Raw genomic sequence first — 72,089 nt, 5'->3', positions numbered from 1 at the left:
CTGTGTCTGTGGCAGATTCTTTCCCTAAGGCAACTAAAATGTGGAAACAAAACATGCACTGCTCATTCTTTTCTCAGGAGAGAGAAAAGAGCATGAACATATGACAAATGTGAAATAACGCACTGATGGGTGAAGGCTTTGAACTGTGGTGGATATCCCTGTATGGGATCTTAGCTATGAAAGAATAGCTGTACACTTAATAGCTGGTCCCACTATTAGCTGTTTCTTCTTCCTTTCATGTGTAGGTAATTTGTAACACCGGGCATGCTATAAATCTCCCTCCCGTGTTTTGTTGCACTGATAACAGAGTACTGCAGTCTCTAACCATGAGTTTAGTTTTCATATGTAATTATGGAACAAAGAACTCAGACAATGAGCTAAGAGTTTGGCATTTTGTTTGGTGATTATCTATAATACTTACAAATGAGCTACGATGAGAAGACAAGAAACAAAAGACAATTCTGTGCTCACACACTGAAATCAAGGCCCAGATAAATTTTTAACATGCTGGTATTATAACAGCTCAAAATACACTGTGCTACACTCAAAGTTAAACTATTTATTTCAGGTTCCTACAGCACAGAATATTTTGTTTCATTAAAAAACAGTACAAGTATAGTGTTTCCCCAGGACAGCTTAAAACACTCACCCTCCATCTTCACCCTGTCTTGTTCTGTACTTAGAGACAAATACAAGCAAATGTCCATCATCCTGGAAGCCAGGAAGAGCATCCACTGTGCTAAGTCACTCCCATAGTTCAAATATTTCGTTTCAAAGTCCTGTGTTGTTTTGAAGTCCTAGATGGCAACTTTTTCTCCTGATATCGAGGGACTGTAGAATAATTTAACAGAATACTGTGTGATGTCCTTAAGCGACTTTAGAGATATTTCTCTTCTTTGTTTGGAACTAGGAAACCGTGCCAAAACTGCAAGAGATATTTGATAATCTAACTCAGAGGTTTTGAAAGCTCTGAGCACACTTGAGTTAAATTCCAGAATTTTCTGCAGCATTTACTTGTGTATGAGCATGTTGTGCCTCAGTTTGCTGTCTGTGAAACCAAAAGTGGATTCCTTCCTTACAGATCTTTTTTAAATACATACTTGGAGATGCTCAAATGTTGGATTAACTATTCCAGGAGTGAAGACTTTGCTGACTGCATTTTTTTGTGGTATACAATGAGAAATACATAAACATACTTTTAAGCAATCAGCATTATTGTGGATTCCAATGTATGAAAAGATGGAGAAATTTGCATAGGAGACTGAAGCAAAAAATTACATCTGTCACTGAAATTTTAATTTGTTGAAATATGTTCATTATAGACGGCTGAATTGCACCCACAATTTGAAACATGCATTGTGAACATGCTATATCTCTTTAGGGTTCTGTCTGTGGGCACTAAAAACTGGAATGAACCCTAGGGACACCCCAGTTATTCCAGTCATGAGCAAAAAGAGTATTGCAGCCCACCTCCAAGGAGGAAGGACACTGCGCCTCTTCCCCACACAGATGAGGTCCTCTGGTCAAACTCCCAGTGGGAAAGAGAAAAAGAAATGTCGACAAGACTCTTTTCAGGAGATGTTCAACAAGCCAATTAGCCTATTTCACCTCTTCTCAAATAGACTTTTCTCTTTTCCTCCCTGGATTTCCATGATTTATTATTATGGCCTCAGATGGGAATCCTACGACTTCCAACATCTAGCTGTCAGAGTAGTCCACTTGAGTTAAAAATACTGCACTCTGAGAAATTCAGAGGACAAAAGTGGTAAATTTTTCCATCGAGGGTTTCTGGGTCTCTTTCAATGCATCACGAAGAACTTGTTTTCAAATGATCAGAGTGGACTGATTTAAAAAACTATATATTTTAATATCAGATTTTCTTTTAACAAGAAAAGAAATCTGTTTCAAGTTGGGAGGAAAACAAATTTCAAAGCTTCTGAATCTTTTGTAAAAGAGAAATTAAAGCTCCCTGTTCAGCTTTAATAAAATGTCACCTATTAAATGACCTAAATTCACAGTAAAACTAATGAAAAAACTGAGTTTTTAAAAGTTAATTTTGGCTATTCTTCAGTCTTATTTCAAAATTTTCTAATGTGTGTCAGTGACAGACAATGCACAGTAGTTTAATTATTATGTTCTGCTGTGTGAGCATGCTGTGAAAAAAAGATTCTAGGGAACAGAAGAAGGAGGAGATAAAATATGCTGACACAAATTAGTATTTATCATACATTTTGAAATCAGTCTGCTGCTGCTGCCCATTTCTTCAGCTCTTTAGGTACAGCATGCCAGAGAGCCCATGAATTTTATTTCCTCACCAGAATGTGGTGAGGAAACAACTGCTTTGGTTTGGTTTGGTTTGGTTTTTTTTCCATTTAACAACATCTTTCCCAAAAAGGAAACATCTGAGGATGATTGCAAACATTCAGTCCATCAGTTCTGGGCTCTGTAGGAATCTGACTCTAAATGATTTAGGGGAGAAACACTATTTGTCCACTTGTGATGAGCATATTTTTCAAGTTAGGATACCAGGGTTTTCTGTCTAGCAGAGAGATGACAGCCACAGTTTAATCAAACTGACAAAGCAAATAAGAACACGTTCAATATTTAACACACAGTATGTAAATAGCCCATCTATGTTCATGTGTCTCTTCGGTTTCTCAATAAAATTACTGAGTGGATATGCTGTAAGAATATATTAAAACATGAATGCCATTTAATAAACAAAAAGAACTATAGAGTTTAGTTTTAATTAAAGAACTGATGGAAGCAGTTTTAGAATCATGGTTGTTTGTTTCTGTCTCTGTAAAATTTGTGAACAGCATTATTTACTAAAGGGGTCCCTATGAGTGTGGCAGACATCACTGTACTTGGAAATGGCCAATCATAATTCTCCGTGAGTGCTTTGGAGAAGATGATATAAGAAAAATATCTCTAATCTCTCTTGTGTGCTTTGTACAGAAGACTAGTAAGAGGGACTTGGATGAAGATATACAAAATAATCAATTGCATAGGTTATACGGGGTTGGGAATTGTGTGATATTTTGTTATAATAATAAAAAAGAACATGCATTGAAATAGAAATATGAGAACTGCAAGCTAATGAAACATAAATTCTATTTCACTCTGCATTAATTTTTTCTTGTACAACCCTTGGGCTGAGAGATTTATACATGCCAAGACCTTACAGGGGTTCAGTCAAAGCTGGACATGTAAAAAGCAAAACAAAACAAGAGAAAAAAACAACTAACCACATGGGAAAAGATACACTGCTTTTCAGATGCCATCTAAGTTGTCAGAAGAACATTAATTTTTGAATCAATTTTTCTTCCGAATGATTGCCTGCCTTTAGTCTCATTCAAATCTCAGTTGATGTGAAAAGGTGTACATATAACTTGGAGTACAGTGCAGTGCAGTGCAGTGCAGTGCAGTTTTCACATTAAAATTCTGTTAGTATAAAAGCAGGATCACCTTTCTGCAAAGCTCTTCTGTTGACGATAGCATGCCAGCAAGGAACCAGTTGTTCTGACAAAGCTCAAACAAAAGTTAGCAAAAAATACCACTGGTTCTTCTGCCAGTGCAAACAGATCATCTGCCAAGCTTGCTGTAAAATAGATCAACTGAGAAATCCAAGCTTGCCTTTGGAAAAGGGACCTTTAAATGTTAGCACTTTTGATTCAGACTTCTCTTTCTCCTAGTTGGAATAATGCCCTCTCAATATAACAATATAGTAAAAAGATAGAACTTTTATTAGAATTATATTTAATTATGGGATACAGGTCAGTATTTTTTGGTTTGTTTTATGTTCTCAGGATTTTTGGTTGTACTCATCCTGCCCTCGCTAATTTACCAAAGCAGTCAGTGTTTTCAGCTGCTGTTGAAAGATGTAATAATGAAGAGCATCTAACTTCACACTGAATCAATATTTCAGCTCTGCTTCAAGCCATTTTCAGTAATCATTGGGTTTGATTTTTCTCATTTTAATATTATTAACAAATGGTTTCATTATATTGTTTAGGAGAAGTGATGCAAAGTTATCAACACCTTCCTTTGGAATATGTGTTTTTGCCTTATTAATATTTTAAGACAAAATCTTACCCCTGGTAAGACATTGAAGAGTTGCCTTTGAATACAAATGCAGAAGAATTATGAAACAGGAACACAAAATACAAGCAGTTTAGCCTGTTTACAAATTATATGTTAGACATTGAGGAATTGCTTTCTGTTTTCTCCATCCCACCAAAAAGCAGGAAATATGTCTAGCAGCAGCAGCAACAGAACTCTTCCAAATAGGTGTAATTTGAAGGTGAGTTCAATTCACTTTGCAAAATTTACACATTATCATTAGTATTTTTCAGCCAAGAGAAAAAGTATAGATTTTTCCCTCATTTGAATTACATGATTTTCAAAAAGGGGAGTTTAGGGGAGGTGTTCTTTTCTCTTTACAAACTAAAGTCAACATGAAATAAAGGATTACTACAAACATGTATGGTTCAAATGAAATCCACTGCATTGAGTCTCACAAAAAATCAGATCTCTACTCATGCCTGGAAGAATGTCACAGGAAGATAAACTAGTCCTGGGACTGTGAAGCGGTCTGGGCTGTGTGTACACAAAGCTACTGTCATGGGAAGATTTTTTCAGACTCTCTCTCTCTAAAGTCCTTTTTTCCCCATCTCATCTCTGCTTGATACCTTAAAGGCTTCCCCTCTCTGCCATATTTCCCTCAGGCTGCTGCCTCACTCTCTCATTTTGTGGAGGACATCAAGTGGTGCAGGCTGTCTGGCATCTTTTTTTAAGCAGTGCATTTTTAAAATGTAGTGATGTCCCTAGAATTCAAGTAACATGCCTGAAAAAAATCACACTTCCTTAATGACTGCATGAGCTTTCCAACTTTGGGCTTACATTGACTTTCAGTAGCTGAAGATCTGCTAATTTGCTTTATAACTTTCCCCATACCATAGGTTAGTTCATTCCCTGCTTTCCAAGTGTCTTTGCTTGCTTAGCTATTACTTTTCTTATCTTACATTTCCTTCAGCAAATATTTTGGGACGGAGTGTTTCAACACTATTCTCATGGAAAAATATTTCCCTATGCAATGTTTACTTCCAGTAGAGTCTTTTGTTGTTTTGCCTTTGAGCTCTTGCTCTAACTCCTAGAGTCCCACAAGAACAAGAAATGCAGATGGATGCAAGGAATGAAAAAGCACACTATTCTCCTGCCTTTTTAATGACACTTCTGCAAACACTAAATAAAACATTCCTGACAAAGAGGTGTTCTGCTTTTGGTTTATTAGGGACTAGATTCTTCTCCATTGAAATCCAATTCTCAAAGTCCCAGAGATTTTGATATAAATAGAATGTTATCGCTTAATCAAAGAATGCCTATATTCTGCTTTTATTGATGTGGCAACATTAAACAGGTAAGTTCCTTTCCCTGTACTTCTAGCATAAATAGAAACCTAAGCTGAAATTTTTGAGTTTTAAAGCAATACAAAACAAAGATGATCAAACATCTTCTTTAGTTCTAAGAGACAGAATCTCTATCTGAGTACATTATTTTGAAATGGCTCCTTCTTTGATCAAAAAGACATTAGCTAAAGCAAATCTGTTGGGGATGTTTTAGGATGTGTCCAGGGAGACCCTATCACCTTGTATAATTTACTTCAACACAATGTTCCAGCTCCCATTTTCACAGACAACAGTCCTATCTCCTTCTCATTTCATTTGTTATGATAAAGAACCCTTTTAGTCATGCACAACCTGCACGGCCAACCTGGACAATAGACAAGAATGCTTGAGAAAATCCAACGGTTCTGGGCAAAAAGCAAAACGCCTTGTGCCCTCTTATTCTCACATTCCTTTCCCACATGGCACTAGAGCCCATGCTGGAGAAGGGCAGAAAGACACTCAGGGTGTCAGTGGTGGAGGTTTTTTGTTTTGTTTTTGGTGGGGTTTTGTGGTTGTTAGTTGGTTGTGTTTTGTTCATTGTGGTTTTTCTCTTTTTTTCAAAAAAAGTGACTTCCTTTCTCATGCCTTCCTGTAATAAGCTTGACTTATGAGACATTCCTTGCAATAATTAGAGCTGTACAGTTACAGTACAGACATAGAAGCTCACATTTTGGCAGCAAAATTGCAAAATGGTCATGCTATGCTTACATGCATTCATCATAATGTAAATTGCACAACATTATACTAAGGGCCAAAACCAAATGTATTCCAAAATATATATTTTAGAAAATATCAGTTTGAATGTTTTTAGACTTACATTTTTTAAAGATTAAAGACAAATAAAATGCTTTAAATAATAGTCTAGAAATGCCTTACCACTCATTGCAGGAGAAATATTTCACAGAAATATTCATTTCTGTCTTCCTCTAAATTTTCCATTTTCTTTTCTATGGCAAGCCTCAGGAAACAGTAAAAGAAAAGGAGAAATATTTTTCATTTATCATATCATTGCCTTTTTCACAATGCCTAGAATTCTCAAAATCCTTGTGATTGATTCATACAACTTTCTCCCATTCTGCCATTTTCAGAAAACATCCTTCCTGGTAAGAGGCGGAATTCCTATGTCAGTCCATCATGCACAACTTTGTAACATTATAAAAGTAAATGTGTTCCTTGCTTTGTGGAATGACAGAAGCACTGAACAGTCCCTCAGTATCTCTCCATGAGTCCCCTGTCCATTACTGAGCTTGACCAACATTTCAGTTTTCTGTGACAAGTGGAAAAACTAACAGCCTCCATTCAGCCTTTCACATTCTTTTAAAGTTTCAGAAGGTGTTAGCAAGTATCTGAGATAATTTGCTAAAAGGAAGAATGTTCTTTTTTCTTATTCTTGGTTTATTTGTTTGAATAATCTAATTGAATTATTAATTCATATCATCTAACATGACTGAAACACAAGCTAATTTCTTATCACTGCTTAAAGATATGACCTTGTCATGTTGGAATTTAAGAACAGATGTCTGGAAACACCTATGATAGGTTTGTTAAAGCCTGTAATACAATGTAAAGATATTGCAGTAATGGTTTAGTGACAGTCTTGATTCAGCAAAGCATTTGCGCATGGCCTTAAATTCTCATTTATTTTATATGGCCTGAAGGCTTGCTTTTCATATCAGGATGGTGTAAAATAGGACAAGCCAAACGAGAATACAAACAGGTTAAATTAGAATTGATTTTTAAGCACAAATTGAGGTCTTGAAAACACATTATTTCTATGTAAAAGCATTCACACTTATTTCACATCGAGGAAGAATTTTGAAAATACATGTCATCAGACTCTCATACATGTTAACTGTTGTAAGGAAGACGAGACAAAATTTAAAACAACACGCTGTGATCAGCAAAAGAAAAGCTATTAGAATGGATACAGCTCATTTTTAACAGAATTAAATGTTTCTTATAAGTGCAAAATCTATCTTCTCTTTCTGGAAAGATGGTTAGCATTGGTAGTGAGTCACGTATATTGCCTATTTTATGGATTAAAATTCCTCTACCACATCAGTTAAATCATAAATGTGTAAGAAAGGAGAATTCTTTTATAGATGGAGGGTGAGACTCTAAATGGTTCCTGTCTTTGTCATAATAGATAGTGCAGTTAAAATCTCCCCCCAAAATCAGCACATTATGAGGCAGACAATTCGATAAAAGGCTACTTACACAGTAACTCAAAAGAGCTCTTTTCTTTCCCTCAGTAGTGGAACAAATGTTAATGAAGCAAGCAAAAATTTGATCAAAGTTGTCCTGAACTTTTAATGACATTTTAATATCCCTAAATCAAAACAGGAATACTGTAATTTGTATCTGAATCAGACTAAGATTTGTTTTTTATATAAACACTGTTCAGTTTTTGGCAGCCACACATATTTGTGCTATGTGATATGAAGACTTTATCACTAATTAATGTATTTTAGAATTATCCTGTGAAGGATTACTTTGTCTTACCTTTGGTAGCAGTTTATAGAGTATTTTACTGCAGGCTGAACTGCTGCTCCTGGAAATGTGCTTTCAGATGTAAGGAAAAGCCTAAGGAGCACTGATGAAGTCAGCAGGCAGAGGAGGGTGTCCAAGGCAGAAATGGGATGGTGGTTGCCCTGAGCTCCCCAAGAGGCAGCTGGCACAGCACTGGCTCTCAGGGTACGTGGGCTGATGGGGGATCAGCCAGGAAATCACAACTTATTGGAAGGAACTAAAAGATGTATTCCTTGTTTATCCTCATGATATGGAGAGGATGTGCTGCCTACAGCTGCATAGAGGGATTAAATTCTACATGAAGGGATTAAACTCCTGCAAGGAATAATTGATAGAATTATTTTTCAACAGTGCTAACAATACTTGTATGGACTGGTTTCAATGAATTCAAGGTGGAAGTTGGAAAAAGATTTCCTTTCAACAGAAATAGTGAGCAAAATAAGGTAACTGCTTTTAAAAATACTTCCTTACATCTTGAAATTCAAGAGTGTGTTCTTCAGCAGAGCAGGTGAACTGAACAGAATGGTGAAAGCTGTCCTCTGTCCACATGCCAGTTCTGGCTGTGTAGCAGGTGCTGACTAAATCACCGTGAATGGAAACACGATACAGGACTGCACTGTCTGGTGGGTGGTTAGGGAAAGCTTTCCTTTAAGATGTTGATCCTATAATTGGGCAAAAGAAAACATCAGTCCAGGATGTGGATGACATAACGGATCACAAGAAAGACGTGTGCATGTATCAGCTGAGCTCTGGCAGTTGCTGGTGCACTGGGCACCACATATGTGCTATGTGTACACATATATGCATTGTCCACAACACATGCCAGATAATGCACTGTGACTTAAACTGTAATTCAAAGACTAAACCAAGTAAAATAATTCAACCCTGCCATAAGTTGAGAATACAAGAAAACATAGTTACTGCAGGCCAGGCAATGTATAATAATCTCTTATTCTGTAGTATTATGAAAATGTGCCAGAGCCCAGACCTATCATCTAAATTACCAGTGAAAAAAGTGTGGAGTATTGCAAACCCCTTCCATCTTTTCTTTCTTGACAGATATATGAGTAACTTATAAATAACTAAGGGACCTTTCAAAGTATCTGTAAAATGCATATATTTGTGTGTATGAGCATCATAGAGCTAAACTGTTCAATCTGCTAAACTAATAAAGAAAACCAGGCAGATGATAAAATATCTTGGGGTTGGGATGCCCTTCTTCATGGATAGTGACAAGAAAGAAGTCTTAATACAGAGGAAAGAAGCAGCATGTGATATTCCCATATTTTCCCAAAAAATAATGACACAGTGCACTGCTGATACACAACACCTTGTTATTGAGAAACTCCTTCTAGAAGTGTTCAAAGAGAGTTCCCTCACACATTCTTACTTTCTGCAGCTCGACAAAATAAAAAAAATGTTACTTTTCCATCAGTCTCTGGAACATCCTTTTAATATCAACAAGGAAGGAGGCAAATGTATATTCTTCTGCTTGCTGTTACACTGTGTGCAGTGCACAAGTCTTGTGTCATCTCTACCTGTTAACCTGTGACTTGGTGACACATTGCAGTCTTAGGCTGCACTTTTGGAAAAATCATGATACTTTGAATTCTCTAAAGCTTATTAAGAATAGCAGGAAATCAATGAGCTTTTGTATTATTCCTCAAAGTTGTGGCAGTGTTTAATATCATTGCTCTCTAGGTAAGATTATGTAATGGAGTGTGGCAGACACAGAAGTAATTGATTTATGCTACATCAATTCTATCAAATTTAACCTTATATTTTATTTCAGCAGGGGTTGGTATAATAAGAGCAAATGCTAGATATCAAATAATTACTTAGGTTCAGAATTTGTAATGAGGTTAACCATTGTATAAATCTGATCTAAAAACCCCCTAATTAGACAACTGAGTATTGCCTTTTAAAAATAAGAGCAAACAATCAAATAATAACAACAAAACTGCCCCAAAACCCGGCACAGAAGGAAACCAACAACCTGAAATCAGAATGCAGTTCTCTTTAAGAACAAAAGATTATCAATTTTTTTAGTTGATATAGTGCATTTAACAAATCATGAGGCTTCCTCAGGTTTGTCCTTTGCAGTAAGCCTGAAATGCACCTTGGAATGAAGCAGTTCCTTATATCTCACCCTAATGCCTCTGTAAGCCCATACTGAAGTTATGCTGAACCAGCATCTGCAGCCATTGGAAAGGAATTAATACCAACATATGAACATAAGCTGCCAAATAATTTTTCAAGACCTATAAAGTTACAATATTTTTTAGAGTAAGATTTGAAAAATGCAACTAAGACTTTAAGGAATTACTTTACAACTCTAATTGTTCCAGAATACCTGAGTTCTGTGCAAATTTGCTGCATAGCATTTTTTTTCCCCAGGAACAGAATTCAAAGATTGAAGCACTTTAAAAAAATAGGAGCAACTAAAAGATCATTCTAGCTGAAGATAATCAGTTTCAGCCTTCCATCTGTGGTTGAACACTTCCCTCCTCCTCATTCTCTCATCTTTGGAGTAGAAAGTAACAAAAGGAAGACCTCTGCATTCTTTACAGTGTGTTCAGGAAAATACATGTTTTTTGATGATGGCATAGACTCAAAAATTAATTTTGACAGAATGAATGACCAAAGACAGTAGGAACTCATTTTGATTAAAAAATGTAGGAAGTACATTTCCTTATATTGAAATTTTTGTGATTCACATTTACCTTAGTGATTCTAGTTTGGGCAAGATCCTAGTACTGCATAATGAATTTCTGAAATTTTTAAACTAAGTGGGTTGCTTAATTAGTCCCACTGACTCCCCTTTCATAAGTATAAATCTTTTCAAGATTGAGACATATACTTTTCTATAGAAAAAACCCCAAAACATTTGTCTCACTGACCACAGTAAGCGAGTTCATCCCTGGAATAAATTGATTGACTAAGACTGAACTGTAGGAGCAATGACTTTGGCTCATGCAGTCTGACTTGTTTAACATATGTAAAAACCCCAATCTAAACAGGGCAAACATGAAAGCAGCCTAGACCCTTGGTATTAAAATTGTCTGCAGAGACAGATTGTATAATGTAGGGTTTATTGAATCCCTGCAGCTTTCCAGCAAAGCTCACTGTGTGAGGTGCATGTACAATATCCTGGCGTAATTTAAATGAAAATGTTGACTAGCCCTAAAAGCTCCATTAGGTGGTCTAAACTGAATAGGCAGCCATTTGCCATGTCCTCAACACCTGCTACTTAAAACAAGGAGTACTGTTACCATGGGTTACCAGAAGGTATTATGTATCAATGGTGCAATGATGAAATGATAGGAATTCATGTTTCTTGGGGGTGAAAATTACAAAACACACATAACAGCTTTTATTAGACAGTTAAAGTGCAAAAGTCCAGCAGCACAAAGCACCATTTTTCAGCATAAAAGGACTCTGAAAATATAAATAAACATCAGCGTGAATGAACACTTTGTTCCTGAGCTATGGTTTGTACATTTCTTATTGCCGTGCAGAAAACTGTCCCACACCCATGAGCTGTTAAGTATCCAGGCTGGGAAAGCTGTGGCAGGCAGACAAGGCTGTCAAGCATACCTTTCTTTCCAAATATACTTCATGGGCCTGAACTGCCACTCTGTTGAGTACCTTGATCTCCCCCTGAAATGTGGAAGTGCTCATCACCTCACAGCAGCTCACTCACACCTGGTGTTTAAAGTTTTTTGTACTGGACAGCTGTCATCCATTCTCAACAGCTCATCCATAGTCAGCAAGGCGTTTTTCTGGCATGTGCTGACGTCCCCTTGACAGTTTAACATATGCTGCTGTGTTTTGTTGAACATGGTTGGACTTGAGAATGTTGGACTTTTCCTTAATGCTTCACTGATTAGGTAGTTCTTATTGAAACTGATTGCTTTGCTAGTCTGGAGCCTGAAAAGTAAGAGATGAATGCTTTAACATTTGGAGTATTGAGGTATGGAGTCTAATTCTCTGGTCATCAAAGGTCAGCCATTTCTCAGCAATTATGCTTCTGTGGCATAATTTTGATGAAGTAGTTTTTTAAAATTATATGATTTTAAGTTCAATGCATCAAAATATGCTGTTATTGTCTTTCAGTCTAATGCAGTAGATATAAAAAGTCACTTTTAGCCTTTGCCTTGACTTTATTCATCAGTGGATTTTTCTATAAATGTGTGAGTGATCTGAAAATTAATTTAAAAAATAGTAACAGAGGTTGTGGGTTTCCTGGAAACCACATAGCAACCCTGCAGAACTTTTGGGAAGACTCTAGAAACAAATTTCCCAAACATCATCTTAATTAACTCTAAAGGATTTTTGAAAATCAGAACTTTTATTAAGGCTCACTGCTTTGCACAATAATCCACTCCCATAAAAAACAATTGGGAGGTGGGAGAGGACGGAGGCATTGTAGGTGAAACTTAGATAATGTTAAATTCATATATTTAATGCTATCATATCATAAATCAGTGCAATCAGTGGGACAATAACAGCTTACCTTACAGTCTTCTCTTAACTTTGTAACCTGAAATGTCAGGGAAACAGCCATTCGAACAGGCTTGCCCCAGAGAAGGCTGGTGGTGTCGTGGCCTGCATTAGAAGGAGCATTGCCATCAGGTGAGAGGTGATCCTTTCCCCCTTCTCAGCACTGGTGAGGCCACACCTGGCGTGCTGTGCTCAATTCTGGGCTCCCCAGTACAAGAGAGAGGCACAGATGTACTGGAGAGAGTCCCGCAAAGGGACTTCCTATGGTGATCAATGTACTGGAGCATGTCTCTTACAGGGAAAGGCTACGAGAGCTGGGACTGTTCAGCCTGGAGAAGAGAAGGCTCGGGGCTGGCTTATTAATGTATGTAAATACCTGAAGGGAGACTGCAAAGAGGATGGAGCCAGGCTCTGCTCAGTGGTGCCCAGTGACAGGACAGAGGCAATGGGCACCACTGAAACATGGGAGGTTTCCTCTGAACAACAGGAAACATTTTTTCTCTGTAAGGTGACTGAGAACCGGCACAGGGTGCTCAGAGAGGTTGTGGAGTGTCCATCCTCAGAGACATTCAGAAATTGTCTGAACATGATTCTGAGCAACTGACTGTAGGTGTCCCTGCTGGAGCCCAGACTAGACAATCTCCAGCAGTCCCTTCCAACCTCAACCTTTCTGATTCTTTGATAGCAAGATTTTGAGCATAGGAGTGTAGTGAGTGGTAAATTTTCAAGGATGCCGTGTGTCACAGGAGGGTTCACTGGGCCTTGTCATGCCAGAACTGCAGCATGCCAGATCTGGCACATTTTAAATGGCTGGATTTTTAGAAAAGCTTTGTCCTGTAGCAGCACTCTGGGTGAAAGCCCTAACCTTTTCCTCCCCTCAACATATTACATGTTACTTTATTAAAAGAGGAAACTAGTTTTCAAATTATCAAACTAATATATCTTAAAAGCCTCAAAAAGATCCAGTGTATATAAAGATATATGAAAAAGATGTATGAATGAAAAAGAGCTGCTAGGTTTAGGGGAAAAACATCTCACATGATGGAAATTCTCGTACACCCTAGCTAAGCAGAGGCATTGTACGTATTTCACTAAGCTAACTTTCAAATGCTTTAGAATATCCTTTCTGAAAATTCGATAAAAGGGATAAAAAGCAATGAAAAAAGGGACATATGTCTTTTAATCAAAAAAGATTTTCACAGCCAAAGGGTACTAAAATACTTAGACTGAATAAGTAATTGCAACCATTGCTTAGTGAAATGAAACTTCAGAGTCTATCATGACAGGTTTGATGCTGCTGTAGAAATACACTGAAGCTGATTAAATGTTAAACATATGCTATAAATGCTTAGTCTTTTAAAAAGTCATTTCATTATTTAATATGAATCAATCATGGGTATGCATTGCAAATTTTCCAAAAAAAAATCAAAGTATATTCAAATATTGTCATTATTATTTTTTTCTCTATTTTAGGTAGACTTTGAATTCACATATCCATCTCTGTGAATCCAAAAGAGTTTTAGGGACTTGAAAAACACTCTAAGCCAAGCAGAAGCTGCTGAACTAAGTCTACAATTTTGTCACGACAATTCTTTTAAAAAACAAATGTCTTTTTTGTCATTTTTAGTGTGGTGATGGACCAAGCTATTAGTTGATGATAAACCTTTTTTTCTTACTGATGAAAATTCCTCTGTTGATCTTAAATACAGAAATCCAATGCTTTTGTTTCATTTGCTTTCATGACTTATCTCAGTGAGTCAAATTAGAATTGAGCTTTTCAAACTTATTGATTTAGGACATTTGTGTTGATAGGCCCCATTGTGATTTTATTTTAAATATTATGTAATAGTTTTGGATAGCAATCTACAAATTAGAATGAAAACTAAGAACAGTGCATTTCAACTATATGCCAGCTACAGCATTATTTCTGATCCTTGATTTGATTAGTGAAACTTCTTGATGGGCAAGTTATTAAAAGAAACATACTTACAGCTGGTGAATATCTGTGAGTATGAGATTGCAGAAATGCTGCCAGCCAGCAGCCTTCAGCACTGCACTGCTCACAGGAAGGGCCTGGCCCCCTCCCTGCCCCTGGGTTCTGCCTGGTAGAGGATGGAGGGGAAAGACATATGGCTTTGAGTAGGACCAGGATGGGAAGGACAGAGACTTGTGACATATTCATTGTCACCACCAAATCCCAAGGTATTCTGACTAACTGATGCGAAAGTAATATTTCACTATTTGGTTTCCCTTAGATATAAACTAAGACTTTGTTTCCCCTTATCTATATTTGACATCGCTAACAATACTGAATTGCTTATCAAATCGGTATTTTTGTTTCCAAAACAGGCACCATGACCACAGGATTCTCAGGAAGATATAAAACTCAGAAGATACTTGCACATGATAAAGAATCATCAAGTTGTATTAATCTAGCCTTACTTTAAACCTATTTTTTTATTGTTGTTATTATTTTGCAGCTGGACAAAATACAAGGCTGTATACAAGGAATGTTTTGATTGGGCCTTGTGGTACTTTTTAGGGAATGGCACAACTGTCTTTGAAAGAATCAGTATTCATGCAGTTCAAACTTACACATTTTATGGTCTCTATGCCTGTTAAGAAGAAAAGTTTAACATTGTGGTGGCCGGTTAGCCTGTGGCACAAGGGACAGAGAGAGCTCTTGGTAAGACAGTCTCTGGTGCCAGAGACTTATCGATCATGATGAGGGAAAAAAGTTTCTCCCATGCTGCCATATTCTATTATGTTAACCTCCTCCAGTTTAGCTCCCCCAGTTGGCTGTCAGCCTCTACCCCTTGTCACTCCCCCAGAGCTTCCCCATTGGTCCCCTTCCCTAGTCCCGCCTTTTCCCCACCCCTGGATAAAACGTCTGAGTTCAGCATTGTTCTCACCTTTGGCTCTGGGACTTTTCATGGTGTGGAAGCAATTAACTGCTCCTGTGGATTGCCGTGCAAAGACCTTTCCCATCTCTTTGTCACTGACTTTACACAGAAGCTAGCCGTGCATTTGTGCATGCATGTGAGCAACAGAGCCGGACAGAGACAGTAATAGAACGTCATTTTGGTAAAGAAGACAAGCTTAAAGGTATCTTTCTAACTGTTAGGCTAATGAGACAATTAAAAAAAAAAGGTTAGTAGGCCTTAGTAGAGCATTTTCCAAAGCAGGATAGACAAATGTCCATCAGACGTGGTCATGGAAAGATCAGAGTAAGGCAATGAAATGGATTTTCTCCTGAAATATCTTCCACTTTTATAGTCTAGGCTAATGTTTAACTCTTGGGTTGACCATCTGCAACAAAGAAACTTGTACATATAATGCATAAAAAATAATCATAGAATCACAGAATTAAGTTGGAAAAGACCTTTAAGATCATTTAGTCCACCACTAACCAAGCACTGCCCAGTCCACCACTAAGCCAAGTCCCTGAGTGCCACATTTACATATCTTTTCAAAAGATAAAAAAATAAAGATATTAAACAGGACTGGCCCTAGTACAGACCCCTGGGAACACACTTGTGACCAACCACCAAGTGGATTTAACTCCTTTCACCGCCACTTTCTGGGCTTGACCATCCAGGCAGCTTTCTACCCAGGACAAATGCACCCAGCCAAGATGTCAGCAGCCAGTTTCCGCAGGAGAATGCTTTGGGAAATGGCATCAAAGGCTTTACTTAAGTCCAGGTAGACATATCAACAGCCTTTCCACCAAATGGATCACACTGTCATAGGAGCAGGTGGGGTTGGTCTCAAGCAGGACCTGCCTTTCCTAAGCCCATGCTCACCAGGCCCAATTCCCTTGTTGTCCTGTACATGGCATGTGATGGCACTCAGGATGATCAACTCCATGATCTTCCCTGCACTGAGGTCAGACTGACAGGCCTATAGGTTCCTGGATCCTTCTTCTGGCTCTACTTGCTGAAGGGGATCACATTTGTCAACTTCTAGTCACCTAGCTAGCCAAGACTGCTGATAAGTGAGAGAAAGTGGCTCAGTAAGCACTTTCGCCAGCCTCCTTAGTATAGATGGAGTAGAATTTCCAAATTCAGTGCTAACAAACCTCAAACTTCAGTCTTCCACAGAAAGTAACTTGAAAAGATTTTTTACTACAAAAATGACTAAGGTGTTCCCAGCTACTATGCAGCAACTTCCCATAGACAAGCACAGTCAGTAAAGTTTATTTGACAGGCTACTGTAAAATAAGATATCATATAAAATTCATTAAATTTAAGCCTCATAATAACTTGGTGCCCATTCAAACAACATCACAGTAGTGAATAGTAGCTGTCTAAATGGAATAGGAAAAACACATTTAAAGAAGCAGCAGAAAGACATCTAGATAACAAAGCAAAAACTGAAATTAATTTTTGAAAGTGTTCACTAGTAGATAGTTTCCACATAACTAGATACCTATTATTGAACTAACAAAAATAGCACAGTTTTGAGAAAGTGTGTTTTATCTCATGTATGTAAAAATTTAATTCTTTAAAATTACTTTTTACTTAGTCACAGCAAAATCATCACCTTATTTCTCTTACCATTTGTGCACCAGTGTGTGAAGTGAGCACGTGCACAGAGTCATTCAAATAAGCTGTTTTCCTTTGCTTTTCTTGGTTTCTCTTAGTGAGAAGGGAAATTTCCCCATTCCAAACAAAACAAAACTAAACAAAGCAGAACAAAAAACCCAAACTACCCCAACCAAAGAAAAAAACCCCAAACTCTGCCTATTGTATAAAACCTTGTAATCATGGAGTCCTCATCACTGTGCCTAACCCAAAAATTTGGGATTTGTAGTTCTCCAAATGATTTTTTTGAGAGATTGCTTTCAAGCCAAAACTCAGGTCTAAAATTGGCAAAATCCAGCTTCATACATGAAAGACCTTCCCAGCCCTTTTCTTTAGATATTAATGGTAAAGAAAACATCTGTATAATTTCAGAAATGGGCTCTACAGATGCTCCTTCTATCATACACTTAAGCAGGCATGAGAGGTGCGATGATGGCCAGACCTGTGAGACTGATGTGAATTAACAAGAATCAGCTGCAATATGTTGAAGATTTTTATTTTCTTGCTCAGCTAATCAGTGAGAACACAGGTACAGAGGGAATGAGAATGCTCTGGAGCTGCTTAGCTGTAGTCATCAGTGAAGAGTAGAAGTGACTGAGGTGCTCAGGAAAGCAGGAGTTTTGAACCAGGAGACAGGCAGGGCACAAGAGGAATGCTGGCTGTTAGCTAAAGAGAAGAAGGAGAAAAGAAAAGGAGAAAAAAAAAATAAGAAGAGGAATTTCCATGGGTAGTGGTACTTAGTCCAAACTATGAAATAAGGAGTGTTGACAAAGTTCCCAGAAGTGTATTTTGGACATTATTTGATTATATGTATTATACTATTACTCAGGACTGAAGAAATGTCTCTGAATTTTGCATTTACTTTTCATTGTCATATTTCTATCTTGTGGAGTGAGCCTTCAGTTTTGACTGGCTTCAGTTTTTCAGTGGACCCTATTGATGCTATAAGGAGTGAGAAACAAAGACTGAATTCCTGGGAGTTTTTCTATTAAATACATCAATTTGTGTGAAGAGTGATTAATTAATATGAAAATATACTTTGCTGATTAATTCTTTTGAAAAAAGATTAGATAGGCACAATGTCCCATTCTTTGCTATGGCTGTGAACAACCAGTCTTTGGGATCTGGGTTTCTAGAATAGTAATATGGTTAACTGCTACTTTCTGTGCAAGTAGGAGCCTCTTAGAACAACTTTTCATTTCCCTTTTTCTCTGATGACTCTATATTCCCTTACACTACTCTCAAAGAAGTTGACTCCAATTTACTAAAGGCTTTGGCATCACACCCTGAAAGCTATGAACAAATCAATGTGTAGAATATTAACCTGTCACAATGCAGAAATGTGTTTTCTTGCACTGTCTTCTAAAGAGTTTTTATCAGGAGTCTCTCTCCATCTGTGAACTATAAGTCAAATTCAACTGAAAAATGGCACACTCAGAGGTGTGAAAATTTCCTGTGAAATGGAGAAAAAAGGCCCAACTGGCAGCCATTAGGATGTCAGAACTCAGAGAGAACTATTGTCCCTTTATGAGAGAGCAAGGCAACTCTGCTGAGATAAATCTGTTCTGAGAACATTGGAAAATCTGGTGGGTGGCAGAAAGTGTTCATGGGAAAAAAAAGGTATTTTGAACTCTAGTAGCTTTGATAGAAGCAACTGTGCTCTGATAAAGCGTATCTTCCCACAGAGTAGATCAAACACATGATAAGGAATGTTGGGAATGTTGTGAATGTTGTATGAGAGATAGCAAGGCTAGAGATGGTTTGGTACAGCTTCCATCAAAAAAATTTAGTCTGTTTGCCTCAACAAAGCTGCTTTTTTTTTGCCCTCCAGCATGAGAAATCATTATGTCCCTTGTGATAAACAAGGAAATAAAGGAGTCAGGGCAGTGGGGGAAGGGAGTGGAGTAATACTTCTTCAACACTTCTTACACTTGCCACTTGGAAAATCCGCAGAACAAAAAACCAAAACCAACCAGTGATACTAAGGTTGGTAATGCTCTCTCTAAAAATCAAGGGAACATTATGTTATGGAGACTGTAACTGTACCCCACTTCTCCCAAAGCACATATGTGTGCTTTGATGGTGGCTGGTACCGAATAGATCCAATAAACTTCTTCCACCTCCAGGTGCCCTGAGGTGGTGAGTAAAAAACAGGGTGGGTGCTTCCTGGCAAGTTGTTTACACTGCCTAGATCTCTAGGGGAAGATTTTGTGTTGACTTTTGTTTATGTTACTGAACGCAGCTGAAAATTATACTTCCCTTGAAGGATAATGCAGCAATAACAAACCCGTATTTTCCCAGTCATCTAATACATGACACTGGTAAATGTAGTTACTGTCAATATTGTTACAGAAATGTTATAATTCTAGAATAGCAGTGACTAATTTGCTTTCTGAGATGCATGCACATGTATCAGATACATCAGTCAGCAGCTAGAGATCTCATAAGAATGATGTCATTTTGCTAGAAAAATGTTGAAGAGAGCATAGATGGGAAGTGTCCCATAGCTTAGTGTTCCATTGCATTTCAGGGCACTTTTTGGCAGAACCTGATCAAAGAATCTTGTGAAAATCTTTCCAGCTATGCTCTTGTGGAAAACACATATATATGTAAAGATCAGACCTAAATGAGAGGCCTAGCAATAAGTTCTGGAAAAATCTTTAAATAAAAGTGGTAAATGAAAATATGATCTATATTTTCCATGTGGACATATATGATGAAGATACACAATGTACTAGCATTCCTACCACTGAGCACCTTTAAGGGACACACTGACAAGGTGGGTAAAATGTGTGTGACTGCTTGTTTCATGGAAATGCTTCTCCGCCCTTTCAGCTCATTTTAATGTGGATTTAGCAATAGGAGTGTGTTCAAATGACCCTTGTTTGCCTTAAAAATGTATGAGCTGTGTGGTGCTTGTGAAGCTATATTAAACACAGAGAGTTGTGCTTGGTAAGGTGCTATAAAACAAGCCATTTATTTTATTGGTGCCTATTTCAATAATACTTACGTATACACCTGGTAATAAAGTAAATCCATAGCTACTAAAGATAGCAAAAGTTCTTAGTTTCAGTAATTCAATTTATTATTTCATAATTTAGCAAAAAGTATTATGTTTATCAGCAATAATCAAAGTATCAGTATAATTAGTGAAAGAATACAGTGGGGCTACTATTTAGCCTTGCCAATAGCTAATAATCTCACTTATCTAAGAGTTGTGAAAATTATCACTTTTGGTTGAAAATGTAACTAAAACACAGTGATTCTAATAAGCCTCTTCCCACTTCCTTGGGATGAATTGCACCTATCTATTTGCCTTTGAGCACATAATAAACTGCTATGTAAGGGTTTTACTCTTAGCCTTGTCCAATCACTTTGATGAACACAGAGTGGCTACATCATTCTACTTCAGTCTCTGATATCTGCTTTACATTGGTGAAAACAAATTCTTGCAACAGAGTTATGAGTAATTCTTTTGAAAGTTTTCAGGAAATAACTGATTAAGTGAGGAAAAGAAATTTACCCTTATAAATAGAAGTGGTGCCAATAACTTATTCTATAAAATTATGTCCAGTATATAGCGTCTAACCTGGTTGGTTGAATTCTATTATAATAAGAGAAATATGTTAGAAATGGCACATAAAAATCTCTGGACTGTGTAACTATTCTGTCAAGGCAACAGAATATCTTATGAAATCTAAGGTGACAGAGTTTGATACAATGAAGATTCATATTCATAAAAGATTCCTAGGGAAAACAGACAACGGGAATGGATCAGTATATTCTGTCAGGGTAAGGAGACCAAGTAGATGTTGTTTTGAATTTTCCAGTGATTCTTAAAATTAACAAGTTAGTTACTTAACTTTTGCTGTCATTTCAGATAATGGCTGAGTCATGTACAGTGCAACATTACTGTCAAAGTTTGGTTGCACCATCTACTTGTTCCATAGCACGTGAAAATCTGTTGGAAAATACATGGACGAAAGGAAAGAGCGAAACAGAAGGGCCCAATTCTGTTGACCACAGCATATAGTAAATATAAAACATTTCATATTTGCATCAGATGTAGAGGGAGCATCTCTCTTGGTTGGAAATATAAAGATATTTTGTTTAAAGGCTATTATAAGGAACCATCAGTGTTTAAATATAAGTGTTTTTCTACTTCTTTTAACTGGAAAATATTATACTTTGTAGCTGAAAGAGTTACGATATATAAATATGTGAGAAGACCACATTTCCGTGTATTTAAAGTTTGAAATAGAAATACAGTTATAGAAAATACAGAATATAAAGTCAGACATAGAAAAGATGTGGAAAAATGTTTTTTATCCAACCTTCAAGATCAAATGCATCTGGGACAGGACAGCCCTGGATGTCAGGACAGACAGACAGACTGGGGAATGAGACACTGGAGAACAACACTGTGGAAAGGGACCTAGATCTCCTGGTTGATGGAAAGTTGAACATGAGTCAACAGTGCCCTGGCAGCCAGGAGGGACATCCCTGTCCTGGGGGGCATCAGGCCCAGCATCGCCAGCCAGGCAAGGGAGGGGATTGTCCCACTCAGCTCTGCACTGGGGCTGCCTCACCTCGAGTGCTGGGGGAAGTTTGGGCACCACAATTTAAGAAAGATATCAAACTGAGAGGGTGTCCAAAGGAGGGTAACAAAGATGGGGAAGGGCCTTGAGGAGAAGCCATATGAGTAATGGCTGAGGACACTTTGTCTGTTCAGCCTGGAGGAGACTGAGGGGAGACCTCATTGCAGTTACAACTCCTCATGAGGGGAAGAGAAGGGGCAGACACTGATCTCTTCTCTGTGGTGACAGTGACAGGACCCGAGGGAATGATCAGAAATTATGTCAGGGGAGGTTTAGGTTGGATATCAGAAAAAAAGATTCTTCACCCAGAGAGTGGTTGGACACTGGAACAGGCTCCCTAGGGAAGTGGTCACAGTGCCTGACAGGGTTCAAGAAGCATTTGGACAATGGTCTTGGACATTTGGTGTGGTTTTTTGGGCTGTCCTATGCAGGGCCAGGGGTTGCACTCAATGAACCTTGTGGGTCTTTTCTATGATTCTCTGATTTATTTGCTCTTTCATTAATGCCTTTTTCTGTAAGTGTTCTTTCTCACATGGCATTTCCCAGGCGGAGACAATGTATTTGCATAGGCAAACCTCGTAGATAAATTTCAGCTTGTAAATTGCAATTTGAGCTTTGTGATTTTTTTATTAAAATACTAGATTTCTTCAGGCAGACTTATAGGCTTTAAACAGACTTTGATTAATGGTAACTCTGCTTAATTTCTTCTCAGTGGATTCAGAGGATCAGCATGCCTTTACTCATGAAAGAAAAGACGGTGCCTTAAAATGAAGTTGTGTCACCCTAATTATACCAATCTTATTCTATTCAGAAGTTATACAAATTGCAACAACTAAAGAATTTCAGCAGATAGTAAAATCAGATTCTTAATTCTAGTTCGAGTCATGAGGATTTAACATTTTACAGCTTTGGACCTGAAATAATACATCTTAATTATCTTAGCAGTTTCACACATAAAGTGATTTACATGCCACCTCCTACCCATCAACCTGGGGTTTCCTTTCACTTAATTAAATTTCCAGAAACACACATCATATATGCTGTACTCTATTACCTTCATAAAGTGTGTTCTTCCCTAAATATCATATCCCATTTTGCATATATAAATGTTGTAAATGAAGGGATTTGTGCCTCTCTTTGAAGTTTTAGAGAATATCATCATCTTGTCTTTATTTTGTTTGGGTTTGGTTTTTTGTTTGTTTGATTGGGTTTTTTACAGTTTGTCTTATTATACAAGCAGTTTCTCTGTTAAATTTAAAAATGAACATTAAGGTTGTGGGGGGCAGGGGCTTGAAAGAAAACCAAATATTCTGAGAAAAGCTGTTACAACATCTCAGGGAGTGAGAAGGTAAGCAATCTTCAGCTGTAAACCCAGGCCTCAGTAGAATAGGAAAACTGAAATAAATTTCCCACAAAAGGCTATAGCAACATTCCTGAACACAAAGCCATATTCTACCTCCAGTGAAAAGTAAAATATTTTCCCCAGAAAGCAAAAACTGGGATTTTTTCCTCAAAATATTAAAATATACACAAATATGGACTCTCAAAGATCAGCAGTGAAAAATACTTCAGAAAGGGAATTTGAGTGCTGTGGTGAAGTGGGAAATTCTGCAGCACCTACTGCAGGATTGTGGAGTTGATGGGTCTTCAGTAGCCTCCTGTGTTTTCACTTATAGGAAACTTCAGCAGGCACTAAGACGTTCAAGACATCCTGAAAGGCAATTATGCAGAGAGGCCCACAGGGCTGACTAATGCAGCTCAGTCCAGACAGGTGTCTTGGGGTGGCTTTATGATGTGTATCCCCTATCGCTGCTCCATGCCCAGAAATTAATTTTGTGCCTTTCTGTGCCTTTAAACTGAGCCTGAGAGGGGGGAGAAAAAGAACCCGAGCAAACTGTTCAAAGCAGTTGTTCAAGGACACAGAGATATACACACAGACTTCTCTGTGTTCAGCTGCGGCAGCAGAGCGAGAGTGGAGAAGCACCCTGCTTGCTTTTTTCAGCCAGTTTTCCAGTTTTCTTTCCCTCTGGAGAGTTGAACTTTGTTTTCCTGGGACTTTGATTTTGAAAAGACTTCTTCTTTTCTGGACTGTTTCAACATCAGAAGACATCAGGAGGATTTTTTTCATCAAGGCCCCGGAGGAGGGCCCACCCCATCCCAGCTCTGAGGAGGAGGAGAGAGGATACCTATGGAAGGACTCTAAAATTTTCCCAGGTTTCTCTCCACAGCGAAAGGTTTTATTATTTAGCATTATTATCCTTCTCCTGTGTGTTTGTTAAATAAATAGGTTTTTTATCTCTTTCACTTTCATTCGAGGAAAATTTTTTTCCCCAAACCTGGTGGGGGAGGGATGGTTGTAACCTGCCTTCTATCAGAGGATATTTTTCCTCCAAATTTTTCCAAACCAGCACAACAGGTTATATGATTATACTGGGATTTTCAAATGTCCAGTCATGAGGAGAACTCAAAAGATAATGGCAGATTTTACCCTTGGCTTTTTGGAAAAGAGAAGCTTAGTGACTGTAAGATGCTATTTGAAGGTGAAGGTTTTCTTTTTGTCTGTAGACTCACAAATGCCAGCAGATGTTGGAATACAGAAAATGAAAGTACTTTTATGTTAGAGTGATAAAATCAAAGGTATTAGCCCCCTGTAGAAAGTTCTCTTATAAAATAAGTGTAATACCATGCCTTTTGTAAATAAAAAGAATCAGCCTAAGACATGCTTTGGTTTTACCTGTATGATTTGAATCTGACTTAATTTAACCAGGCTCTGAAGGAGCACAATCTGTCATTTTCCTGAAACAAAACTCACCTACAAAATGTTCTAGTTGTGCGTTCTGCCTAAATGCCTAAATGCTAATGGTTATATCCACCAAAATTATGAATGAGCTCCTGGTCCCACTGATGTAATTCAGCTTTTCTTTGTAAGAAATAAAATACATTATAAATAATTATTCATACAGAGACTGTAATCTCTGACTATATATAAATGACTCAGAAAGCAGGACCTGCTGGTATCCCTTTCCTGAAAACACATGGCAGTGAAAAAATATAGTATTAGACATGGCAAGTACATGACAAGTCAGTGAACATTCTTACTGGAAAGAGTTGTCATAATCAGGAAGTCCCTTAGAAAATTTGTTTTTCATTTCAACCATACTCAAGACTACCTGTTCAGGTGATATTTTATATTGAGCTCTAGAAACTGTTCATAGTATGAATAATACTTTCTTCTGGTACAAAAATTGCTGACATAGAGAGTTGTAGAAAGAAATTGTATAATGCTGTTGAGAGCTGAAAATTTTCAGGAAATTCCTGTTGACAAACACTAGGGAACATATTTTTAAGCTAGAGTTACTTAATAGTGGCTACCTTACAAATTTTAAGCACGTGCTTAATAAGGGATTCTTATGTTTACTATACTTTTACTGTTTTTATCTGTTTCCTCAGATTTTAAAATGTAAAATAAAATACTAATGGAGTGTGATTCTTTGCCTGTCTCCAATTCAGGGAAACAAGGAGACATCAAAGGCAGGACTGGAACTTCAGCAACTGGGTCACCAGCTCTGTCGTTTGTTTCTGAAGGTGGAATCCTGACATCAGCTCAGTTTTCAAATATGCAATTTTCAGCACATGTTACTTGCTTGTGGCTTTAAAATATGAAATATTTATCTGAATTTTTTCTACTGTAGATGAAAAAGTAAGGAATAGATACTATACTGGACTGAATTTTTGAGCACTAAATTTATTATAATCCATTAATTTGCATTGTGGTTACAGACAGAGGTTGTAGACAAACAAAACTGTCTCAAAGTACTTGCTGCATTTTATGATGAAACCAGCAGTTTTGGAAATATACTGCTTACACATTTTAACGTACTTTGATGGCATATTTGATGTGGGAAGGTCCACACCGAAGAAGTTCATGAAGGGCCATCTCCTGTGGGTGGCACCCCACACTGAAGCAGGAGAACAGTGTGAGGAGGAAGGAGCATCAGAGACAATGTGCATTGAACAGGCTGCAATCCCCCTGCCCTATCCCCCAGTTCTCCACTTGGGGAAAGAGAGAGAAGAATTGGGAGTGAAGTTGAGCCTGAGAAGAAGAGAGATGGGCTGGTTTTGTTTGGGATGGTGATTATTTTCTTCACAGAAGCTTGTATGGTGCTGTGTTTTGAATTTGGAGCAAAACAATAGACCAGTGTTTTACCTACTGCGGAGCATCAAGGTCTTTTCTGCCTCTCACACCGCCCCACTGGTGGGGAGGCTGGGGGTGCACAAGAGGTTTGGAGGTGACACAGTAGGGACAGCTGACCCCAGCAGACCCAAGGGGTATCCCACACCATGTGGTGTCATACTCAGTGCATAAACCTGGGGTAGGAAGGAATGTTCAGTGTGATGCTGTTCGTCTTCCCACATCAGTGTTACACATGATGGAGTCCTGCTTTCCTGGGGAGAGCTGCTGGAACACAGAAGCAGTGAATGAATTTCTTTCTTAGATTTGTTTGTGTGCATGGCTTTTGCTTTACCTATTACACTGTCTTTATCTGAACACATGAATTTTCTCCCTCTTGGACTTCCAGTTCTTTTCCCAATCCCACTCAGGGAAGTGGGGCTAGTGAGTGAGTGGCTGTGTGGGGTTGAGCTGCTGGCTGGGGTTAAACCACAAAAAGTGGAATGATGGAGGGTGATATTAGATCTGTTGTAATGTTTTATTAACCTATGCTGTTTAATTGACAATAAATTTAATTAATTTCTCCAACTTGAGCCTGGTTTACCCATGTTGGTAATTTGTAAGTGATCTCCCAGTCTTTATCTCAACCCACAGGAACTTTTTGTCTTATTTTTCTCCCCTTATCCTGTTGAAATGGATAAGTGATTCCAGTGCTTTTTCCCCATTGCACAAATTTAACTCAAAGAGAACTGGGTTCACTGGTTTGTTTTTTTTTTAATTTTAAAATTCAGGATATCATTTATAGGTTATCTCTACTCCACAGACCAATATTTCTGTTAAATTATTCTTCTTTGAACTTCATGAAATAATGATTCAGTCATCTAGGTTAATTTAACCAGAATGACAGAAAATTAAAAATGCAGAGTAAAAAAGTGATAGAAATTGCCTAGGTAGGTTTATCTCAGGAGAATAGAAACTTAAATGAAAGGTCCACGTTAAGGTGACATCAAAGAAAGTGTCTGCTCTTTTGACAGGTGACTGTTATCAACCCCCTTTATTGATAATATCAGGATTGCTTTAGTTCCAGACTTTAGAGTTATCAGATAATTTCACAGCCTTCACATTCCCTAGGCTGTATTCAGGTTGACTTTTTGTACCTTTCATCTCTCTAAGTCACATTTTATTATAACTCTTTTTGCTATCTAAATGTAAGAGAAATAAATTTTGAGGAATACTGTTTGGTGCTGAAATGATGAGAAAAAAAGACGTTTTCTTATAGCCCTGGTGATTTGATACATTGACAATTCAGTCTGTTTCCAAATAAATAAGAAAAAATATACCATACAACTAGGCAAAATCTTAACATTTTTGGTTTTCAAAGTGAGATGTCACTGACATATCTATCTATACAGCTGGCTTTCTGAAAACTTTCTAAGATGATTAATCTGTAAAATATACTTTGGGAAAGCTGTGGCATTTCTTTTCCTTTCTTCAGACTGCTCTGAAGCATAAGCTGAGCTGTTCACTAGAAAATGCAAACTTTGCATAAAAATATTATTCCTGGATGCACAGTTGCACTTGAAGTGATCTCAGGCATCTGACCAAATGGAAGGAAATATCCCCTTTTTAATACTTAGAGTGACGTTTTATAGCTATATGAGTGTGCACAGCTTTATGTGACATTTTAATTTATGTGATTTTTTTTAAGAAATAAGACATTACAGTGCAGATAAAACACAAATTACTTGGTTCCTAACAAGATTTTAAAAATACTGTAAATGAGGATTTCTTGAGACAGTGTTAGGAGTTTGCAATAGACAGTGAGTGTTGGGTTTGCTTGTGAACATGGCAAATTTAGAGAAATAAACAGTGCTAGAAATTTTATTATTATGAAAGACTTGAAAATTTTACAGATAGAATATGCAATATCATTACTGATACTGATATAAAAGCTTCTAGATCTCTCTACCAATTAAATGAGAAAGGGTTTAAAATTTGTTCTCATAACTATTAGAAAGATAAGAGAAAAACCTAAATAAAAAATAACCCTGGAGCAGAAGATAACAGAGATTTCACTACAATAAAATAAAAAGCTAATCAAGAGAAAAACAAAACTAGCAACTACAGGTTTACAAAAGGTAGAATATGAGAAAGTCAGGGAAACCATTAGGGAAAGCAACAGGTCAGACTGCCTTCTGGAATTAAATTTGGAGGAAACTTTAAATGAAGCTAATTGGAGTTGTCCTTGCACAGAAGGTGGAAACACTGGTAAGGAATAACTTTCAGACCAGATTAATTTGATATTAATCTCTACATGGTAGTAGAGAATCTCTTGCTAGTAGGAGTAAGTAGAGAATCTGTAAAGTAGATAAGACAAAGATCAGAAGTGCATATATAGAAGTTCTATAGCTATGGATATATAGAAGTTTACAGAAATGTCATGACAAATGCCAAATTATAAAAATGAAGAATTATAAAAAATTAGAAGCGTACATAAATATGGGGAGATTAATACAGAGATGAAATAGAATTTTAAGATAATCTAAGTAGGGCCCCCAAACAAATCTTTCATTTAGTGTTAAGTAAATAATAAAATCAGGGACAAGGCAAACAGTTGGGAATGTGTACACAGAAAAGAATATGAGTATGTTTGAATTGGAGGTCAAATATATGAAATTTTGTACACTTTAATTTGGGATCCTGAATACTGTGGGTTCTAGATTTTGATACTTCAGTACAAAAAAAATACATGACTGGTGGAAAGATGCATATGGAAAGTCTGAGTTACTAGACGTCTTTGATTTCAAATTCAACTAGAAAGAAAAATCAGGAGCTGTTGGAGAATGTATTTACTTCATGAACACATGGATTATTCCTCTCCAAGTGAATAACTCTTATTTCTTTTGATATAAATGAATTCAGCCTGATTTCCTTTATACTAACAGAGAGAAAGGAGAGAGGGAAGGGAATGTGCGGGAAGGTGCGGGAAGGGAAGGACTGCTCAGAGCTGTTGAGTTGAGCCTATTGCTTCTGTTAATTTAAGAGATCAGACTCAAAACTCACACCACTGTGCATTACACTGTGGTGATCTGTCTACCCACTGCTCTTCTGATCCCATATCCCCCCTCCCGCTTGCCTCTGCTCCTGGCCACTCCCTTGGTTCCTCCCTATTGGTTCCTGAACCCCAACTCCGCCCATGTACCGCCCCTGAGCCCCTGAGAAAAGCCCCCTGTGGCCGGATCAGGAGGTCTCTCTGCCTCTGAGGGTTGCTGGGACGAGTTGTAGCTATTAAAAAGTCATCCTAAACCCTCATGGGAGACCCTTCTCTGCCTCCTTTGCCGTCACTGGTTATAGTGCTGATGGCTGCCAGAGCAAAACCGCGGGGTCGTCCAAAATGGACTACGGGAGGGCAAAAATGGTCGCACTGCCCTAAGCAGCTCCACTGAGCTCCCAGGGAAGGCTGCAGCTTGCTAAGCTAAACCTAGCGACTACAACATTACACTGTCAGCTTTCCCATCTTTTATGACAACCCGTTTAGAGCAAATACCTGTGGGAGCTATTGCTTCTCACTGTGAAGCTCAGTACTTCAAGCTGTACGTGGCTTGCTCTTTATCCTTTTCCCTACCCTTTTCTTTCTTTTTTTCCTTTTAACTCTAGTGTACCTCTCACTAAGATTTCTGTTTAATGCCCTAAGAAAGGTTTGTGCGTTTATAAGAAGCAGATAATAGATGCATGCACTTCAGTGTTTGCCATCTTGGCTTCCCTTTAATGTAATTCATTATTCCACAAATATACGGTACATAGTGCTGCCAAGTTAATTTGTATAATAATAATGAGCTATTAATTAACATACAAGAACACATGTTTCTTCCAACAATTTGTAGTAATAAAGTAATTAATGAAATTCAAAATCTCATTCTAGACAGGAAGTCTGACTGCTGTTTGGAACATTGCAACCCTTTTCTCTGTGAATATAACCAATAAATTCCAATGTTAATCTGCTAAAAAGGGTGGAAAAACAATATATACATGAGGACAGAATTGTTGTGTGGTGCTGTTCTTCTCAGAACAGTAACATTACTGTTTTATATAAAACAATATTCAAAAACATTAGCCTGAGAATAGCTTGCTATTCCCTACTGATTGAAAAAAAAAAAATCCACTTTTTCTCATCTAAACAAAAACCTTCAATTTTCCTACTCCTGGTACTGGTATATCATGATCTTCAAGGTCTTTGAAATCACAGAGACATAAGTTGTGAAGAAAGTGCAATGCCTGAGAGCTGTACACTTTACTCTGAGAAAACTGGATCATGGTGTTGGCATGAGTCTAAAAGTAAAAGTAACAGTATCTTCATTGCACAATCTGACCTGAACATCAAGTGCCTCGATAGCATCACTTACTTTTCTAGTGATGACAGTCTTAGTAAAGAGGAGTGTAGTTTAAACCAAATATAATAACAAATTCTCCTCAAAATCTTTTGAGTACATGAATCTTATATAAAATTTGGGTCTAATATCACAGAGAATTCCATTAAGTTCAATGGATATAGGGACTAAACATTCTGGAAAAAAGCTTTGTAATATTTTCACTTTGCAGAATGTTTAGCGCATTATTTTAAAGGCCAAATAAATTCAGTTTCTAGTACTCAACAAAGTACCACAACACAACTGCTTGCTGTTTATTATATATTTGGCAACTAATCCTACTCAAATGAATCACCGTATACAATATGAGTTGTACTTTTAAAACAAATCAATCTCCACTGAAATTTATATTAAATCAGTTTTTAATCATTCACAGAGGAATTTTTCCAGCATGGAAAATTATGAGGAAAATTGAGAAACACATCCATATGACACGGGTAAAAATTTTTCCTTTTAGCAGATTCTCAGCACAATTGGGGTACACAAATTATTGACCAACTCTTTGGTTGTGTTTTTCGGCTTATCATGAGCCATCAGAATAGAACCATACAAGCATAGAATGGTTTGTGTTAGAAGGGACCTTATAGGGGATTATTGCAACCCCCCTGCCATGGGCAGGGACACCTCCCACTATCCCAGGTTGCTCAAAGCCCCATCCGACCTGGCCTTGAACACCTCCAGGGATGGGGCAGCCACAGCTGCTCTGGGCAACCTGTACCAGTGCCTCATGACCCTCACCGTATGACTTACAAAAGCTTGAGTGAAGTTATGTTTAAAAGTATGGATTCAGATTCCTTTGCCAACCATCTTGCTTAGGAATTTTTTTCAAAATCAGGACTCATATCTTTCTGAAAAGTACATCATGTGACTTCTTATGAGATGTGATAATAAACACCTCTAAACAAGCAAACAAAAAAATATCCTAGGTTAAGCAAAAACTGGAGGTACAACAAGCGAACAAAAATCCTTGAGCATCTTTGACATCTTCAAAGACCATTTTCTTGCTGAGAGATGTTCAACCATTCTACTGTTAGCCTCTGCTGAAAAGAGGGGGTGTATGTCTACTAGCCCAGAGCTCTTCTGAATGATAATGAGAGGAACATTATGTATTACATGACATATAAAACACATATATCATTCATATCTTGTCTGGTGTTGAACTTTGCCTTGTAGGTAGCCATGTTCATGAAGCCCTTTCCAATAACCAGATTATTGGCACAGATGTTGCAGGATGTGGCTGTAGAGATAAACCAAGGCTTACACATGGAGAGCAGTGAGCAGACACAGCAGCAGTGACAGCCAGCACAGAACAGCGGTGACCACCAGCCTCCTCTCTTTGTAATTCTGAGAGGCTCTGTTGGTTCATCTCACTGGTGACTATTCTATATCATCATAATATTTAGGAGTGATGTTCCTGTATAAGCTGATGTAAAACATGAAAAGAAACCCTTGAAGCAGCTGATGAAACACAATAAATTAGTGTTTGACAGCATGTCAGAGAGAGTGATTCAGAGCAGCTCTGTGGCTGTTTTCTTTAAAACAAGTCACTGCACAACTTGAACACACAAATGTCTTGGCACAAATTATCTTAGGGACTTTAAACTGGAAATTGTGGTGACCACTGAGGTGATTTGTGAAGGCAGGCAAAATTTCCTGCATCTGGTCTCAAATTCAATGAAAAATGAAATTCATTGCTAATTCTCTTTTTTTAACCACTGGTCTAATCTATTTTATCTTAAGTCCCCATGTAAACTATGTTTGAATGATGGTTTAATGCGTGATATATTAATCCTGCATTTATTTTTAATTTAACTAATGATGGTTTATTGTTATTAAAAAGAAGAATTTTAGTTTGTAAGTGGTATTATTTGTTACCTTGTGAATCCAGGTCAGAGGTTTTCAATTTTATTTTTTTCTATTTGTGACCTTCCTTTTCTTTCTATTTGCAATATCATATATTGAGAACTGCTTTTCTCAGTCAGCTTCTGTGGAGCTCTTAGAAGTGCACTGTCAACCTCCAAGAATATCCAGGAAGCAGGTTGGCTACCTCTGGTCATATTTTCCTTATTGTAGTCATGTAGTGTGGAGGTATCTCCTTTTCAGAACAAACAAATAAAAACAAGAAAAAGGACTTGTGGCCTTTGTTACTTTTCTTAAAAAATTAACTCCAAGACTTTTAAAATTCATGTAATGACACTGACAGAGATTTTCCCTCTGTTTCCAGAATGTTTATTTGGGAGACAGGTAACTGCTGGTACAAATAGGTACAGAATTTCAGAATCTACATATCTTGGTATGTATTGATTTTTGAAGTCCTGGTGTTTATTTAGAGAAATGTAGTTCTGTTCAGCATTATAAAAATGTGATCTGCTGCCCATAATGCACCCTGTTACCTGCTCTCTATTATATACCAATAGTTACCTGCTCCTGTGACCAAGTTATTTATAAATGTCTCCTGGCGAGGCAACAACACAAATTGTTTTTTGAACGAGTTTCTGTTCCTCCTCTTGTAGTCATGGGATGAGATCCATCAACTTCTGCATTAGACTTAGAAACTGGACATATGTCTTAGCTAGTTTTTATAGTCTTTACAGATGAGTACGAAGACAGTGCTTTCAGAATTTTGTTTCTTTTGTTTTCTTGTTTATAAAGGGAGTATAGAATGAATTAATTTAGGTGTAGGTATCATATCTAGATTTAATGGATCCTTATCTAACATATTTTCTGCTCTGAAATCAGTGAGTTTAGGGGGAAAAAGTTTCTGAAAAGCTCAAAAATGGAATTAGGCATTAACTAAGGTAGAAATTGGTTTGCAAACAAACTATCATGAATACTCAGCTTTTGTTCTTAACTGAGTTTCAAAAAATTAAAACTTTTTCTCTGGGAAAACTTTCTGCTCAAAGTTTCAAATAATGATAGCAACCTCTTTCAGTAGAAGTTCTTTGAAAAAAATTGCTCTTTAAAATGTACACTATGAAAGATGACAAACTGCTAAACCTAGGTTTTATTAAAATATGAGATGTTAAACTAGACCATAACAGCATAAGATTATATTGTGCTGATGACCCTATATACACACAATGTAGGCAGACACAAAACTTGTGCAAAATGTTTATTACTCTGGGGCAGTTGTTTTCCATAGAAAAACTAATGCATACTATTTTAAAATTAGCCTCTTAGCTGCATGGCTGAGAAGATAATGATGATATGACCATATGATATTATGTTGTGAAAGCTTCTGGTTTTCCACTTATAAGAATTTTCATGTATTTTTGTGGAATTACTTTGCTCCTCAAAAAGTGGCTTTTATAACATTCTTTTTTGCTTTTAGAAAATTCAGGGATATCTAACAAGTTTCTTCTCAGCAGCATGTGATTGGTTTACTTTTGTCCCATTTTTTTCTGTTTGTTCCCTTCACCTCATCTTATTTCCTCGCTCTGCTGTTCTGAGGAGAGAGAAGGCAGGGAATCGAATGAGTGCGTGAAGGTAACTCCTCACATGAACCAGAAATATGCCATAATTCTAAAAGGAAAACAGCTGAGAAAGAATAAATCTTGTTTTAATGTGCCTGAGCCTGTATTAAAAAATACAGATGTACTGTATGCATATGAAATTTTTGATTAAAATGTCTCTCACCAGTCTGTCTGTTTAATTAAATAAAACCTGCTTGGTATTAATCAAAGCATAAAGAATTTATGCCCCAAATCCAGATTAATTAAAAGCCCAGAAGCTTGAAGAACAGACTGTGTATAAATACTAAAATAAATCAATCTAAACATAATATTTATGTATTGGGGCTGTGTATTCCAAAAATATAAATAATTCAAGAAAGTGATTTATGGCAGATTCACTGTGGAAATACATTGCTTATTAGGATATATTTAAACATGAAGTTAAGCAAACAGTTTGATTTACAAATTTTCTTTTTAAAACACTTAGTTTTTAATTATAGCTCTATTGGAACACTTTCTGATGAACAAATCATTAGAAATGTGCTCTTTAGTCTTCCACTTTGGTAAAAACAAAGGCTGAAAAGAATCTCCGGTGGCCATGTGGATTTGAAAAAGTCATATTAAAAACCCCAATATTTATCTTTCTAGGAACAATGGAGCAGAAGTATCTTCAGTACTTTCGGTTCTATTAGTAACAAAATAATTTAGTTTTTGAAGAAAAATATTTTTATTTTTGCATAGAATTGAAGTCTAGGTCAAAAAATGTGTGTGAAAATGTTGTGAGAGCTCTTTGAAAGCAGGCAGGTGATACTGGGGCCCAAAAGTAGCCTTTTGTAATGTACAGGAAGCCACTAATGAAAAAATGAATGAGAAAGCAGAAAGCATTCAAGGGAATTCCTAACCCCTGCCAGTTCCTAATCTGTCCCAGAATTAACTATAAGTCTCTAAATAGCAAAATTTGCCTTGGCGTTGGCATTACAACCCCTTTCCTTTACTTCACAGCTGTGGATCTGATTTTCAGGATCTATAATATCTCAGAGTGGAGATACAGAACTTCTCAGTTCCATGTGAACATTCAGCTTTGAGCCTTATACTGAAAAGCAGTAATCAGGAGACTGTGCTCTTCCAAGGTTGGAGAGAAAGGTCACAGTGGATGTTCCAGTCTCATTCCATCATTAACTATAATAGCCTGAAGAGCTCATAACTCATGAAGCTGCAGAGATTATGTTCACACATTTACCTAATCCACTAAGTAACAAGTTGATGCAAAGTGCCAGTTTACAAGATAAATGGACTACTGTCTCCACTGATACAAAAGATACTGAATACTCTGCCCAAAGCATTGACTGGTGGCTGCAGTAACTGCACAATAGTAATTTCTGTGCAATTGCAAAATAATGCAAATTGTTCTTTCAACTGCCAGCACTTCTTATGGCAACAATGGCTGCCAGACACCACAGCTGTGAAGACAATGCTTGTCATTGCTATAGCTGTCAAATATCAGATTTAACACCTGTTCGCTAATTTTGAAAAAGCACAACATGGACCACAAGATAATGGCCTTACTTGGAATGGGATAGGAGTGCAAACCTTTGAAACAGAAAGTTATCTATCTTGAAGACATGCACTTTCCTGCTGAGGTCATCTCTTTTTTTAGAGCCTCTTCCCTCCCTTTGTCCATAGTACGCATACCACACTTTTTTAAAATGACATTTTTGTTCCAAAAAAACAGGTCTTCTTTTCAAAGTATTTTATATGAGGAGAGTAAAAAATCTGACCTGAGCTTTTGCAGGTTGTGGTTCAGGTAACCCACCTGAAAGTCCTAATTTTTGACATCTGCACAAAACAGCTGGTAATGAGTGTTTGGATTCCGCAAGTCTCTAGTTTTTAATCTTTTGCGTTAGACTTGTTAATAAGGATAGATAGAAAGCAGGTGTGGCAGTGGCTGAGAGGGTTATTGGAAGACATAATTGCTTCAACTATTGTTTTAAGCTTTTCTTTTATTTATTTTTTTTTCTTTTTTCCTACACAGTTTGTCCTTCTTGCAGCTGTCAGTTGTGGCTAAGTGGAGAAACTTCAGCTTTTCCATTGTCTTCACTATTTGCAAGTCTAAATGAACACATAGAGAAACTGGAGAAACTCCAGGATTAGATTTTTTTTTAAAAATGAAAAATCTGAGCATTCAAATTGAAGCAGCTGAGGTGAAATGTGTTAGCATGCACAGTTTAATCTCTTCAGAAGTGTGATCTAATGGTATCTGGAAGCCAGGGCTGCTCATGTTTTGGTTTAAGCTCTAACATAAAATCAGAGAATCAGAGAATGGTTTGGGTTGGAAGGAACCTTAAAGATCATCTTGTTCTAACCTGCCTGCCACGGACAAGGACACCTTCCACTAGACCAGGATAATATCAACTTAGTATGAAACACACAGGGAAGTTGTTCTGGATGTGTCTATGCTGCACACTCCAGCACAGGGCAGAGGTCCCCAGACACAGCTGAAGTCACAGTGGTGTGGAGTGCTAGTTCACTCTGCAGAGATTATGTGTATTCTGCATCAACCCATTTTCAAATATTGCATGGCAAAAACAATCGTGTCTGACCTCCTGAGAACAGACTAATGACGGCATGATTGTTAATGTCAGTACATAAAAAGAGGTACAGTATAAAATGATATTTGTTTCATTTTACTTGTTTTGACATCTCATACTTTCACAGAACCCATCCAGGACTAGCAATGAGTTAGCTAGGTTTGGTTATTAATGCATAAATTAGAACCTTTAACATTAAGAAAATTTTAAAGAGAAAAAAATCATGCCAAAGCTTTCTACAACAATGGAAAGAGAAAAAGTCTGAGACAGCTAGCTTGGTGGGGTTTTTTTTTTCTGTTGCAGAGGGTTGAGACCTCCTAAAACCAAATAAATATTGAACACATTAGGAAAAAGAAAAACATTTCTTACTAATGAATTAAGGAACAATTACATTAAATAGTGAATGTACGGGTAATTTTGAAATCCCAAGCTAAATATCAGGATACTATAACATGAAATAACATTATAAATATTAATAAGTCAGTAAGTGTTTTTGACCCAAATTGCTCATTTCATTGTACATGTATTGTTTACATCAAGTATATTGAGCCATTTAACCAACATATTTAGAAAAAACTCTTGCATATCTTGTCAGATGTTACTGAAAAACATTCAGCCAAAGATATTTTAGCCCAGTATTTTGCTAGATGATTTGGAAGTTCTGAAGAGGATGACAAACCATGTTTTTTTCCAGATGTTCTTCTAGTACACAACAGCTGTTACTCAGGAACTTCATGGTAGAGCCTTTCTGTTTAATAACCCACAGTGGACAGTATTGTGGATTTTTCCATCACTTTTTAATACTCATCCTCCATGAGCAACTTCATAGCTCAGATGAACTCTCTTTAGTTTAGTCTCAGCCTACCACATTCTAGTTCCACTTGACATATCCTGTATATTGAATTGGGAGAGGCAATACAATTCTTCCTTACTTGCTCCAGCCATGACACTTCTGCTGTTACAAAGCTTCTCCAGACTGAAGAATCCCAGTCTGCTTCACCAGCTATGTAATCTCATGCCTCTGACTGTCCTTGCCTTTCTTCTCTCTACTGTTTCCTGTTTTCCACGTTCTGAGAGAGAAAAACAATTATTGCATGCAGAATTAATTCAAGGAACATATAAAATCATGTCATTTACATAGATTAGGAATGAAATCATAATATTTAAGAAGCATCCTTCCTGAAATCATATGCTTGCCCTCTATTCCTCATCCTGTTTAAATTCAGAGAAAACTAATTTTTAAAATCTTGATATTAATACTAAAGATCATATAAACTTACCTTTGGGCTTTTTGTATCATGTATCATTTTGTATCATCATATATCATGGGACTGTTTAGAAATGGAACTCTTTATTTCCAATCCATGAACAGTCAGATTCAACAGAGAAATTAGTGTTGTAACTTTAGCCGTGTGCAGAAGGAACTGCAGTGGTGCTAAGCTTGGCTTTCATTGCTAAAACAACTCCTCCAGATGTGTTAAGTCTGAAGCATGATGTGTGTGGGGAAAGGATGGACCTTCACAAGTTCACTCCAGCATTTGCAGTGGATCATGGATGGTAACACTATTTCTCATGACTATTCTTTGAAACATAGAGATTGTCCAGGATCCTACTGACATGTTTGCTGTTCTCAATTTCTCACAGACAATTTCCTCAAAACTGTGAGTCTTTCCATCACGTGCTATGTTGTGGGAGTTTTTTTAAGTTAAAATTTGTATCAGGCAGGGTCCTGGTTAATATGATGTAAAAAGGTTGTTTTCCTCTTTGGTGTACTAATCTAATTATTGTAGTTAAGCCCATAAAATCCCACTGATTTTAAAAGGACTGCTTAGGTAGCAGTGAGCAGAGTTTAGTTCAATATTTAGATGAGCTGATACAAGAATGCCACACGTGCTGAAATCTGAAATATGAGTGATAGGGTGTAGATAGCACTTCAAATACTGCCTCACTGTCACAAATGGAGTTGTGATCTCCTCTTTGTCATTCTCTGAGGCATTCTTAGCAAGGTTATTACCACTGCAGGTATCACGAGATGTTTCTATTTATTCATTTTGAGTATTTTTCTGCCAGAGGCCAAATTATGAATTGCCCTTGTGTAGCTACACTCTGAGATAAAGAAAAAAGGTTTCCAAAGTGAAATTAATAACCATAATTTTTCTTTTCATTATATCTTCTTATTTCTGGTTATACAGTGAGAGAATACATATCCTTTTTGCAAGGTAAAAAAATTAGGAAAGTAACTACAACCATATTCTTGATAATGTTCCAAGTTATTATTTTACCTGAAAAATATTTTTTATAATTACTTTATTTTCTGTATTACTTTTTTCATTTGCTTCACTGTGATCAGTATAAAGCCAGAGAAGATTGCTATTCCTTGTCCAATAACAAAATTATCAAGTAATTTTTTCATTTTTATGAAACTGTTCTTTCTTGATATTTATACGTGATACCCTTCTTCATTACAGCCAGCATTATCTTCTTGTATATATTTTCATGTCTCACTCATCATTATGGGATCATAATCCTATAGACTTAACAGCATGTTATTCAAACATTACTCCAGCATCTTATTTTGAGTTTGATGTGTGGGAATGCGAAGACAAAACACCCTGAAGTTATCATAGTCTTTTGAAAATGTCCATCACTTTGATGGGAGCCAACAATTAAATCTCAGACGAAGGGAATGTTTTTGGCAAGTTGCTTTTGCAATAGCTCATCTGTTTTACAGTTTTGCTGTCTAGAAAACTGTAACTTGCCTCCAGTCTGGAACATAAGAACCACAACTATGGGACCTATAAACCTCTATGTGTCTGTGGTCTGATTTTCAGAGGAATAAAGCACGGACAATTCAGGTTGGGAATTCATCACTAAACCAAGCACAAAACCCCCAGGGACAGAGGCCATCCCTTGCTCCCACCTTCTTATTTACCTACTTGCTTCCTGTTTCTGAGCTCTTTCAGGAAGGGGATGCTGCTCTAAGCTCCTGTACTTCCTTTAGCCAAGCTAAGTGTCCAAGCTAAACCAGATTCAGTCACAGCAGGGTCCAAGCAGCTTTACTAACTTTGCCTACCTGTTATGGACAAAGTGGTAATAACAGTCCCAGCAGGATGAAGTGGTGACAATGGTCCCAGCAGGTAGTGCAGCAAGGTCCCTGCAGCACTGGGTGCCAGGAGAGGGAGCACATCCTTATAGTTAAGAGCTGATTGTGGTAGTATTGTTACAATAGATATATTCAGCTGCCTTTAAAGAGAATATTTTATGGAATGTAACATTTTTCTAGAAATCATTTGAACTGTTCAGGCTCCTAATTTTTCCTGAAGAAAATAAGAGGTGAGAGACTGAATATTTCAGTACCTTGGTAAACAATATGCTATTGGTGCAATCCCCATGTTATGGTTTGAAAGGCCTGGCTGATCAGTACTCCAGAGCATGTCTCTGTATCTCACCACTTGTCTGGCATTCCAGAAATAGCTCCCTAAGCATAGTATGTAGAATTCCAATGAGTTTATACTTCCTGATTAATGTGCTATTTTGTCAAGTTGTTGACTCTGTAACATTAACATTTTAACCTTAATTGGAAAAAGTATTTCTGTATAGCACAGATAATCAAAGGTAAAATCAATCTTGCTTCTTATGAAGAGAATTATTCACCATGTGTTTGGTATTTTGCATTATTTAGAAGATACTTGTTTTTCCACAGCTATTTGATTCAATAAATGGTCCTTTAGAAGCCTGGGAAGGATATAGAACTTGAAAGTAGGGATTTAAATGGTGCATATCTAAACTCTTGTGAGTTGATTCAAAGCGTCCACTTTGTAAACTATTTATTGGTATTACCTCTCTGAAAGAAAAGTAATTTATTTAATTTGATGACGTAACATAAGCATCACAGTGCAACTGATTGTTTAAATGTTGGGGGTTTTTCTCATGTTAGTCTAGCAGGAGTCACCAGACCCCACATGAGAGACTGAAAATCTCTTAAACTCATTGTTCTAGGTGGATGCATATATCATGAGATGCATGCATTTTCTGAATGCATATACCAGAGAGAAAAAGCAGTCTTGAAAAGGTTTCAAGTACACATTGCAGACAAGGCAATGTCATCCTGCTGGCTCTTCTATGGTCCTGATTTTAACCACTTTCTTAGCTCTGAGCCTAATATATCACAAAGGCTTTCTGAAGAACCTCCTGTTAATGTCTATGTTAAAATATACCAGTAATAATTCATTTTTCCATTGAAAACTTACATGAAAAAAATTCTAATTTTGTACTGAAGTGTCAAAATGTGGCACAGAAACTAGAAACTCTGAAATTTTATGTTTTGCCAAAAATTGTCTTAAGGTTTAAGCTAGGTCTATTGCACAGTGATTTCATTTAGCACACAAAAAACACTTACATGTGGTTTTTCTCAAATATTTATAGAAAGACCCACGTGCAGCCAGTGTAGGATCCCATGTGGGAGCAGAGGGATTCCCAAAGGAGGCTGTGATCCCATGGAAATCCTGCACTGGAGCAGGCTCCCAGCAAGACCTGTGGCCGCATGGAGCCCACGATGGAGCAGGTTTGCTGGCAGAACTGGTGGCCCCATGGAAGGGACCCACACTGGAGCAGTTAATGAAGAACTGCAGCCTGTGGGAAGGACTCACGCTGGAGAAGTTCATGGAGAACTGTCTGTCATGGGAGGGATCCCACTCCCCATCTCCCAGTGCTGCTGGTGGGGAGGAAGGACAGAATTCGGGAGTGATGTTAAGCCAGGGAGGAAGGAAGGAGTGGGGGGAAGGTCCTTAAAGTTTTGGAGTTTCTCTTTACCCTACTTTGATTTGATTTGATTGGTAATAACTTTATTTTCCCCAAGTCAGGTCTGTTTTACCCATGATGATAATTAGTAAGTGATATTGTCTTGTCCTTTTCTTGACCCATGAACCTTTCACTACATTTTCTCTCCCCTGTCCAACTGAGGAGGGTACAGGTGGGTTGGTGGGCACCTCATGTGCAGCTACATTTAATCCACCACATGCAGTGACAGTAACAAAAACTGGAACCTTTGAAAAAAATACATTTGATATTTCTGCATGTAATGGACTTCTGTACAGCATTTAGGGGCTTTCTGTGGCTGAGAACTGACATCCCTAGGGCTTCTCAGGGTTTTTCTAACTTTCTGCAGAGGATCTGTGGTGATAAATAGTGATATGCAAATCAGACTTGCCTATTTCACTCCTCAAAACTACACCAACCCTATAAAAGCACCTCTGAAAGGAGGGGAAAAGCAGAGCTCGAGGGATTACATTGTACCTCTCCAGTGTTCTCAGACCGAGATATGCATCTTTATTCTTAATGCTCCTCTTAACCCACTCCTTTGTTGGCACTCTTGAGTTTTTCATTCCCTGAGATGGATGGGCAGAGTTTGCCCAACCCAGCCCAGCATGGGCTGAGCAGAGCTGGCCCCAGGCTCCTGTTGGCTCCAAGGATGTGGCTGTGGCTCTGCATGTTTGCTTTGGTGCTCCAGGAAACACACAGCAGGGCTGGGGACAGGTTGTCATCATGGACTTAAATCACTGCTGTACTCTGGGCCAATATAGGCCCCTGATAATTAAGTAAATCTCTAATTTTAAGTATAATTTTCAATTGGATTTAACCATCTGCTCCACTTCTATGTATTCATTATTTTTTACACTGTAAGAGACACATTTTAAAAAGAGTAGCAATATATTTGTTTTCCAAATCTTTGCACAATTTGGGCGTTTTTTTCCCTTTTGCTACTAGCATAAAATTTTATAATAATGTGTTGATATCAAACAATGCTGAGAGGAATCTTGTGAGGTTTCTGCTTTTCAGGACTTCTTTTCATCCCTAACTCCTAGAAAGCAACTATCTGCTTCACTAGTAATTCATTCACCTTTCAATATTTGGTCCTTTTGCCCTCATAGGTGTTGAGACACCTAAATCACATTTGGATGCTCCCTTAAATAACTTCCTCAAGATCAGACTGAAAGCATTTGAAGAGCAGAACTAGTCTTTTCTCATGCTATGATGGCAAGTCAATTAATTCTTTGTCCATTAAATGGTAACTAGATCCAAAGATGTGGATCTGGAGTGATGTTTCAAGATAAGTCCTTCTTCAACTCAAATGCATTACACAGTCTTTTCAAAGTGCTGCTGAGGTAATTCTTTTCTTTTTTTTTATTTCCTCTCCCTCAACAAAAGAGTTCAAAGCTTTTCTAATTGCAAAGGACCTTGAAAGGTTCTCCCTAGACAAAGAAGGGACAAATTAAAATGCAGCTTCATGGCATTTTTTTTGCACTTCTTTTGTGCCCAGAATTCAAATATTTTCATTTATTTATGGAATTCTGCATTGTTTGTTATATTGAGGAAGAATAATAACCTTGTAGTTTCAGGGTTTTTTTTTTAAATTAATTTAATTTTTAAAATTTAGCAGTGAATAAAAACACCTACTTCAAGACCAGGGAAATCAGTTGATGAAGGATGGGAACCGTCATTAAAATGTGTTTTAATTCAAATTTCAAAATGTTCTTCAAAATTGTTTTTTTTCTTTCCTAGCTCCTTTTCTTCTTAAGATCACTTAAGATCTCTCTCTGCTTTTTTTTTTTCTTTAATTCTTCCTGGAGTTATTATATATTAAAGGTGTCACATAAGAAGGCCCCAAATTGCCCTTATTAGGCCCTGATTTAGGTGCTTATAATTATTACAATTTAATGCTTTTTTTCAGAATAGTTCAGTGCTAGATGTCTTCAGGTTTTGCCTGAAAAAATTCATATTAGTTTTAGCAAAAATAATACAGTCACTTCAGAGAATGGGTGACAGAAATGCTCAGTGATTTGCCTGAGAAGATGGATACAAAAAACCAGAGGAAACCTCTGTTAGACCTCTATGAGTGTTTCATGAGAATATTTTCATGAGAATCATATTTGGATGAGTTATGAACTTCAGAAAATAACAATTTACAAATATCCAACAGAGAAAATGTAACATTTTCTAGTCATTTCTATAGATGATGTGTTCTTCACCTTTGGGATGCCACTGTGAGTGTGAGACCTTTGCAGGGAGCTGCAGAGTATCCTTTTGCTCAGGGGGGTGGTGTCTAATCACAGGATAAGTGCCAAAGGTGAAAACAAGATCTTGGGACAAAAAGTGTCTCAGATAGTTCCTGTTCACAAGTAACAAGACTTGAGGAAATGGTTTCAAGTCATGCCAGGGATGTTTCAATTGTATATTAGGAAAATTTTTTTTGCTGAAAGGGTTGTCATGCACTGGAACAGGCTGCCCAGGGAAGTGGTTGAGCTGCCATCCCTGGAGGTATTTAAAACACTTGTAGATGTGGCTCTTAAGAACATGGTTTAGTTGTGGGCTTGTCAGTGCTGGGTTAACATTTTGGGTGTTAAAGGTCTTTTCCAACCTAAAAAGATTCCATTATTCTATGATCCACAGTAATCAGCATGTCTAATCACTTCTAAGTAAATCAGTTTACCCCAACTATTCTGCCCATTGATCTCACTGTAACTATATGGTCACTGTCCTTTTAAATTTGCAAAATTTAGGGCTGCAATCCCTAATCTGACGGTTTATTTATTCCCTTGATTTTATAGTTGTTTAAATCTTTTTACTTGGAAATCCAAGAACATTCTGGGTAATCTGAACCATGTGTACTGCCTGATCATTCACTTTACAGGTACAATTTTACTTGCCTGCTAGACACTTTTCCTAGGTTTTGCTAGACTGGCTAACTCCTGTCACCTTTCCTGTACCCCATGCTGTGCAATAATGTGGGAGGGCTCAGCGATGATCATCAGTAAAGATGACCTGGCCCTTGAAAACAGGTATTTCTTATAAAAAATGCTTTGATAGATTTGAGATGTGCACAAAGGCACAGAATCATTGGGTGCCCTACTTGCCACCATTGGAGATCCTCCCATCAAAGTCCAAGATTGCTTAATAGGGCAAAATACTACATTAGAATTGTTTCAGAGTGTAAATATTCTATTTTATGTTGCGATTTTTTTGTACTTGATGCTGAAAAGCTTAATATTTTGAGGAAGACTGTGTGTTTTCTTAATCCAGTGACAACTGATATTTTGGGGCGGGAAGGAAAGAATGAAGTTTACTTACAATTAAAGAACTCTTGGAGACAGATGTGCTCTGGGGAACAGGATATAGGTACCTGAAAAACAATTACTGACAGATCAGTGAATTGCACATATTTCTTCCCTCTGAGAGAGACTAAACATATCACGTTAAGATTATACTCGGCCAACAAGAACAACACCTATAATGTTCTGATGGCTGCTCCTGCTAAGTAGAAAAGTAATGGTATTTTTTACTGCAATATATCAAGATACTGTTACGGGAACAAGTAGTTCTTTCATTTTAATGCAATTTTCTCCAAAGCAAAGAACATTGTGCAGAATGGACGGCTGAGAAATGAGAACACATGTTGTCATTGTAATTCATGAAAGTTTCATTTATTTTCCTCTCATTGTTATCAAGTTTTCTTAACTTTTCAGTTGTCTTTTTAAAGAAGACAACAGACAATATCAGTTTTTTTTGGGCCAAACATCATGTAACTCTGGTTAGAATTCTCTCTACATAAATCAAAATCTGTTGCAGAAAGATTTCAGTATGACCATAGTGGAAAGCCATAATTTTTGAACGTTGTTGGTCCTGTTCATGCATAATGTAATCTCTGTTGTTTGAAAATCACCTCCTACAGTATGTGGGTGTGTACTGCTGACTGTAATGGGTCCTGGTTGTACACAGGACATCCAGGTGCTCCAGTAAGATGATTTACCAGTACTTCCTTTTCCTTATGTAAATTCTTTTGGAGACCTAAGTGCAGACCATATATGATTTTGCTGCAAATTATGTATGTAATTTTAATTATTTCTCTGATTCTGGCAAAAAAATGTAGGCTGTGAAATTATAATTCAGAACGTAGTGTATGGAGTAAAAAACCTTCTGTTTTCAGTAATAAACAATGGCTTTCAGCATGAAAACACATGTAACAGGAAAGAAACACATTACCTACTATTAAAATCAATTTTTGCCAAAGATGTTGTCATGGGTTAGCAAAGCATAGTCCCAGAAGTGATGTTCTTGCAAAGGGGTGCTTACAGCTCCTCTATGACCTGACAGAACCTATCAGCTGGCCAGTTTGAATATGGACAATTTTTTAAGCCACTTAAATTCTGAACGCGTCTGTGATCCACACTTAAGAATAGACAAACCCCGGGCAGAGCTCTCTCTCATTTCCGGCGCTGGGACAGGTGGCTGCGGGCCCCGTGCAGGGGACAGCAGGCCTGGCCCAGGCCCTGCTCAGGCCAGGCTGGGCCGGGCCACGGCCATCCTGGAGCCGATGGGCCCTGTTCCACCTGCGGAACCCCCCTCCCCCCCCCAGCCCTGCTATGTTGCTATGTGCAGACGGAGTGGCCCGGTTCCCCCTCTCCATTGCAGCCAAGATTCAGCTGAAGTGGTACCACTGTCTGGCAAAGATCATGTTACCAACAGCGATAAGCGAAATTCCAGCTGCAAGGCCTGGGTGAGATTAACCCTTTTAGTGCTGTGAAGAGCTGAAAACCTGAGGGAAGAGAAAGAGGAGATGCTTAAAGCTGAAATTCTGTTGTAAAGCTATGATGTATCAGAGTACCTGTTATAATTTCAGAAAGGCTTGGGGGGGAGGAGAAGAGTTCTGAAGGTGTAGTATGATTTTATTTTTTTTCCTTTTTCCCTCTTTTAGGTCTATTAATAAACTTCTTTATATTCTTTCAAGTTTGGTGCCTGCTTTGCTTTTCTCCTAATTCTTATCTCACAGAAGGTAAACAGCAATGAGTATTTTGGACCAAACCACTACAGATGTGTAATCTATAAATTTCTTTTAACAGCTGCCAGACAGGGAAACTGCAAACAAGAGATTCTCATGTGACAGCATTCCTGAGCCTTGCAGCATGGTAGAGGGAGGGCAGTGGCATTTTTTGTGGTGAAAACACCAGTCAACAGAAGGAGTGTAAAGATGTTACATACCTGGCAGTAAATAAAATGATCTTTAACTCTCAACATAGAATTAACAATTCTTCCCATGTCTACCCCCAGCTCAGCTCTGCTCCCCCTTCTCTGTTTCTTCCACTGATAGAAACAGTTTATTGGGGATTTTGTACTGTATTCTGAATTTTCATGTGACAGCAGGTCAGGAGTGATGCCTCTTGTTAATTAGGGGGACTGGTAGCAATGCCTGAAGTTCAGACTGCAATTGATTGTTACTGTCTTCCAATCGTTTTTCAAATGGAAAATCTGGGCTGCATTTTTGTGTGCTTGCTTCAGGGTGAAGGTGCTTGGAGAGCTTGTTAGGAGATGTTGTGAATGATTTAGAAATTCTTCACAAAGAGTTGCTGAAAACTTCTTTTGTTTACACTTCTTTAAATTGTTTGCTAAAATAAAGACCTGGAAAACACTAAAAACCTGTAATATTTTTGTATTATCATGCCTTCTTCAAAGCAATGTCCTACAAAGTGGTCAGTCCAGACAATTTCAAGCAGGACTAATAAGATTTTGGCAACTAAACCTTCAGCTGATTCCCTGTGTGCTGGCTCTGCTACAAAACAACTGGGAATTGGCGTTCAGGGTTTTCCTGCTGTTCCACCTCCCCAGAGAGGAATGATTCCAGCTGCAACTCTTCTGTATTTAACTACAGTAGCACATGCAGCAGAGCTCGATGCATATCTCAGAACCTGAGCTAGTGTCAAATGGCTCTAGATGCAATATTCAGGGAGCTGCATTTTACTTTAAGATCAGATAGCTTAGTAAAACTTCTGGTTTATGTAAAAGTATTCAAATGAGATATTAAGAAATGAGGCATATATTAGCACAAATAAGTCCTCAAAAGTAAAAGCAACTTAAATGCACAGGTCAGGTTTAGCCAGATCACATATGTTAGGAACTGAACAAAACAGCCTGCTTTGGCTGGTTTTATCAGTAAACCTGGGAAGTAAACAATCTCAGGCATTGTAGGAAATAGATGTTATAAATTGCTGGGGCTTTACAGGTGTTACTGATTTTCTGTAGTTTAAAATAAGGTTTTTCCTTAATTTTGATGTAAAAGATTAGACAATCAATTTAAAATTATTTCTAGTATTTTATAAAACTGCTTATTCTGGTATTTTTATCTACACAGTCAATGAAGCAAGCTTGTCTTCCTGGAAAATTGATAAATTCTAAACAGAGTTGATTCGGCCAAAAACAACCCCACAGTCCCCCTCCCTCTCCCCCCCCCAAAAACCCCCAAATACAAAACAGGAAGAAGAGGAAGAAGAAGAAGAGAGAAAAGAAAGAGAAAATATAGACTATTCAGATTTAATATAAAGTGAAAAAATTAAAATAATTTTAATTTGCAATCTCCGTAAATTATGTAAGTCTAAAATCAAGCTCTATGAAAGACCAAGCCTTATGGCTAAAAATCCTAGATTTTATGGAATTTAATATGAAAATAGTATATTAAAAATGCCTCTTATTTGATGTTTACTGTCTAATCATTATTATGGGTGGAGATCAACAGAATCCACAAAAATTTCTAGACAAATATTACACATAGCAAGAGACTGTAGTTTCAGTCTCTCTTAGAAGCATTTTTAAATCTCCCTTCTCTTCCTGTATTCTCTATTTCTAGCAATTAAAATAATATTTTCTTTATTTTTTTTTTCTCCCTGATCCTGGATTCTGAAAATTTTTTCTACAGTTTTTGTTAAAGTTTTCTTCCCAAAAGTAGGCATAATGTTTCAGTGGCTAAGTAGAACAGAATAGTTACCCCCTACACCTTCTGCTCCCGAGAGTGAGTTTTATCTTTCTTTGACCCCTTATGCCATTCATTTATAAATAGTCTGTTGTCAGTTGAAACTCCCAGACTCTGTTGCTTTACTGCTGCTTGATCATTATCCAAGGAGTAAGAAAGATATCCAGGCCTCTGTCCTCTTGGGTTTTTCTGCATAGAACAGTGGCAGAACATCCACTTATGTGGCTACCAAGACCACTGGCTTTGCAAGGACCTCCTCTAGCTGGAACCTACAAATTAGCCTGATTTTCATTGCAGCAACACCTGCAATGAGACACCTCCCTGACTCCTTTTATCAGGTCTGACCAATGTAGGTTTTTACAAGGCTGTCCATCTCCTCTATATGGCTGTTTCTTAGGTGTGAATATTAACACCCTATCAAGATGCCTATCACTGTGTTGGTGAAGGAGGAGTAACAGGACAAGACAATTCTAAACAATGCTCCAGGGGTGCTCCCATGCTTGCTTTCCTCACACGCTGTGGGACAGGGCTGCTGTCAGCTGGGGTGAGGTCCTTTTCCTCAGGGACCACATCTCCAAGCAGCTCCCTGACACTCACCTTTACCCACAGCCACCTGCACCTGCTCCAGTCTTATACTGGAACAGCCACCTGCTCCCAGGCTAAGCCTGCATCTGGAACTTTTGGATGCTTATCTGAAATGGCATTTCCAGTTCATCATCCAGCTCACTGGAGGAGCGCTCAGTATGCCCTGCTGCACGGGCAGTGACATAGGGTGACACTTTACTCTGTGGGAGAGTGGCTGCCAGCCACAGCCACTGTGCTAATTTGGTGGTGGAAACATCCAGAAAACCTGATAAGAGACTTCAGAATGATTTTTGGAGGCATAAAAGTTTAATGTCTGAAGTTCATGTGTGTGTATATGTTTATGCAGAATGTGGTACTGCTTCCTCAGTTTGCAATATTTATAGTCTTGCTCCAAGAGCTGGCTTAAAATAGATAAAAATAAACACAGTGTGTGTCACCAGTTGGCGGAAAGGCACACACAGAGTTGTGTGTGTTTACAGAGTTACAACTAGAGTTGTGTCAGTTTACAGCAAAGGCCTGGCTCGGGCATTGCAGAAACTAGAAAGTAGAAGTTTGGAAATAAATACCTCTAAAATGTATTTTGGATTCCCCAGGCCAGTGTGATTGAAGGCATGGGTAGTGTTACTCAACAGTCATTATTATTGCTAACGGAAAAAAAGTTTACTGTTCTTCTCAAAGTAAAATACATAAAAAATCTCAAAATATTAGCTATTTTATAAGGAAATCTCAGTGACTCAAACTCTCCTACAATAAGTAGCAAAAAAAGTTTTTTAAAATGATTCTTGATTATTCAAATAAATTCAAACACTTGTAATCTTAGCTTTTTGTTCCGTCTCAAAATATGTTAAGACAAATCCATTTTTCAATAAATAGCATAGGAAAAACTTTCCTGTGCCATTTTACAGCTAAGAACCTGCTAAAATTCCTTGTTGGAAGATCTATTAGGAATTATGGACATATCAGGTGCTGCAATTATCTTTTCATATATGTTAAAAGCAGGTATGCATATCTTGATTTTGAATTCTTGAGGTTTTTCACCTCAAATCATTGTGGCCATTATGAAATAGCTTTTTCTCAATTCCAAACAGCATTTTACAAAATCAAAAAGACTAAAACTACAGGCTGTAGTTTTGAAGCTGTCTCTAATGGTGAAAAGCATCTTAGATTTAGTAGTTAATGTTTAGAAAATTTCAGTCACCATAAGGAAAAGAGTACTTTATAACTAGTCACTAAAAATGTGAAAGATGTGAAGGATCTCAGCAGGGACTTCCTGTAAACAATCATGCAAACTGTAAAAAAATACAAGGGGATAGGCAAAATCAGCAGTTACTGGTACCTCTTGCTCTGAATAATTCTACTTATACAAATATTTAGAGATAATAAGAACAGCAACCTCATTTTGAGGACTAAAACCATCTTTTCTCAGAAAATACCAGGCTGACAAGATACTAAAGCCATTATTAAAAAAATATAAATAATTTGTGCCTTTAATTGATGCTACCTCAGTGGGATGCAATATCCACTAACCCAGAATTTATCCCTTTCTTTGGATTGACAATATTTTGCAGCATGTCACAATACCCCACCCCAGAATAGAAAACATATTTTACATGGCAGAACATGAACAAAGACAATATTGAAGAAGGAGGTTGATGGATATGGGAAATGTCCCCCACCTGCCTACAAGAAAAACATGATCAGGGTGGTGCAATTAGTTTGCTCACCCACTAAAGGCTACATCATCACAAGATCAGAATCATTACACTTTCTTTAATTTGTTTTTTGGGAAATAGTTTCCTGTCTGAAGATGTATTTTTAATAGGCAGAATTGGAATATTGAATAAAGGGATCCTGGCAAGGTTTATTACTTTAGCTTAAATTAAACACAAAGAGAAAAAAGACAGTATAACCTCTCCACCCTCTCTGCTGAGACAAAGCAATGACACTTCTCCACACCTTCCCACAGCATTTGAGATAATAACCGAGAAGTTGCAGCTGAATAAGGATTCAGGTGCCTGTTTAAGGGCAGCAAGTGGACCAGTTCAGCGGAGCATTTCAACAGAAGGCCACCAGCAAGCAGGTTAACAACTTCTCAAATTTGTGTTATGATGGGATATATAATAAATGAGTTCTATTTGATGTCTTAAGGAGAGCAGAGAGATGATAACGTGGTGTGTCCTACTCATATCATCTCTGCTCTCATGGCTATGTTTAGAATTCCCTGAGTTATTAATATTTTTGTGTTCTGGGTTTATCTTGACAGGATCTACATAAAGTTATGCTTTTTCATTCCATTTAGTTTATAGATTTCAGAAAGCTAGTTTTTTTTGCTTCCATTTGGAAAGCAAGTTAAAGTGATCATATTAGTTTACAAATTTCTGCAACACCATACAAGCAAAATTGCTTAGTTAATTTTCAAATAGCATGAAAACTGACTTTTATTTGTACTTGCAATGAAATGGAGAAAGTGTACCTCTTGAGTATTTGCTATAATTTCTGATTCTAGTCTGCAAAAAATGCTAATTAAAGCAGTGGGTCATATCTTGCAGTGTCAAACAGATTTGATTTTTCCTTTACTTGAAGACAATAATACCCTGTTGACTGCTACTGAAGTACAAATCTGACAGTTCCAGGAAAGGGCAAGGCAACCACATACTGACAGTATTTTCACTTGTTCAGTATTATGTGGAAGGCCTAAGGAAAATGAGCATCCTAGGGAACAAAGCCGTTGTGCTGTGATGAAACTGAGACAAGTGTTTACAGCTCCTCCTATATGAACTGGCCTTTACATAAATGCACAGTGAGTTTCTAAATTGATTTACACTACTGAAAATGTACTCATGTGGGTAGTATGTTTGTACAAGTGACATTAAGAACACGGTGGGTAATATTCTGGGAGCTACAGGATATCCATAAATGTTGGCAGCATTACCTTAAAACCATTTATGTCTCGTTTTCTCCAGAAGGAGAAGAAATATTCTCCAGTCTAAAAAAAAAGGTTCTGCTTACAGAAAACAAAAAACAGCAACACCAAAACCACCAAATCCCCCCCCCCCAAAAAAACCCCAAAAAACAACAAACAACCAAAACCGCCAGCCCCCAAATTTAAAATACTAGAGAAATAAACAGTTATTGTGTCATCTCTTTAGATGACAGAACTACAGAACTCTTGGCTGCGATCTTGAGGACAGGGGCTTGGCTTGCAGATAAACAGTGGAGGGGGGGCTTTGGTTCCCTTCCAATTCATCACCCTCCCATGAACATAGCCACAGACATCAGGACATCAGTCCTGCAGCCAAGGTACATGGCTCTACTCAGAAAAAGCTTGCCTAGCAGGTCAGACAGCTCAGCCAACCCTCAGGAGCCCCATTTTCCTCCAAGGTATCAGCAGCTAAGTACTTCCATTATTTGTCAGGAACATTTTCCTCTTAAAACTAGTGGTGCTGGATTCCTGGCAGTGTTTGATGCTATGAGCCTTTATTTCCCCTTCAAGCTATACTTCCTTACAAGGCAAGAAAAGCTCTGGATCTCATCAAGCCACAGACAAAGACTATGGTTGTGGATTTTGGAAATAACTGTAAGGTAAGCAAATAACAACACAATTCTGTAACTTCGGTTTTGCATATGGCAACACACATGGCTTGTGTTGTACAGAGAAGCTCTAAATCTTGCAATGACTAATGAAATAATACAGGTAGAGCTTCAAACTTTGATACAGCTGTGTCCACTGTACACTCAAAAGAATCTACTTTGAGAGAAAAATAAGAAGGATACTGCTGAAGCATTTTCCTTTACCCCAAATAAATTTTTCTTGTTTTTATTTGTAGTATATCTCTTAGAAAGTTGAGAGTGGAACTTGCTGAATTTTATATATTTTTTGTCTTATTTGTATGTGAATTTGGTAGATTGTCATGAAATCTGGGCCATCAGCAGCTCTTCCATTCTTCCTTAAGAGAGAAAAAATAAGCAGAAGAGGGACAAAAATTAAGGAAAATTTATTTTGAAGAAAAATCTGAATTTATAACATTTAAATAATGGGCAGAAAGATTGTGCCTGGGGGTATCCTTCACAGTGCCCTTTATTTATTACACAAATGAGATATAAGTTTGCTTTTTTACTATTAAGTCTTTTCTTTGGTGAAGTTAAGGGTTATCTGAACAGCAGCATGATCTCATATTAAATGGTACTGTTGCACTGTTCATTCTCTTGCTATAGAGCATTTTATTGATTTAAATAACACCTCTGCAGTCAGTCTAATTATGGGATGAAGCACTAAATGATGTGAAAATCTAGAATCTACTCTATGATTTCCCTAAGAATTAAGTATTCTGCAATTTTATACCTTCAGATATCTTCCAGATCATGTGCTAATTCAGAGCTGAGGTCATTCTGCAATTGTCCCAAATATATGCAGAATCCAAGGAGCTGTCAGTCCATTTCTGATCCATTTTTTATGTTCTTACCCTAGCGGTACAGGAAAGATTGCAACATGATCTTAAAATGAGAAATGTAAATACATGGCATACCTGGAATAAGGTGAGAAATGTCTTTATAATTTACTGCTGCTCTTCAGAGATATTGCCTTTCTGGCAGCTAAGGACTTGACTACAAAGTGCACAGAAGTCAGGGGGAAAAGGGTATTACGGACTTAGTTCTTCTTCCGATCAGGTCATTTATTTCATGTGCGGTAGAAGTACTTACACTATTTATGAAAAAGTTTGAAATTAGTAGATTGTGTCCCCCAGTTTTTATTTGAATCCCTTATCCCAGTATTCATAAGTAAGTGATGTTAGTAGTTTTATCAATCCTTCTGATAGATTCAAAATTGTTTTCCATTCATCTCAAAGTTTCCTTTTTCTTCAAGGGAGAAAACAAGCCAAACTCCTTAACCTTTGCACATGATTTACACTAAATCTGCTGCATTGAATCTATTGTTCAAACTCAGTTTCATCTGTCTTGCCCTATGCTGCATTTCTGTAAGGCAATAACACAGTTTTCTTTAGCTGATTTATGCTAGGAACGTAATTATGAAATTCCAAGTCTGGGTCCTGCACTCCTGTCTCAGGTTGTTGAACAGCAAAACTAAAGGTCCCTTTGAAATAGAAAGAAAAGGAACTAAGTCTTCAACAAGGCCATTTCCTCAATCTTTGGAAAATCTTTTACACCAGTTCATGATGTGAAGTCCTGCAAATACAGTTTTTTGTGGCCAACAAGGAGTCATGGGGGGAAAAGGGTAGGAAGATACACAACAGCTGTGGGAATGGTTTTCAGCTCTGAGCTACATGGAAAGGCAAATTCATCCTGGTCACTATGTGCATGGTAGACCTGCTTTTGTTGTGGGTGGTCAAAAGACACGTGGATTTTTCCAAGAGAGACATTCTCAGCCCTGATGTCCTGAAGGCACTTTTTTCTCCAAAGGTTCTATAGCTGTCAGAGACACTAAGTCCCATCAGCCCCATTGCATTACCCTTAGAAATTAAGACTGCTCTGCTTCCAAACAAATCAAGAGACAAATGTAATTAACCATTTTTTGGTTTTTGCTGTTACGTCTTTCTCTCCTGAAGTCAAGGGTGTCTGAATATCAGCATGAGCTTTTATCAAATTGTACTGGGTTTTTTTCAGGAGGTCTCTCTGTGACCCATGTTAATGACAGCTAAAAATATAACAAGGAGTTGAACAAAGAAAATGTAAGCAATACATTAATTAGAGAAAAAACCCCTCATTTCATACCTATTATATGAAACACAATAAAGTGGAAAAAATAGAAACACAATAGGTATTTTGATCTTGAAAATGCAGAGAAGACAAAAGAAAGAAATAGCCTGACTTATTATGAAAAAATTAGACATTTAAAAGAAACACTAGGCAGAACTGACAAATATGTGGGGCAGACCACAGTTTTCAAAAGCAGCTTGCAGAAACTGAGTAAGATAGTATTGCTAACCTCCTATGTGCTGGGACAAAGCTCAAGTCAGTGAAAGAGAGGTTTATTTCCATTACTAATATCCACACAGGAAACAATTGTCACAGGTGAAAAGAAGTTAGATAAAAAGCCAAGGATGAGTAAAGAGTTCTGAGAATTGCTACTTGAGATTGTCTGTGCAAAAAGTACAAATCTGAATGCATGAAAAATGGAATACAGCTCACAATCATTACATTTGTGTACTGCCCAAAATTACAAGCAAAATTACTTTCACATGCTTCTCCTCATTTGAGCGATGCTTTAGAAATATACATGGCATGACATAGTCATGGAATAGGACCTCATTAAGGCATAAATGTGCATCTACAATTATAGCTTTTGTTTGTGTTTTACACTGAAGGACTGTGAAGTAAAAGAGGTGTCAAAAACTGTTTTGTATAATCTAAAAAGAATTAGGCTGCTACAATAGGGTTGGTGATTGTAGACCTATTAATTCCTGAATGAACTTCCTTTGCCAAATTTTCTGATACAAAATATAGGGGAAAAAGAGAGCTCTGTAAAGAATTATTTAAAGGGATAATATTCATTCACATTCAGAAACTAGTAGTGAGAATAGTAAATACTATTATAAGAAAATGCCACCTTTCACACCTCAGCATGGAAACCATTTTAAGCATAACACTCATTTGTAAACTCAGGGAATCAAGGCTGTAGACATGGGATTATTCTCTAAAGTAATAATTGTGGCTATGTGTGTTTGAAAAAATTATGAAACCTTAACATTATAATGCTAAAAAGATTAAATAGGGAAATCTAAATGCTCTTTTTCATTCCAAGATGTTATACTCAACATAGAGTATCATTGTTAATGTGAAAGACTTGGTTACTCAAAGTCTTTCCTTGCACAGAGGAGAAGAGATGCAGTGAAGTGATTTAACCTTCAGAGCATCAGCTCCTGTAATTGAACCACACATTCACATTCACTGGCAAACAAGGCAGACTATGGGTGGTTTATTGAAAATGACAGAATAAAGAGGACAAGGTTTTAAGTTCAAAAAGAAAGAGTATCATATTTTACCATAGGCTTATGGAACTACCAGGCAGCTATTGAATATACCTGCCTACAAGAACATGAATGCAAACAATGCTTTTTCAAGTGCAGAGAAGTAAAATATAGGTATTGTTATCAAAACAGAAATAATCAGGTGCAGGAGGACATCCTTTTATTGATCTATCATCAGGACATTCAAAGTATCAGGGAAATGTAAATAAACCCTGTTGCAATGCAAAACATATGTTCTATAATAATAGCACCTGAAGACAAGTAGTTTATTTTCCTTTGGATGCAGTTCATGCTAGAAGAAAGCCTTTTTCACAGGCAAAAATTAGCTCTAATTGAATAAAAAAAATATGCAATTAGCTGTGGATGCACCAATGGGGACAACTCATTGCAAAAAGAGCATGAAACATAGGAGAGATCAAGAGGAGACTAGAGGAATAAATTACCTCCACAAACAAAACAAAGGAAGCATGAAATATTTTAAAAATAAAATGAGCAAAGAAAAATAACTATATGGGAACTTAGTGAGGGGTCACTTGCTGTTACCTGGGTCATTTAAAACTGGCTTCTGAGATGCTTTAAATCTTACAGATCATGAATCCTTGGTCTCACACCTTCTCACATGGTCCTTTCATTTTTTTTTTTTTAATGTGATTCTTTTCTAAAGGCGTTGACAAATTCATCATTTGAAAATGTCCATTGAGTGGATGAAGTCATTTGCCTTACTTAAATACATGGGCTCAGGTACCTGGTTCCACACCTCAGCCAGGCTGCCAGATGTTGTACTGAGAGGTGCTTGCCATGGCCCTCCAGTGACCAGTCACTGATCACGACCTTTCCTGGGCTCTAGCTCCTGTTACGAGGGTTCTGGCTTGGCCAGGTGGGTGAGGATTCCTAGCAGGAGCTTATCAAGCACTCACATCCATGGATACACAGGAACAACTTAAAAAAGGAGGACTTTTCTCTGACTGAAACACAAATTAGTTCTCCGGTAATTTGTGTAATACTTTAGAGGGCTTTGAAATTTACACAGATATTTTCAATCTGAGGAACACTGGGTTGATACCTATAGTCTTTCGGGAGAATAGCTAAACTATAAGGAAGCTAAGCTTAAGTCAGTTTATGTAGGAACACTTGCCCTCCACCCACCTGAAGCAGGGCAAATGTACAACCAGAAGACAGCAGGAAAAAACCAAACCTGTCTCTAATCTGTGGCTCTGAACTCTGCTTCATTTTATAAGTAACATAAAAATGCAAAAAGCAGGGAAATAAGAAAGAAATGTATAGATGTTGCTTAATGGAAGCAGAGAAAATAAATAGCAAAATCAAAGCTGAAGCGGTATAACTTATTTTCTTAAACCTCTTAGCAAGTTTCTTTATCTTTGTTAACACTTTTTCCTTTGTGAAGTATAATGTTAATAGGACACTCAGAGTGATCATTGCTAATAGGGAAATGTTAAGTTTAAAGAAAGACAGGAATTACAGGCTCAGCAATATGTATGCAGCTTCTAGAGTATGAAGTTTTCCAGACACAGAGGGGGCACTGGATCTGGGAAAGAGTGTAGACTGTGCTGAACATAGACTGAAGAGCTGTTTGATTGCCCCATGCCTTGCCTGCATGCAAGATATGCATACTGATAGTTTCTATCAGTAAGATGCTCTAGGCCTACAAACGTGTTCATGTGGATATGTTCAGAAGCGCCGAAGCTCTCTACAGGTATCTTTTAGTTATTAACTCCAAAGTCTTCTTAAAGGATACAGAGTGGAAAATACTGTTATTTTCTTTATTTCTGTGCTTATGGATAGACATGTAGGTAGTGAGAGTTTGTCAAAATAAATACGTGCTTTCCCTCTTTTCTTAGATCAATAACCCTTGAGGGTGAGTGATAAAATATAAATTGATCGATTATTTGCATTTGAAATTTTACATAGAGCTTACCTCACTGTCTATATTGGTATAGTTGTTCAAAACTTGTGCTACCTGGTGTGACTTCACCTGCTGTGACTAACAGGGAAACATCTTTTGCAATTTTAACTGGAGGCTGAGAAAGATCAGGAAGGAACTGAAGCCAGGAAGGATGTCTGTCTGTCCTAATAGGTATAAGAATACTATAGACATTCTTTAGTTCTCCCAGAGCCAAACCCTTATACGTTTGTGAATAAATATGCTCTGGTACCATTCCTGAGTAAAAATCCCAAGGAAAAAGAGCAATAAAGAAAAACAACAGAACAATGAGTGTCAGAAACCTTGATAAAAGACTTTTCTCACAGAATTTGTACTCTGATTTTGCAAACACAAGAAATGTGGGTAGCACAGATAAGCCTTTTGCATTCTGGGTACTGAACGATACCTCTTTGCCCTCAACTTTTGAAGCATCCAATAGTTCCTGTAGTTATAAGTGTAGCTTTAATATCAAATTTGTAGAGCAGAGCTTTTAAGGAGTTATTCAGACACTTATATGTTTCTTTAAAAAATGTTGTTTCAGCAAAATGTAAAGCTGATTTCAAAGGAAGTTTTAGCTCTAAGTATTTCTCTGAGCCAAAGAATTTATCTAAAAGAAGAAAAAATATGTTTAGCCTTTCATGTCAGAATAGCCAGTATTTTGTTTTAAGGATATCAATCTCTCAGATTGGGAAATTTCTTTAAATTCAAGCTCTGATTGGCAGAAGGAAAAATCTGATACTGAGCCGAAAGAAAGTCCCCTTACTGTTCTGACCTTGGTCTTCAGCTAATTCTTCTTTGTTTTTATGAATACACAGAGTTCCAACTGAACCACATTAAGGACAAAAATATTAGGATTTGCTTTTACAGGAAAAATTATAAGGTATAATTCTTCAGTGTTCAGAAAAGCCCCTGTTCTCCCTTCCCCATCCCACCCTGATTAAGGTTTCCAAGCAGTGAAAAGGGACAGTGTAGCTCTCACTCCTGGGATGACACTAGCACTTACTGATGGGATCACAGTGGGTTGCACAGGTTGCTATTGCTTAGCTCTGGAACACTGGATCCAATGCTGGAATACAAAAGTGTTCCAACACCAGGGGACTCTAGAGCTCTCTCCAATGGCTCACCTCAAGTGCTATTGTGTCGTAATTGGAGTTGCCCTCTGAAGGCAGCTGCTCTCTGACCATTAAGAGACTTTATAGATTCCTCTTAAACTGTGCCTCTTCTTGACAAGTGGAGATGAATCACATCTCCTTTTTTTGTTTGTTTCCGTTTTCAAAACAAAAGGTGGGAATAGTAACACAGTCCTGCATCCACAAAGTCTTGTAAAGATAAATACATTAAAAGGATCGAAGAAACTGTATGATAATTACTGCCATCAAATAAATGTTATGGAAGGAGTGGGCTTAGGATTTTAGAAAGGTTTGTAAAAGACCTTTGACAATTACTGACCCTGGTACAGCATGACAGCTTCAGGTCTGGCAAGATCTCAGGGATCATAAAACCACCAAATACAAAAGAAATTAAAGTTATTAATTTTATGTTATGTTTATTTTGTTTAATGTTTAAAAGTAATGTATCTACATCTGTCTGATGTGTTTTCTTCTTTAAGTGCATTTCAGTAGCATCATCCTTCAGGTCTCAAAAGATGCAGACATAGGAAAAAGAGAGGTTTTTTTGTTTAGTGAGAAGTCAAAAATTTCACCAGTGGCAAAACTGATGGGAGTCTTCAAGACTACCAGAAATGTTTGATCCAGTACAAAAGGAATTTTAAATATTGGAGTGTCTCACATAATTGTTTAAACTTGGTATGTGACAACAGAAATCTAGGTGCAGGAAAAAATCTCTTCATTTTCAGAACTGAGCTAAAATATTACACAACACTTTTCATTTCTCACTTTTAGATATCCTAAGTGAGAATGACTAAACACATTCCTTTCTGGATCAGAGTTCTTTACTCTGTATCCTTTTCAATGATAAACCCTTTTCATTCTTCTGAACTTTCTGTTTCAGATTCATTGCCTACACTAAATTGTCCCCAATGTCCTGGTTTATTCAAGATCCATACACTTCTAAGATAGCCCCAAGACACTAAAACTGGTCAGCACATTGCTTGGAAAATAAATCCTTTGCTACTTTCTCAAACACATTTGTCTCTTTAGCCCTGAAACAGTTCTTATCCAAATCAATACCAGTATCAGGATAATTAAAATCTGCCATGTTTAAAGTTTTGGCATTCTTGCAGGTCTCTCTTATCTATGAAACCATTTCCTGAAGACTTTTCTTACTGCCCTTGAAATCCAGGGCTACATTTTTAAACCACCTCAAACCATAGTGTGCTCTTTTATTTAAAACCTGCCTACCTTAGCTGAAATATTTTGATATTTGATTAACTTTTTCTCCTTATGGATGCTGAAAATTGTCTTCTCTTTTGTTGCCCATAGATGTCCAGCCATGTTATTTTTAATCATTTTCCCAATTTACCCATGATCTCATTACTCTATTATTAAACTTTCAGGGAAATATATTTCTGCCTCAGAAATGTGGATGTGCCATCTTGTTACATTTGCATAGATGACAGTTTAGCTCTCCTATTGAAATCCTCATTTGCAGAGTACAACAGACAAAACAGAATCCTGCATGGACAAGGCACTGAATCAGTCAGGGTCTCCTGCTCAAAAAGTACTTTGATATTTACTAACTTTAAACATGTTAGCAGTTTTATTGTCTTGACATTAACAACATGCCAAAAGGATTTTGTGATTAAATATCTTGCTGACTTGGCATCTCAGTTCCTGAATGGGATTTAGCTTTAACTAGTACAGTGTCTACTGTCAACAACTGACATGTCAAGAGCTCCAAGTTTAAGAATTAAAACAGTTTACATGTTGGGATCTAGACAGTTTTCCTTTAAAATTGTCTTTTCTCGCTTTGCTAATCTAAAAACTGGCCCAGGTAATTTTCCATATTAGCAGGAAAAAAGAAAAATCAATACATGATTATAAAATTGTATTTCTTATCTTCTAGTGCTTGCACTATCAGTAAAAAATCTAGTTATCACAAGCCATCCAACCTTCACAAGGTTAGTGTGAATTTGCAGTACAGTTGTTGTATCTGTGCTATTTTTTTTATTGTAGAAGTGCTGCATGTACCTTTTAATTTGGTTGTCAGGGGAGACAGGAAGCAATAATTAAGGCTAAAAGATGGGGTATGGAAGCTTTATTAAAGGATATATTGAAGATGGGAATTTGATCTGAGAATTAGATTATGATTAGAGTTGTTAATGCAGCTGTGCCACTCTTGAGTGACAGAGCAGCAGATGAACTGAACAGGCAATTATAACTACAGGAGTCTCCCTAATCTTTACAATCCCAACCTCACAGTCACATCCATTTAAATTAATTTTCGTGAAGGCTGCAAATTTACAGCTTCACCAGATTGGAAATTTGTTTGTTTATTATCCACAGGAAATATTTTTAGGGAAGTAAATAGCACTGAGAGCCATCTTGTCTTTCTGCTTGTCTTTTTAACTTGCAGAATTAATAATATGAGATTAATCTGAAGGCTGCTGCCTTTATGAAAACTGATTGATTCTCGGCAGCCCAGTGTTATTATGATTATCTGTGGGAAGGTCAGAGGGAAGGCATGTAAAAGTCATAGCTGATTCATGAGTTCCCTATATTAAGCAGAAGATAAAAAAGGAGGCTTGTGTTGATCAGCGTTATAAGTGAGGAATCAGTCTTCCTTGCATTACTGAAACTGAAATTCTAGGAAAAGGATTTTAAACAACTTTAGACATAGTTATTTAAAGATGTCTGTTGCAGAGAGATAGCAATAGTTCATTACTATGCATGCTGAAAACCTTTTTAAAGGAGTTCTTTGCTGCACAAAGATTAATTTACCACTATGTTTTCCCTCCTTCACTACTAATATAAATAATGGTTGTGGCTTAAATTGGCATTATATTTTGATAGCCTAGTTTTGAACATACAAAAGAATATGCTACAGAACTGCTCAGAAACTTGGAAATGGAAACCACGAAACAGTGCTCTTCAGTTCCAGAATTTTATTTTGGAATGTCTGTAATGAATGGAATAAAGTATGAACATTTAGAAACTAGGCATTATTTTCACAAAATGTTCAGCAGATAGCTGTGGCAAAGAAAGAAGAAAACCTTCACTAGCAGAAACTAGTGACAGAAAAAATATTTCTCTATTGGTTGTCATTCAGGAAACTTGGAAGATAATTCCAGAAAATGATTAGCTGCAGTTGCCAGATCAACAAAATATTTGAACACCTGCCTTTAAGCATGCAAAAAATTCCATCCAAGAACAGGCAATAGGTATGCCCAATCTCCTCAAATACTGAAGTTTTTGCTTAGTCTTTCCCTGACAGACTAAGACTCAATCACATGTCCTTGTCATTGCTGATGGTTTCTTTCAGAGGGAAACGTGGGTTAGCACTGTGACAGGAAGCTGTGGAACATCCTTACCATGCCTCTGATCTGATCATCTAGGTGACTAGGTCACGTAAAATACCAGAATTTATCCGTAACCAAGGTGAGTTAAAATTCAAAGCTCGGAGACTGCCCAGTCAACCTACTTCTAAAAGAATATATTTACAAACTCAAAGTATATTCACAATTAGTTGAGGTGGGAATCTCAAGCTTGGTTTAACATGATTCTAGTTATTTTACAGGAAAGCAATGCAGTAGAAAGTACATCTCAGATTTCATATTTTGCTGTTAAAGAGAGGAACATTTATTTTCCTCTGAACTTGAAAATGTCAGTCAGGTGACATTTTATGTTCAGGTAGACTATTTACATTCTTCTGAGGAAAATTACTGAAACCAGCTATAAGAAAAACGTTGATAGTACATCCCAATATCTTAGTTCATTGTCAATATTTTAAGTTACTCATACTCTCAATTGATCTGAGATGGGAGAGTAAGTGTCAGTGAAACAGAATACTTCATAAAAGCAGCTGACATGAGAATGCTCCCTGCTAAGAAGCCATGGTGAAATATATAATAAAAAATATGAAAAATGGTACTGGCATTAGATGAGCAAAAAAGTTGGAAGAATTGGAATTCCTTTTTTTATGACATAAATTCATTTTTTTTTCAGAAGATTAATATATTTAGGACTTGTTCTTTTTCAGTATTTGGATTTATTTAAGAAATGTTGAATAATTTCTGTCATATTTGGCTTATTTATTCAGCAAGATAGTCTGCCTTCCTTGACCCTAGCTTTTCTGGATCAAGGCTTCAAGGATAACATCTAGCATATTTTCTCAGATGCTCTGCTTTGGTAGGTGCCTCCAACGTTCATCTTTTAACTCAAAATCCATGTGTGATAACAGTAATATTTCAAAATAGATAGGAAAAGAAATGGAGAGGCTTTTTTTCTAAAATCTAAATCTTTTCCAACTCCTAAATATGAAAACTGATTTCCTCTTGTAGAAATAAAAAGATATTCATTGATCTAAAATATGATGGTGAAAGTCAGAGACTTAATGTAACCTGAGTTGAGTGAGCATGTTTGTCCACATTTTTCTGTGGAAAAGTCACTCAAAAGCAATTTTTTGAGATTTATTTTAAGTAATTGGCAATTCTTTGACATTACTGTTGTTGATTTATAATGTGAAAGCATTCCTTGCATGCTTAGTCAGGTCACATAAGCAAATGAAAACTGGTAAGCACAAATACCTGACAAAAAATCTGACAAAACTCTGCTCCCTTTATTTTATTTTCCCATCACTCTTCCTGTCTTTGATTAACATTGTGCAATTATGACTCCTCAGTATTTCCTCATATCCGAATATTAGTTGATTAATCTTGATGATAATGGATTGAGAACTGGTTTTAAAAACTGAATATATGAACTCTTTTATTCAAGAAGTTATGACTGATCTTTTTAAACATCCTTGACTTATTTGGTAATTAAACTATTTATAGGAGATGAGTATTTATCAGCTGTTGCTATTAAAAAGTGTGGAGTAGATGACTGAGATTTTTTTTCCTCCAGAAAGTACTGAATATTTTAAGTTTGAAGTTTTTGTGCTGAAACCTATCTTCCTTGCTTAGGGCTAAGAAGCAATGCTATTTAATTGGACGTAGTTCCTGCTGCATCAGAGCTCTGTGCCAAACAGGAAAGAGATGGACCACCACTTCCCTGATGCAGAGGAATTTTCTGGGAGGAATTGTCATTACCTGCTGCAATTTTTGTTTCTCTGTGAATCTATCACCACCAAAGAATAAAGGATTTCTCTTTCTGCTCTTTCTTCCTGGGCTTGTGAGAGCAGGAATCATATGAAACTGAGTTGTCCTTTGAGCATTTTCACCTGAATTATGGCTCCTCTGTAAGAAGGGAGCAAAGAACTTTTAAATGCCTAAGATATTTGATCCATACAGCATATGTATTTCTGTGTTAAACCACATTTTTAGTTTGAGATCATTCAGGCCCTTCTTGTTGTCTTTTTAAAAATTAGAATTTCTCAGATAGGAAGTTAGCAAGGCCTAATTCAAAGCTCATGACTATCAGTGGAAAATCCACACTACTACATTGGTAGCTCAGTTCATGAAATGTTAAAATGCATCTTTGTCAGCAACTTCCTCAGTTTTCATTTTGTGCATAATATTTTTGAAGTTTTTGTGTTTCTAATGCATAGAAATAATACTGAAATAAAGACATAGTTATCTTATTCATGGCTTAAAACCACAGGCAACTGAGTAGTTCTATTCTGTGGCATTGTGATCTGGGCTTTTCACTTTCAGTGATAAAGATCCATTGCCCATCTACTTGAAGATTTCTGGACATCAGCCATAAGATGGGATGGCCAGGTCAAAACACTTGTTAATGTACAAATCCATGATAATTAATTATAATAATAGTTTGACCTAATAGTGACATTATTATCAACCAAAAAAAAAAGTAGGTTGCTATCCAACAACTTTTAGGCTTGTAATTAGTAAAGTATGTAGAGACACTCCCATTTCCCCAAACTCCAGAAGCTCTTGGATTTAGATCTGGAGGCAGAGCTACACCCATTATTAGATGGACAAGTTCTCTAAATAAAGGAAGGCAAAACCATTGTTGGCATTACCTAAAACCTTTTCTTTTTGAGGATACATGTAGGTTACTGCTCAGTTTAGGCAGCTCTACATGTTAATGTGCCTTGCCACTCAATCCATGGAATGTACATGTTTCTTGAATGTAACCTAATCAATTTTTAAAGTTACTAGGCTTTTAGGTGCTTTTGAAAGTGCAACTGGGTAAATATCTCTTTTATTTGCCCCCGAAGCTTTTTGAAAGCAGGGAATAGGTTTATTGATTAACACAGATGAAATAGCCAGGGTAAAATCCGACTTATCACATCAGGTGTTCTTTAATTTATTTTAGTTCCTTGATCCTTCAGAAAGCTGTTTCTCTTTGCATATACCAAACCATCCAATGATCCAGATCTTCAAAGCTCACAGTTTAGTCTCTGCATCTAATTTGAGAGGAAGAAACTGCATCATAAAATAGTAGTATTATAACTGTGCAAAAACCCCAGGACAAACTTCTAAAATAAACTTTCATTAAGTTCACAAAATGCTGTTCAACAAAAAACTTCCTTCTGATGGCATGATTAATTTATTGGTTATAATAGATCTTCCGGGAAAAGAAAAATGTCTTTTGATATTTTGACAACCTCAACAATGAGAGAACCTGATCTGAACCAGGGATCTGCAGATAATACTGAAACAAGGATATGAACAGAAATAAAGTAGCAATAGTAACTCTGACATTCTCCTGACCCATTTAAGAGGAAAAAAAGTAATATATTATACCATAAGGAGTCTGTGAGCCAATGATGTTTTGATTATGTTCAGTATTTAAAAGAAACCAGAAACAGGAAGGAGCATGAGATTTATAGCTGCATGTATTTTTCTGTATTTACAGTAAAATAGCTCATGGGAACCCAGTTATGCCACTTTTTTTTGTTGTTGTTGAACTTAGAAAATATTATTTTTTTTTAGTTTTCCATGGTAATTAAATTTTACTACCTCACAGCAAAAGATGTGATGATCATATCATTGTTCCCATTCCTGTATAAATGTAGAGGGATAATTTAGAGTTGAAATAATACCCTCCCACACAGCATCACCCAGGCATTACATGCATTTCTAGAAAGTAAATAGTTTTTATATTTTCTTTTTTTTCAGAAATGAAGAGACTTGGTTTGAGAGATGTAAATCATGGCATAAATATTTAAAAGTTACAGAATAATGATAATAGAATGTAATAATAATAATAGAATATAATAATTGTTAATAATTAAGTGAATCATCTATTCAGTAGCAAGGAGAGAATCATGAATCTCAGTATTTTCAGGGTTAAAGTGCTCATTTCACCCATATTATGAAATATCTGCAATAAATTCAAGTAATTATGCTATTAAGCAGTTCTTCATCTATTGAATTAATTAAAAATTTGTGTTCATTTCATAACCACTTTAGACACCCTCAGTTACTGCAGATTTAATCCTCTTTGAACCTTTCTATATTTAGTTTTCCAAAGATTGACTAAGACCAATCACTCAGTGCTGTAAGAATGAGATTGTTCTTTCACTTCATTACGCTATTCTTTTCCCCCGCATGCCACCTCCTTTTTTGTACCTTGGGTTGTGAAATCAGGGCACCTGTGTCAAAACCTCCTAAAGGTCTGTAAGTGTGAAATGCTGTTCCATATGCATAGGAGGTTTTGTCCCATTGCCATGTATTGTCATGAATTTGGTTTTTTCTGGTTTTTTTTTAAAGGTCTTTGTCGTCTTCTTGCCGAACATGTTCTGAGATTAATCTCAATAGTAGATCTAATTGAAATTAAAAAAAAGAGCTATGCCATCTCTCTGAAAAAGCAACAAAGTGTACATTCTCCCAGTGTCTTGCTGTAGTACAGCTTGCTAAGACTGTTCAGTACATAAAGAAAAGATGTATATGTACTTATACCTGATGGAACCAACTTATTTACATGCCTGACTTTCAGCATACAGATCTCCACTTGACATCATCAGTAATGGTAGTAAATATATTCTTGTATTTAGTATTAAAAAAGAGATTATTATACGTTATTTGAAGGCAAAATAACCCAGCTAGTAACTGAGCTCTGTTGCTCTGCTGCCTTGACTTGTTATGGCATTAGTCATTCCCTTCCCCTGTTGCTCTACCTGAGGAGAAGAATTGGTGCTGCTTACATTGTGATGAAGGGGATTGTGACAGGAAAACTGCAAAATCTGGGTCTTTTTCCAAATGAGGTAGAAGCAAGACTAGGCTTTCTGCACAACTTCATACCTCAAATAATTAATTTTATTTGGAAGGAAAGATCATAGCTATAAAAAAGTAAAAGTTACAGTACTGGAAATGAACAAATGAAAAACTGAATTTGATACTGTTTCTTAATGCAAATAAAAGAGTTATACTACCTTGTTCCCAAAAAAGAAATTAAAACTTGATTGAACAAAATCTTTTTTATGTCCTTAAATCTTTCTTTGGTGATGTGTTAAAACTATGCACATATTTTAGGTATCTCTGAATAATATTAGAAATCTAGTAGCCCTGGAAAATCTGGTTTGCAGCAATTCTGAATTTTTGAATTACATAGGATATACATAGTAAATTAAAATTTACTAAAATGGGAAGGAATTTTTATTTTCCTTCCCATAATTCAGAAATGAGTTCTGGAAAAAAATTCAAAGGCTTTCAAAAAGTCACAGATAATAAAAAAAAAATAAATCCATTAAGTAATTTTTAAAAATTCCTTTGAAAGTGTCAGAGAATTTTAACTATTGTGAGAAATTAATTTAATATTCTCATTATTCCAAAGAAAATAAAACCCAAAAGCATACTATTTAGATAACCAGCCATATTACAAAAAATCTAAGTTCTTCACATCAAACTGTAAGTAAATTGACATGAAGCACTTATTAAATCTATTTTTAATTCAGTTTCTGGAGACCAAATATTTTCTCAATAATTAAATAATTCTGCCAAATTTTGGATCAGGAAACATTTAAAAGATATGAAATAAAAATTTCCATTAAAAATAAAATTCAGAAATAAACTCTGCAATCATTCCTTTGGAATGTCTGGCCTTTATACATTGTGTTGAATTTCCTTTTTTAAATACCTCCCTCTCCCATCCGCCACCCTCCTCCCCCAGCACAGAGGAATATTTCTTATGTTGTAGAAAATTTTAAATCACATTTTTATCATGTTTTGTCTTGTTTGCATGGAAACTTTATTTCTTTTATGTGATGATAATTTCCTGCAGGGTTTAAATTCCTGAAATGCACTCTGTTAATTTATTGATTCTAGTTCTGGTCATTTTTACTGCTAAATATGTTGTTATTCTAGAAAAAGCAAAGCAGTATATAAAAAAAAAGATGTATATGTACTTACAGCAGATGGAACCAACTTATTTAGATGCCTGACGTTCAGCATCCAACAAAAACCGGCCGAGAAGGACATTTAGAGGTTTCTGAACTCTGCATGTGGGAAGACGCAAATCCAATGCCTCTCCTATCTGGCTAGAATTTGGTGTGCTTATTGGGGCTTCTTTCTTAGCATTCTACCAAATGAGGAACTTGTGATAGTCCTGAGAAAACAGGCTCAGAACACACTGGTTAGCCTGTGTTGTTCTCACACTGGGAAGGGAATTTACCTGCTGCTGGAAGCAGCCTTCATCTTGTATATCATACATGAGCAAGACATAGTATGGGAGTACGTCATGCCCAAAAATGTTCTGCTTTGCACAGTGTCATGAAGTCACTTGTTGGGGTCCCCCCCCTGCCATGGAGCCCTGGGAGAGGGGCCCTGAGGGCACAGACACGGGGTTTCCCCGCCCCTGCTCAGCCTCGTTCCCATTGGTTGGTTTGTGTTCCCTGTGCGGGCAGAAGGACCCTTGGTCCCGTGACTGGAACAGTTCCTCGGCAGAGCCCCGGCCATGCGGCTGGAGAAATAAACATCTCTGAAACATCTAGCAAGAATCTGTCTGTCCATATATATTTCCTTTCCACGGGACTCCTGGTTTGGTATATGCATGTTGCAGGATCCCCACTGCAACATAATGGTGGGGAATTGAGAGCAGAACGATCCCCGATCCCTAAGCGACTGATTTGTGTGAGTAAACCCTGGAAACTTTGGATTCCTCTTCTTGGTTTTGCTTTGCTATTCCATATCTAAACTATGGAGGAACCGTGGGAAGACTCTTGGCTCTCAGAGCCGCATATGGACATTTATCTTAAACTTAAAATGATTCTTGAACAACGATTTGTGAATTTTAGCTTGATTCAAGCTCAAAAAGAACTGAAACACTTCCTGGCATGGTTGTTTAAGAACTTTTTCTATGTTTCTTGGGATTTAATTCTTACCAAGGGCTTTTGGAAAACTGTTTGGACACAGTTAATATTGGAGTCAAAATATATGCCGATGGAAGAATATTTTCGTGAATAGTATTTAGTTACCGAGACTGTTGAGCAATGTCAGCTGTGTCCTGGCGAAGGGAAGCCTGGCGCAGGGACCGTGCGGCCCAGGCCACGTGCACCGAGCGCTCTGCGAGCAGCAGCGAGGCAGTTCCCGCGTGCGGGCGGAGCCACGCGAGCCGCAGTGTCGGTGGCGGAGCGAGGCACAGCGGGACCCGGCGGTGCCCACCCGGCCCTGCGCAGCGCATGGTGGAGCGAGCCCCGGGAACACCCGACCGAGAGGGGCGGCGCGCGGGCGGCGGCTGGTGGCGGTGGTGGTGGAACGGAGCCGCGCCCAGCCGAAAGGCGCGCTGGAGCGGAGCGCGGGGGGATCGTCGCTCGGGGGCCCGGCTGAGACGTGGGTGCAGCGCCCGGCAGTGGCAGCGAAGCTGCGACCAGAGGAGGCGACGCACGGAGAACTGAGCGGCGCGGCCCGGCCCGGCCCTCGCAGCCCCGAACGCGACCCCGGGAAGAGCGCGCAGGCACCAGCAGCCCCGACAATTCCAACACGGGAGCGACCGAAGGAGAGAGCAAAGACGCAGCGAGACAGAAAACAGCAGCCACTCGGAAAAAGGAAAAGATCATAGTAACTAAGATCTCAGGGATAGTAAAATGGTATAATGTTAAGCAAAATTATGGTTTTATAACAAGGTGTGACAACCAGCAAGACATATTCGTGCATAGAACTGCTATTACAAAGAATAACCCTGAAAAATGCATCCCAAGCTTGGGAGATGGAGAGGTAGTGGAATTCAGAATTATACGAGGTAGAAAAGGGTTACAAGCATCGCAGGTCACTGGGCCTGATGGTGTTCCTGTAAAAGGCAGTATATATGCAAAAAATCGTAGTCATGTTAGACAATATCTCCCTTGTAAACCCCCCCTACAGTCTCCCTTTCCTAATCCCACCTTTCCCTTTTACCCTATGTCCTGTTACCCCCAGTGTATTCCCAATCCGTTTTTTCACCCATGGTTTCCCTCACAAAACCATGCCTTTGCCAATTGTTTCCCCAAAAATCCCTTTCCAATGCCGAGTGGGGGATGAAAAGGGAGAGAGAAGAAGTTAAACCCTCTCCTGCCTCAGTTTCCCCACAAAGCATGCTCAGAGAGTCCTGTCTCCCTTCTGTCAGCCCTAAGATGTTCCACAGAATCTGTTTGGACATTTAAAGACTCAGGAGGGTGGCTTGTTTTGTTTTGAAACTGTTCTTGTTATGTTTATCCAGTTGTTTTCATTCTCCTTTTATTCAAATAAAACGGGTGAGGTGTTGGGGGTCCCTCCCCCGCCGTGTAGCCCTGGGAGAGGGGCCCTGAGGGCACAGACACGGGGCTTCCCTGTCCCTGCTCAGCCTCGTTCCCATGGGTTGGTTTGTGTTCCCTGCGCGGGCAGAAGGACCCTTGGTCCTGTGACTGGAACAGTTCCTGGGCAGAGCCCCGGCCATGCGGCTGGGGAAATAAACATCTCTGAAACATCTAGCAAGAATCTGTCTGTCCGTATATATTTCCTTTCCACGGGACTCCTGGTTTGATATATGCGTGTTGCAGGATCCCCACTGCAACAGTCACTGAACCTTATTGCATGTTTAGGATGTTTATAAGGGAAAAATCTGTAATGAACTTCCTTGTGGATAACCGTGTCTAAGTAACTTGGATAAAGCAGGCTTTTGACAAATCACTTTTCCTTTGCTAAGGATTTCTCTATCTAGATGACAGATCAGAGACTTCACCAAATTGCAGCCACATTTTAATCCTCCGGATCCTCGATGAGACGAGTATCCAGGCAACCCTGCATAAAAGCAGCAACAGAAGAAATTTCTCAGCTCTGTAGTCAGACAGAGGAGATCTTTGTAAAGTTGGAATTAGTGTAGATTAAAAATCCAGTTGTGCCTTTTCAGGTCTGTCTGGCTGCAGTAAGGTTGTGTGCAGGAGTCAAGGGATTGTTTTTTCTGCACGACTTGCATGGGCCTCTGCTGAGTGTAGCAAAGTCCTTCCTTTCTGCTCATGCCATCTTTCAGAACGTGAAAGGTGCACTTCCCCTCAGTGTTACTCACACCGTCCAGACGCAGACCTCTTTGCTCCCTTCTCTTTATCCATGGTCAGCAGTAGAGACCTGTGACATAACAGGTCTGTGAACTCCCCCCAGGTTCTGTATTTTCAAACAAAAATTAGGTAATTCTCTGACATCTTAATGGGAATTAGGAAATTCCCAACCATGTGTTCCTTTAGTAATGTCTCTTCATGATACCATAGTGAGAAGCATTTCACACATATACCCACCAAGTGTTTAGAAATACCTAATGCCACAGCTGCCATAGCTTTTTATAATGTTTACTCCATGGAAAAGAAAAATTGTCCTGTTCTTGTGACTACTGTTACACTTCCAAGGGTGACAACAGAGGAACTATTTCATATTTACTTGAACATTATTTAGAGAAAGATTTAGTCCACAACACCTGAGAAATTGTCTCAGAATTTGCACTGATGGATTAAGCCCTGAAAGCTGAATATAACTCCACTATATCACAGGAAAGTATCCCTTAGTTAAATGGTATTCTTTTAAGCTTTGTTGGGAAACAGGACACTGTCAAAATATTTGCTGCTGTTCTAAGTCCCTTGTGAGTAGCACTGTAAGATAAAATGCTTTCTTCTCTCAGCCAACATTCTGATCTAGTGAATTGTCTTATGATATTGTCAGTAATGTAAGATAAAAGAACTGATATAATAAATGGAATTAAGCTTATTTTAAAAATCACTAACAATTTAGAGCATTTGTTCTGTGTTCACAAGAAAAATATTGATTTGACATAACACAAGCTCTAGTCTTGTAAGTTTTGTGAGGAGTAACGGTAGAAATATGCAGTGCAGAAGGCTGATTTCTCTTGCTTGGTGACATTTGCAGCTTTTTGGGAAGCAAGATATTGAGATTGCCTTTCCAGTTGACAAGAAATTGCTTCAGTGGCAGACACCTCCAGAGGATCATCTTATCTC

At 37.6% G+C, this 72,089-nt stretch overlaps 1 long non-coding RNA gene across 1 annotated transcript; it reads right to left on the bottom strand.

The window, feature by feature from the left end:
- Nucleotides 1–36,715: 36,715 nt before the first annotated feature.
- Nucleotides 36,716–68,429, bottom strand: LOC121671794. The gene is made up of 3 exons (XR_006018610.1): nucleotides 68,044–68,429; nucleotides 44,426–44,477; nucleotides 36,716–37,368 (listed from the first exon to the last, which is right to left on the bottom strand). It is a non-coding gene; the product is annotated as an uncharacterized LOC121671794 (long non-coding RNA).
- Nucleotides 68,430–72,089: the final 3,660 nt, after the last annotated feature.

Source organism: Corvus kubaryi, unplaced genomic scaffold (assembly GCF_017639235.1).
Source record: "Corvus kubaryi isolate FWS band 111438036 unplaced genomic scaffold, C.kubaryi_AGA036_p1.0 37398, whole genome shotgun sequence".
NCBI lineage: Eukaryota > Metazoa > Chordata > Aves > Passeriformes > Corvidae > Corvus > Corvus kubaryi.
This window is presented reverse-complemented; position numbering and strand designations above follow the sequence as displayed.